General features: G+C 40.4%; 1 protein-coding gene and 1 long non-coding RNA gene across 4 annotated transcripts; both read left to right on the top strand.

Moving 5' to 3' along the window:
* The first annotated feature begins 28,501 nt into the window (after nucleotides 1-28,501).
* Nucleotides 28,502-67,745, top strand: RAB11FIP2 (RAB11 family interacting protein 2). Of its 3 annotated transcripts, XR_015241876.1 has the most exons (6): nucleotides 28,502-28,926; nucleotides 34,662-35,104; nucleotides 35,833-36,301; nucleotides 39,769-39,954; nucleotides 61,134-61,179; nucleotides 66,996-67,011. XR_015241876.1 is itself a non-coding variant. In XM_025918254.2 (5 exons), the coding sequence occupies exons 1-5, from the start codon at nucleotides 28,577-28,579 to the stop codon at nucleotides 67,221-67,223; spliced, it is 1,536 nt and encodes a 511-aa protein (XP_025774039.1). In that variant the 5' UTR covers nucleotides 28,502-28,576; the 3' UTR covers nucleotides 67,224-67,745. The 3 variants fall into 3 exon arrangements, 2 of the variants coding, with proteins under 2 accessions (XP_025774039.1, XP_086537103.1); XM_025918254.2 differs by lacking the exon at nucleotides 39,769-39,954 and having other exon boundaries at nucleotides 66,996-67,745; XM_086680977.1 differs by lacking the exons at nucleotides 39,769-39,954; nucleotides 61,134-61,179; nucleotides 66,996-67,011 and adding an exon at nucleotides 37,000-37,601.
* On the top strand, nucleotides 46,123-57,084 carry LOC147576189 (uncharacterized). The gene is made up of 2 exons (XR_015241877.1): nucleotides 46,123-46,429; nucleotides 46,664-57,084. It is a non-coding gene; the product is annotated as an uncharacterized LOC147576189 (long non-coding RNA).
* Nucleotides 67,746-72,089: the final 4,344 nt, after the last annotated feature.

Here is a 72,089-nt window from a genome sequence, read left to right as displayed (position 1 = left end):
CAGTGAGAAGAGACCGGAAAGATCTCACCAGAAGCCAACCGTACCAACACTTTATCTTCAATTTCCAGCCCCAGGACCAAGAGAAAATACATTTTTGTTGTTTAAGACACCCAGTCTGTGCTGTTCTGTGATGGCAGTCCAAGCAGAATGATACAACACAAATTTTTAAAAATTATTCTGATGCTTGTGGCATCTGGGTGGCTCAGTCGGTTGAGCGTCTGACTTTGGCTCAGGTCATGATCTTGCGGGTCACAAGTTTGAGCCCTGTGTCGGGCTCTGTGCCATCAGCACAGAGCGTGGAGTCTGCTTTGGATTCTGTGTCTCCCTCTCTCTCTGCCTCTCCTGTGCTCATGCTCTGTCTCTCTCAAAAATGAATAGCCACTAAAAAGAAAAAAAAAAAAAAACTATTCTGATACCTGATTCTATTTTGAGAAATCTTTTAGCCCTTTTTAGGATTATTTCACCGTTTTCCCAAGTCACGTGGCAACTTCAATGTGCTGTTTTTATCTAGTGGAAGCCAAAATTTAATAGGCAATGGGGTGGCCCCCTGTACCTTCGTAATTATTGTTATATTTGTTTTTCTTTTTCTTTTCCCATCTTTTAGCATTCTTTAAGGACTGGCTACCACTTTACTCTTTCTTGGATAGTTCTTTATTTATGGCTAATGTAGTTCAAATTCGTAGTTTGAATTTCTACTAGCACATAGGAATTCCTTCTTGGCATATCTTTACTTCTGCACATGGATGTGCTGTCCAAAGAACACAGCAAGATTTCAGCAAATCATGTAACAAAATGACGAAGAGTTTATCCAAGTTTTGGATTTAGTTTGGTTTTAGTTTTGCCGTATTCCTTGTGCCCCAGGCATTTACAGTGGACTTGTCAGTGTGGTTCAGTTAAATGTCAAGTTCATTGAGCACCTGAGACATTGAGCTCTTCTCAGAAGCTTAAATAAAACACACGGAAATGGTTGTATTGTATTGGTCTGATTAACTAAACAATGAATTAAGGAAAGTACAGAAAGCTGGATTGTGGGGCGCCTGGGTGGTGCAGTCGGTTAAGCGTCCGACTTCAGCCAGGTCGCGATCTCACGATCCGTGAGTTCGAGCCCCGCGTCGGGCTCTGGGCTGATGGCTCGGAGCCTGGAGCCTGTTTCCGATTCTGTGTCTCCCTCTCTCTCTGCTCCTCCCCCGTTCATGCTCTGTCTCTCTCTGTCCCAAAAATAAATAAAACGTTGAAAAAAAAATTTAAAAAAAAGAAAAGAAAATACATCAATAGCAAAACCTATCCCATTGCTTGTAAATCGTGACAGGCCACGCACCTACATTTGTAATTTGAAATATACAAGGATATTTTTCTTTTCTAAAGTATGGCCTATGATATTCTGGTTTGGTTAACCACTGTAGCTGCAGAAAAACGAAAACCAAATGAAAGCTTTGAAAGAAAAAAGAAATCCCTGGGAGATCGGCAGCCGTCTCGTGCATCAGGGTTACTGATAGTACGAGACAAAATTCATGGAAACTATTTGAATTTCAGCAAATTGCTCATTCGACAAATTGGTTTTCCAGCAAGCTGATTTTTCCCCTCTCCTTCTTTCTGAATGTGTATGCTACCAATCTGCGTCCATACAGAAGTTTAAGCTGTAAGGTAAACTCGTTCAGTAAACTGTGAGTCTTTATTGTGTATCATCTTCCTGGTTGAAACAGAAGCAAACAACATGTCTCTGTCAAAGAACATGATACATTTGCCATCTGAGGAGAACTTCACCGTCAGAAACGTTTTTAAGCTTAACTGAGGTTACTAGTGACAAATTTAATCTCAATGGAAACATTTTTTTGTGTGTTCTATACTAACTAGAAAGATAGCTTTATTCAGCTGGACATTTTAAAGCACTTAGTAAAACAGCTATTTGACAGGTAACATTTTTCCCTCTTGAAAACAAATTTATCTTTGTAAGGGTTTGAAGTGATGAATACACTGAACGTAAGTGAATACTTCGCCGTGGCTTCACATGGTTATCCGCCGTGCGCCGTTAATGCGTAATAAATAGATGTTTTAAATATTTGCCCCTCAAGGTCTCTTCTTGAACTTACACAATAAGTTAACCAAACAGTTGAAAAAAGATTTATAGTTATGAAGAGGCCTATATGTCAAGGGAAGTTTTATGATATGTTCCATAATAAATTAGCAATAAATGGATACAGGTGACTGCGGAATTTATGACCTCTAATGCTTTAATACTGCACGAAAGAAAAACTAATTATGAAGGTCTTAAAGGGTAATATAAGAATACCATCTACAAATTGTCAAATTAAGCCGTTAGTGCTAGGTTTTTGAGGTGGGTGCTTTTTAGGTGAGTGGACTGGGGGCGGATGCATATATACACAAGAAAACTCAAGGCCATCAAGGAGTAGAAAAGCAAGGCTTTCCTGCAGAAATGAGAGAATTATTTCCTCTTCTGTTTAAGAAGAGTCATTCTTTCAGCATTTAGTGGCATGCAAAAAAAAAAAAAAAAAATTGCCTAAATTGTTAGCTTCTCCCCTGGCATTTGCTGCACATTTCCCCCCAAGTCCCATGAAGATGTTTGCATACAAGAGGTTCCAGAAAAAGTTATCGGACTGAAAAATCAAATTGAAGCTACTTGCAGGTTTTAGAGCTCTCCCTTCCATAAGGGACTTCAATCAAAGCAGTCGTGGTGGGGAGGCATCTGTCCTTTCATCTTTAGTTTTTCATAAGAAAAAAGAACTCACCCTTTTATTCCTAATTTGAACCTCACCAGGAGGTAGATGAGTTTATTTCCTAGAGGGAAGAGGCTATTGTAAAAGTCGGCCTCCAAAGTGATCTTTCAGTTTCCAATCTCTCACCCTTTTAATCCATTCTCCACACTAACACCAGAATGGTCTTTATTTTTAGGGGAAAAAAATGCGATTATAGCACATCTCTACTTAAAATCCTTTGACGGGCTCCAACTGTGTAGCCCAACTCCGAAGCAAGGCGGATGGCCTTTGTGACCCAGTCCTATCCATCCCTCCAGGCTTGCTCCCTCCTGGGCCCTCCGCTCCCGTGTGTTGGGCCACTGGCCATGCCCGTGTGGCTTGCTCAACCCCCTTTCTCCTAATTCTTCCTCTTCTCTCAAGGACCAACTCAAAGGGCACTTCATGTGTCCCATCATGAACACAACCATCGTCCTGTCAGACTCCATTGCTTTCTCCTCACTTCCATGGGATCGCATCCCTTTCCTTGGATTGTGGTTAATCGTGTGGGCATCTACCGTGCTACTAAGTTGAAAATTGTGGAAGGCAGGGCCCTCTAGCAGCTATTCATCCTATGCATCTCAGTGTGGAGGGATAGAATAGTGCTCAGGAAGGGTTTCTTGAATGAAAGAGCTGGGGACAGTGAATTGAAGGGAGAGGCCAGGGTAGATGGGTTATGAGTCTGAGACATGGGTCAGCAGGCCTTTCTTTCTTGTGGGTAGAGTCAGGGGAGATTTCGGGGACAAATCAAAGTGGACTTTTCGTGTTTCATTGTTTGCTGCAGAGGTACCTAGATAAAAACATAGAAAAGAATGCACGTTATCTGAGTTTGAAAGATATTTATGCATGGGGAAAATGAAGAAAAAAATTGTAACTATAATAATAAGGAAAATAAGGTGAGGCTATTATCTTTAATTTTCTAAAAAGGCACAATGTATTGGAAATTTTTTTAATGTTTATTTATTTTTGAGAGAGAGAGAGAGAGGGAATGCGAGTGGGAGAGGGGCAGAAAGAGAGACACACACAGAATCCGAAGCAGGCCCCAGGCTCTGAGCTGTCAGCACAGAGCCTGACGTGGGGCTTGAACTCATGAACCATGAGATTGCGACCTGAGCCAAAGTCAGACACTTAACTGACTGAGCCACCCCGTTGCCCCAAGAATTTTTAGTTTAAGACTAATCCAGGGGCAGGTTTGCTATGAATTAATGAAACTTAATGTTTGGGGGTCCTTCATTTGCCGGATCTCTCTTCTAAATAAATGTTTACTCAAAGCACTCATGTCTTAGGCCTCCCAAAACTTGCAACAACCCCTAAACAGGTCGAATCTGAAAGTTTCCAGCACAGTTCTCCCCTGCTTATAACTTGGCCTCTGGGATTGGCTCACTTTCTTCCCAACTACTCATGTTCTTTGACTCATTGTACACGTCTTGGGTAAACATAAGGGTAGGCAGGGCAGTAAAGGTTATTACCAGCAACTCCAAATATCATACCAGCTCTTTGTGGTTCAAGGTGTACCCTTCAACTTCCATTCTCAGAAAACTTCATCCTTCTCCTCTGAGTTTAAAGGAATATGTTTATGATCACTCTGCTTATAAAATAAATGATTAAAAACGTACGACGTGAAGGGGTAGCCATGGGTGTTTCTTTGTGGTGATGGAACAGTTCTGTTTTGGATGGGGATGGTAGTTACATGAATCTATCCAAATGATAAATTTCATAATAGCATGCATTTTGAAAGAGTGCAGGTAAAAACTGATAGTCTGAAAAGGGCTTGCAGTTTACTTAATTGCATTGTATCAATGTCAGTTTCATAAGGTACGATGGGTCATTGGGGAGCTTTGTCATTGGGGAAAGCTAGTGAAGGGTATATGGGAAATTTCTGGGTACGATGGGTCATTGGGGAGCTTTGTCATTGGGGAAAGCTAGTGAAGGGTATATGGGAAATTTCTATGCTATTTCTACAACTTTTTGTGGTTCGTCACTTATTGCAAAATATAAAGTTGAAAATACATAATGGATTACTTCTACACTTATTTGAAAAATTTTCAAGTTTGGGGCTTGGCTGGTAATACAGGTCGAAAACCGTCTCTAAGACACTGCCTCAGTCCACCAACTCTGTTACCCTCCTCCCCAAAATGGAAGAACAAAACAACAAAGAATGTAGAAAAGTCTCAGTTTTCAATAGCATCTTGTTTTAATATATATTCCAGGGCAGAATAAAAAGTCCCGCTTTCTTCTGCCTTTCTCCGAGTGCCGGAAAGGTGAGCGGTAGATTTGGGGGCACGCCTGCTGTGATCCTCTTTCCCATCTATCACTCATCACAAACAAGAGGTGGGAGGCTATGTGACGGCTGGATGTGCAACACGCAGATCTTCAAAGTGGTTTAAAGAGGAAGTTTTACTCGGGTGGAAGGTTAGACTAGGTTGGTGGTTTCTAAAGTGTAAGGACTATGCTAGTACAATATGAAGATTTGCTGCTACGTGAGAAAAGTAAGGAGAAGAAAATAAACAAGCAGTTTTATATCTGATGGACCTATTTGGGGTAAGGATCAATTTTGTTTTTAATCCCAACATAATGTCCTTTGAATTTTGTTTGTGCATGTTGCACTTTATTTTTAAACCCTATTTTGCTTCTATGCTGTGTTTTATGAAATAATGATGATAGATAATTGTGTATTTAAAGCTCTTGGCAAAATAAAAAACTGGTGGTTCTAAGTCACCATCCCCATGTTTTTCCTTCTTATTTCACCAAATCTGTGAAATCCAACTGGATTAAATGCCTTTAAAGTATTTTCAAATTCTGATCATTGTTCATTCACGTAGCGGTTTATTCATGTCCTCGTCTTTGCAAAGCACAGTCTTCGTCATTATGGGGTTCTGCTCTCCAAAAACTAAAGACAAGACAGGTGCAGAAATAATAATAATGTGAGGTAGAAAGTGAAAAATGCTGTGCAAAGTTTGGAAAATGAGCTGGGAATTTATTCTGACACCTATAAACCCAGGCAAAGCTGGAAAAGGTGGGAACTGAGATGTCAAGTGGCATGAACTGCATTGGCTCGACCTTTCGATAGACAGGGAGCCTCTCATACCAAGACTGACAAGGATGAAGCTGGAGAATGGCAAAGCCTGTCAAGCTCGAAATAAACATGCACTGAACTTGAGTAAGTTTAGAGGGGCTCAGACATGAACCAGAATATACATCTCGGGTGGGGGGGGGGGGAAGGTCCTCACAGCACAAAGGGAATGAAATCATTTATCTCTGTACCCTTAAGCAGGTTACAATGACACTTCTTTACAAGCTAATCCTGAAAAAAAAAATATTGGCTCTAACCTTAGAATTGTTTGGTAGTAGATTTTTTTTAAGCTGAATCCTTAAAGCCAGTAAATTTTTTAAAAATCAGTATCTCAATACCTGGATTTCTATAAATGATGAGCAAAAGAAAAAAGCAAAGCAACAAAGGGAAAGAGGACGCGAAAAGAAAGACAAATTGTAGAAGTTACCACTGCAAAAACTGGGGGGCAGGGGGAAGGGAGAGAAAGGTTGGTGAAGGAAGAAGCCAGAAATTCTTCCATTGAACAGAAGGCTTCATTTTTTCACTTCTTATTGTCACTTACAACTTTGTTCACAAAACACACAAGTAAGTATGAGTTTGAAAGGTCCAGGGTGGTGGCTGTATTTGTTTCAGTGTCTACACAGGTGAAATTCCAATCATCATACTCATCATTAATTATGCTGACATTTTACCCCACTACTACAAGCAGGACAGTTTATAACACTACATGTTTATTATTCTTAAAGTTTCTGTGGTTCAGGAGTCTGGGCATAACTTGCCTGGGTCCACTTCCAAAAGACTACTGGGCCACAATTATAGTATTGGCGGGCCTCAGTCTCATCTGAAGACTCAACCGAGGAAGAATCTACTTCCGTACTTAGAATGTGGGAGTATTCGTTTCCTGGCTCTGTATGCCAGAGGCCCTCAGTTCTTAGAGGCTGCCCCAAGTTCCCCAAAGCATGGGCTTCTCCACAGGCAGATTCATAGCACAGCAGCTATTCCTTCCAGAGGGGCATGCTAGAGACGGTATTCTTAGGGTCTGTCCACCACGGCTGCTAAAATAAACTTTTTAGGGGCGCCTGGGTGGCGCAGTCGGTTAAGCGTCCGACTTCAGCCAGGTCACGATCTCGCGCTCCGTGAGTTCGAGCCCCGCGTCGGGCTCTGGGCTGATGGCTCAGAGCCTGGAGCCTGTTTCCGATTCTGTGTCTCCCTCTCTCTCTCTGCCCCTCCCCCGTTCATGCTCTGTCTCTCTCTGTCCCAAAAATAAATAAACGTTGAAAAAAAAATTTAAAAAAAAAAAAAAAAATAAATAAATAAATAAATAAATAAAATAAACTTTTTATATTTCTTTTTTTTTTTATTTAAATTTTTTTTTCAACGTTTATTTATTTTTGGGACAGAGAGAGACAGAGCATGAACGGGGGAGGGGCAGAGAGAGGGAGACACAGAATCGGAAACAGGCTCCAGGCTCTGAGCCATCAGCCCAGAGCCCGACGCGGGGCTCGAACTCACAGACCGCGAGATCGTGACCTGGCTGAAGTCGGACGCTTAACCGACTGCGCCACCCAGGCGCCCCAAACTTTTCATATTTCAAGTATCTTCTATACGTCAAAAATAGACAGAACTTAGAAGGTAAAAGTGATAATGGGGCACAGTGCTTTTTAATAGAGGGTGAAATGGTTAAAGAGAAAAACACTCTTAAATTTTTTTTTTAATGTTTATTTTTGAGACCAAGACAGAGCATGAGTGGGGGAGGGGCAGAGAGAGAGGGAGACACAGAATCCAAAGCAGGCTCCAGGCTCTGAGCTGTCAGCACAGGACCCAATGCGGGCTCAAACCCACAAACTGTGAGATCATGACCTGAGCTGAAGTCGGATGCTTAACCGACTGAGCCACCAGGTGCCCTGAAAAAAACTTTTTTTAAAAAAATGTATTTTAATGTTTATTTTTGAGAGAGAGAGAAAGACAGAGACAGAGACGGAGCCCGAGCGGGGGAGGGACAGAGAGCGAGGGAGACACAGAATCTGCAGCAGGCTCCAGGCTCTGAGCTGTCAGCGCAGAGCCCAATGTGTGGGGCTCAGATTCACAAACCGTGAGATCATGACCTGAGCCGAAGTTGGCCAGTTAACTAACTGAGCCACCCAGATGCACCTGAAAAAAACTTTTTAAAGGTACTTTTAGTAAACTCAGAATAAGATTTTAGGAAATAAAATCCAAGTTTGCATTTTAAAAATTAATTACATGATAATTAAATGGAACTGAATAAATATGGTAGCTGATTTCTTGAAATGTTGACATGTTAGCAATATTTTTACATGTTCGAACAAGATACAGAAATCTAAAAAGAAAAAAAAAAAGCAATGAACCAAGAGAAAATCTTTGCAACATATTTATTAGAGAATTAATATCCAAAGTACATGAAAAACTTCAACAACCCACTAAAGTAAAAGCAAACAACCCAAAAGAAAAATAGACGAATATGAATAGGCAACTCTCAAAGAATGTATATGGTAAATAAAGACATACATGCTCAATCGTTCTTATAATTAAGTAAATAAATGATCAAAATAATAAAATATAAATGTTCATGCATACAATTGGAAAGATAAAAAAAAAAAAGAAGATTTGTAATCCCAAGGGCTTCCCAGGATATGAGAAAATGAGTACTCATATATTTAGTGAAAAGATAAGCTTTTTGGAAGGCAATTTACCAAAACCTATAAAATTTTTTAAAAACCTTACTATTTGACCCAGCAATTTCATTTCTGGGAAACTATCCTAAAGAAACACTCCCACTTTTCAAGAAAGTAATACACAAGGATATTCATTGTTGAGTTTTATGACACTAAAATACCAGAAGTAACTTAAATGTACTATAATAAGGAGCTGAATGTGATAGATTCATGTTATGGAATTCTAGGTAGCCAATAAAAAGAAAGACTTTGATTTGTGGGTACTTCCCTTGAAAGAAAGTTCTATGACATATGGAGCGAAAAAACCTAAAGGACAACATATAAATCATGATCTTATGTATATAAATAAGATATGGATAGATATGTGCATATATGTGTGAAGCACATAAAAAGGGAACTGAAAGCATGTACGTTCAGCTCTCAACCACCCATACTTGTGAGTGAGATGTAGCAGTGGGGAGGGTGGCCAGACAGATTCTCATGCTTTGTTTGTGAACTTGATTTGGTTGCCTCATGTGCATTGAGAACAGAAATGAATGAAGTGGGACTACCTTTTTCTTTGCCATTCTAAGTGGAAAAACACCCCACTTGAATAGTTAAAAAATAATCAATATTTTTAAAAAACAACCACACCTAAATTCATTTCCATCCTTCCTTGCAAACTTCTGGCTGAGTCCGCTAATTTTCTGGCTTCTGATAAATAGAAGGAAGAAATGTACAATATAAGGGAAACTTCTAATATCCACCTACTGATTGACCTACCTGCCTACCTATCTAACAATGTCCCAATTCCGCTATGTATATCCTCTGCCTTTCCCAAATAGCTTGTACTGCCCTGTTGCCGGTCCTAAAATGTGTATCATCTTCCCCTCATGAGTTTTATTTTTCAAAATCCATGAAATAACTACGGTAGAACGGAAGAATGACAAGACTACAATAACAAAAGCGACAAAATTAATAGAAGAACTGTATCAAAATACAGCTTGAGAATCGTGGCATCATCTGAAAAACCTTCCCTGCCTGTGCTCAATTGCCACGTAGGAAAGATTCAGTAGCTCTGTTTTCTCAGCAAAATGATAACAAGCTGCAAGAGGTTTGCCATATAATTCTGATTTATTTGGTCACAGAGAGGAATTTTTTTAACATGGCCTCGTGTCACTTTCTGCCGATATGAGTGTTTATTGTCATAGTTGGTGCATTTTATTATGATACAAGCAACATTCTTCAAAAAGCTAACCCATCTTCTTTTCCATCAAAAAGAGCAACTAAAGAGCTTAAAAATTAAACCAAAAATGAGAAACATATGGTTTTGGGTCTTTGGATTTGATTGGGTAAATATGTATATAAATTCTACTTAGACTTGAACGCACCCTTTGCCTATTTTTACTTTATGATTACCTTAAGTCAGTGTAGTGCCTTGTAAAAATGTACCTATGCTGCAGCCATTCCATAAAATCTATGAAATAAAACACATCTCTCTGGCTCGGCGAAGTTCAGAAAATCTGGGTCTTTGCTCCTATAAATGTATCATGTTGCATTTACTGCCTAATAAAGTCTCAAAGAACAAGACTGCCCTTCTTTTCACAACTTGATCCTTTACAAATTTACAAATGTAATGCTTTAACCTATTTGAACTCGACTCTGGCTCCCTGAGGGAAGATGCTTAACCAAGTAAAAGTGTCTGTTCTCGGTTAGTTGGGCCTTGGCTAGCAGCAGCGGGTATCAGGAGGGCAGCCCCCATGCCGGAGGGGTACAGCTGGCCTCCCGGCCTCTGCTAGAGGTCTGTGGCAATGAGGTCAAAAGAAGAAGACGAAAGGGGTGGGCCCTGAGAAGGCAAAAACAAGGCCCTGGTACCAGAAGGTTAGGTCACAAGGGAGGGCAAGAAGTGTTATCAAGCTGGAGGCCAACTCCCTGAAAACCAAACAGAGATAAAACCAAATAGGTGACATTCTTCAGAATTGAGGCATTCATTCCTTCCGAGCCACCAAATGCTTAGAGAAAATGTTCTCCACAGAGCTTCTGTGTCTAGACGACCTCAGCCTGAAAAGCAGTTGGGACATTCAGGTGGCGTGGTGGAGGGGCCTGCAATAAGAAGCCCGGACCCGAAGCCCACCCCCAACAAGTCATTTCAGTGTCTTTTTTGCGAAAAGGTTATAGTTTCAAAAGCGAAGCTCCAGGGGAGGTAAATATGTAAGGAGGGAACTATAATAACCCCGTAGGCAGTGACTTGAATGTGACCTCGTATGAAAATGGAAATTTCTTTATCAAACACTGAAATGTTTTGTCTACACAACTCAAAGCATTCTGAACGTGGAGTAGTAAACCAGTGAGTTTGTATAGGAAGCAGAGGCAGGTGGAGAAAGTAAAGGCCAAGGAAGAGAGAAGACATAAGGGGTAGGCGGACCACAGTTGAAAACATTCCCTCTCAGGAGCAGGGGAACACTTCCCCCGTCACGTAAAAAGAGCCAGGCTCTGCTAGAACCTCAAAAGTCTGAAAATTATCCTCATGTAAGGCTGGATATTTTCGGAACTCCCTGGATATTTGACATCAAGACCGTTCGCCTAGTGAAATGGGCGACTCAAGCTGTTTCCTAAATAATTCAAAGAATTGCTTCAACCACACCCCCCAGATGCAACACATACATCATCTAGATACTTTCAAATCAAAGCAATTGTATCTAAAATGATTATCTAGCTTTCCATTCTGACCTGTTCGTTGAGGAACACTAGAAAAAGTCCAAATGATTTTTTCGAGGGCGAAATGCACAGAGCCCATGTGTATGGAAGTTTTTAACTGGGCAGAGGCACCCTTCCCTGGTGGTTAAGAGCCCCCTCTAACTACCTTGTTACCTCCTCAAAGAAAAAGCCGTCCATGATCACCACCAAAATGCTGACAATAGAATCTGTCTGTTTCACTAAGCTTCAAAACCAACCACGGAAAGCACTCAATGACCACTGGCCACCTCGTGCATGTTTCCTCCATCTTTTAACAATTCAGAATCTTATGGAAAGCAAGTAATTTTCATCAAAATGGTTGTAGTTCTGGCTGTCTCTGGATGAATATGGGGCCCTCAGGAAATAACTTTTCATAAGGTCTCCAATTACTAACATTTTAATCCAGGTGAAAAATCAAGTTACATGAGTCTTTGTGGCAACCCTAAAGAATGAAAGGAGATCAACCTGAAGGTGGAGGTGAGGAGGGGCAGGTAAGGAAATACTGAAAGGCCATATTTTCCGAAGAATGTTCTCAGGGAAACGAACACCCCCTCCCCTCCCTTTTCTGTTTCCACTCCATTTCCTATGATGTAAGAGATGGGTTTCTTTTCTTTCTTCTTTTTCATTTTTTTTTTTAAGCCTCTATGGGGAGCCACCTCCATCATCCCATGAGCTGCTGTCTTAGTCCCACAAGGCAGGGGGCTGAAACAACTATCTTTGATTAACATAAGGAGAACAAAATCCACCCTAGGTCCAGCCGAAATACCAGCTGATCTTTGTTTTACCAACGTTTCTGTAGTTCTATCTTTATTTTGGATGCACTTGAGACAACATGTTCGTGTGTGTGAGTGGGAGTGGGAGTGTGTTTGTGTGTGTGTGTGTGTGTGTGTGCGTTTGTTTAACATTTTGAACATAAGAGAAAAGCTTTCCAGCGAAAAAATCTGTTTACAATGGTAACGTGCAAAATAACATGTCTGTTTGATCCAGAAAGCAGTTGTTCTAGAAGATAAGACAGTAGACCCATTCTGGAAGATAAGCCTGTATAACTGTCAATAGCTTACTGATTAAGCCTAGCAACTTGCTCAACAAGATTCTCTTCAAAACCCTAGCCTTGCTTTGCCCTTACCTGGAGCCATTATGGCACAAACTGCCCCATCTCCCCCAGTGAGCTCCTACCTTACAACACTCCCTTCAAAGCACCAGCTCAGACTCTCATCCCTTTCCCAATTTCTCCACTTTGAGGCATCACTGAGACTGTCCAAGTGGTATTCATTCTCACTGCAATGGATCTGATATGCTTCTCTTGGCTTGACCAGTTGCGTTTTCTGGTCGTTTTTGAAGATGTCAGTGGTTGACACATTCCTTAATAATATCTCCAGCAGGTTTCATATAGGCCATTCTGGAACTAAAACACATACCTACCTGGTCTGGCTTACAAACTTCAACTTATATCCTCTTCAAAGCACCTAGCAAGCCTTACCTCACCCCAGATGGATGGCTCAGGGTACTTGAGCTGGGGAGGCAACTTGGCTTTCTCTTTAAATCAGGGTGGGACAAGAGGGGAGGGACATGTGGTTTGAGATGACCTTACCCTGTTTGAAGATGTAACACCTCTGGGAAAAGGAAGGATCTTCGTGGGTAACTGGTCACCAGTCAGTGGTGTGGAGAGCTGCTCTGGTAGGTTCCATATGTTTCCATGTCCACCAATATGGCGGGCCCTGTGTACATAGCGTGCATGGCTTTCTCTGAGCAGAGTCCACACCACACTGGCCCCTCTCTCACTGGTGTCCCATCCGAAGAGGATCGTCCCCTCCATCAGTTTCCTGGTTCCATAACCTTTCATGCATTTTTGCCCTGTTCTTCCCCCTCTTATAAACATTGTGTCCCTTTGTAAGGAGACACAGGAGCCAATGAGAAAATGAGAATAAAATAGAATATTGTTCTGAGAATTAGACACACTTTTCAAATATGTGCCCCATAGGCAGCGACTAGTAATCTTTCTTTCCTATTATACACAATACACTATGTTGGCAATATTACTTTTGTAATTAAGAATGAAATGTGAGAATATTGTATTAATTTAATAATTTTAAGAATATAAAGAAAGGCTCATAAACATTTGTACCGCAAGAACTAAATGACTTTGGTTTCGTCAAAATAGAAACCAATGCAAATTTGCCAACAAGTATTTTAAAATTCTAGTTCAGATCAAGAAGGAAGAAAACTTTGATGCTGGAGTGACACTCTGTTTTGGCTTCTTTGTTGTTGCCCCTTAATAAATGCTCTTCAATTTTCTTTAAAAATATGGATATTTCATTGTTGCTGTGGTTAGACGCGATTCAAGGTGTGAAATTAGTATGTGGCAACATGAAAGGGGGTTAGTTCTCTGCCTAACATCGTCCATGACATGTCTTAAACACTGCGGCCATTCGGGGGACACCCAGAAGAGCAGAGTGAGAAATACTTCTAGCATATGAGTGTAATAAAAAATGTAATCATGAACAAACAATACATTAAATTGGTAGGACACAGTTTAGATTAGATCACAGGAATGGATATCAAAAATACAGTCAATATTTTTGAAAAAACAACCAGCAGTGAAAAATTTATTTATAATACAAACCAGACACTCCAAAATAATTTGTGGTTTATTTAATTCTTACCGTTCATCCTATATTCTTTTGAATAAGCTGAAGTAAGGCACCCGAGTAACTACCTCAGCTGTTTTTAATTTTGATATTGAATTTTCAGTGAGATGAAAACTCTGGTCTATGTAACAAACAGAGATGGCATTTTTAGAAATTTGGATTTTTCCCTCTCAGTGTAGATTCCTATTAAAAAGAAATGTATTACGATAAATTACTATATTTCCAAATTGTCTCATTATTGCTGGGCAAACAATAATTGCATATAAATTCTGAATAAAGAAATATCACATTGCATTTTATGTGTTCTGCAATATGCACTCATAGAAAATCATTACAGTAACAGAACCAGCTGCATGTAATAGAAAGCAAATGATTTACAATGTTACTATGAGAAACTACTTTATTTCATATTATCATAAAAAGAGCAGAACTGAATATTTGCATGACAAACAGAAGAATCCAGGAAATTCCAAAAGCAACTCGGTTTTTTTTTTTAATAGGTATTAATGCTGGAAGGTGATTTGAAAGCCTTCTACTCTAGAGAATATTAGCAATTATAATTTGCAGTCATTATTAGGCCAACAATTGAGAAAGAAAAAAATCTACAAACATTAATAGGATATAGAAAGAAATACTTGAAGTAATATGTTGTGTTTCTATCATACGACATCTATGTTACAAGAGCTTACATTTAGTGATGTTGAACACTTCATTTCATTTAGGCTGAGAAGTAGAGTGTGTTTTTGTTCCTAAATGAAGCTCATTCCTGAAATTTGAGCCACACCAAAAATCTTCAATGTCTGTATTTTAATGTGTTTTGCATGCCCATCAACGTATCTGCCTATCAACAGCTCAGTCCAAGTGAATTGGCCCCGCCCACGTCCCTAATACAAGGGGGAAATCATCTGCAGACCTCAGGGCCCTGCGCCCTCTCCTCCCACCCACCGTGTGCACAGGTGCAGGTGGCATAGGCAGAGCTATGATATGGCTTGCAGAAGAAAAGTCGGGCTGGGTTGATGAGACTCCCTCTCAGCCATGAACTTAAGCCCTGGCAAAGGGGAAGGAGCATTCAGATGAGGAAGAGGTGGCAGCATGAGGCAGAGATCATCTACACAGTCCAAGGTGGGAGTGGGTAGTAGGCTACACAGCGGGAAGCCAAAAGCAGCCTGAGCCCGGAGGAGACACACATCGGTGGTGGATCACTGGTGCAATACATAAACCCCTGCCACCAAGAATGCCAACCGTCTCCAACTCCAGCTCTGATCTCCTGGACACCAAGCCCAGAACGGACTCCTAGGCTTAAGTACCCATATCTCTAGTACCTCTCTCTAATTTTACTGCATATATTATCAGTGTAGTAAACAAATTAACTGGTAGGAGTCTCAGCTTGTGCAACCCCCAAAACCTATAAATTATATATATATATATATATATATGCACATATACATATTAATTATATACCTTATACACAGTTCATAAATAATAAAATAATTGGCATATAATATGACATAATTGTATATTTTATATTTATAATATGGTATAGTATAATATATATAATAGTATATATATAGTATAGTATATAGTATACTATATATATAATATAGTATAATATATATAGCATACTATATATAATAGTATAATATATATTATATAATATATATAGTATATATAGTATACTATATACTATACTATATGTATATACTATATGTATATACTATATGTATATATGTGTATATATGTATATGTATATATATATGTATATATACTACATGTGTATATACTATATGTATATATAGTATACTATATAGTATACTATATATACTATATATTATATATAGTATATATAGTATATATATAATAATATATATAGCATACTATATATACTATATAATATATATATAATATTTATATATTTTTAATATTTTATATAATGCTAAATATATGGTAGCCACATATATGCTATATGCTATATTTACATGTATAACATTGTATGTTCTTATATAAAATACATATTTATGTATAAGTATATATAAAATCAGAGAGAATATATATTCCCTATATAACACTGTATGTTCCAATTAGCGATCGCACTCTTCAAAGAATCAACTGGTTTCAGTTACTTAGTAAACTTTATGGTAGGAGCAGAGTATAAAACATATTTTAAACATAATTTTACAAAGGCACTAAATGAGTACAATAAACTGATTCATGTTTTCATTGCTTACCGTTGTATATCACAGTGACCTTACACAGTCACACACCAAATGCTACAAGAGTAGGTCATCCCTCTGAACCTTGGTGTTCTTGTAGGATGTCTTTGCTTTATAAATGTGAACATTAATGGTCCCTAAAGGATGATAGATGTAAGTGGTTAGCTATGTCAAGTGTTGTTAGTCGGCCAAGGAAGATGCCTGAAGATTGACTCAGGCAATATGTAGGTGTAGAGTGGCCAAAGACAAAAATCTGATTGGAGCTTGTTCAAGAGAAAATGGGAGAAAGAGAGAGCAAGTATGGACGAGTCTTTCAGGAAATGTTTGAAAACAGAGAAGCGGTGTGGTAGCTGGAGGGGATATAGGGTCAAATGAGTTGTTGTTTTAATATGAGAAGTATTAGAGAATATGTCTGTGGATGAGATTTGAGCCAGCAGAGAAGAAAACAATTGAGGATGCAAGAGGGAGAAGGGATACGGCAGATGCAATATTGATGCGTTCATGACAACATATGAGGAGATGAGGCCCATTACCTGTGCTGAGGAACTGTCTTCAGATGAAAACACAGATAGGCAATCACTGTAACAGGGGAGGAGAAGGAAGGATAGTATTGGGGCACCTTCGCGGGCTGTATTTCCGTTAATGCACCCAAAATTTGCATTAGCTTTTCCAGAAGCTACACCACAATATCAATTTCAGTGGCAGTTGGGTTCAACCGTGGCCCTACATCTTTTCCCTGTATGCTGTTGTGAGGTTGTCCAGTTCACTTGCAGGTGATTTGTAAGACCACGTTCATTAGAGACTTCACTTCAGGTTAATACACTTGTATATGTTTTACATATGTTAATACATTTTAACAGGCCGCCCTAATGTACAACCAGAAGCTGATAGAAAAGGAGATCCGACGCTATCTTATAACCTCATGGAGGGGCCTCTCAAATCCATGGGTTCTGGCAGTTCCCCCACTTTTCTTGCAATGTATTATCCCTTCTAGCGAATGTAGCATTTCAGGCCACGTACTCAGGTGATATGTAAGATGTGTAACTCCATTTCCCTGTCCTTCAACTTCATCTCTATTTGGGTTCTCCCATTTCCGCTCCTGTCAAAATTCATCCAGAAAACATCCTAACTGGATATATTCAGTCATTTCAGGTTTTACACTCAGTAAGATGAGAATTTCTGTCTCTCTATCCTTCTCCCCGGGACAGATCTGAAATTCTAAGGGCTAAACTGAAGTGGAGGCCCCAGGGGAGAAGCCAGGATGAGCCCATGGCTGTCGTGTCTATTCCCACTGGCCTGTCATGTGTCCCCCATCATGGTGGGGCCCTTGTCCTTGATCCCTGTACTCCATATCTTCCAGATCTCTTGAGTTGGGCAATCATTTAGGTCTACCGGTGTTTTCTTAGTCATTTTCACACCTTTGTCGAGAAGATAAAACTCTCAGAGTTTATCTGGTGCTTCTGATGACAGGGAGCTCATGGAAAGCTTTCCTCCAAGCTTCTCTGTCCAGGGCGTCTCTGCCCTGCTAATCTGCTGCCACTGATGTTCCTTCAAGTCAGCATGGTGCAAGGCACTGGGGCTGGCGGGGGGGGGGGTGGCTCTCGGACCTTCCTCACTTTCAAGGACCCTCCTAGGAACCAAGATTCAACTGATGACTGCCTTTGGTGCTCAAATTGGGCTGGAGGCTCCATCAACAATTTGCCCAGTCCCCATTACCAACAAGGGGGAAAGGAAAAGGTCTTGGAGACATTTAAAAATGTGCAGCAAACTTGATCTTCTCCCCCAGTCTTTTTTGCCTCGCCCCTGACCAGTGACATCTTTGTCAGTTCAGGCTCTTTCTTCAACTGGATTCCTCCAAAATTCTTCATTTACTGCGTAAGCTTTGCTTTTTATACCTCTTCCTCTACTGGCTACTATGAAATGGGAAAAGTGAAAATGGTCGCTGGAGCAATAGTAAAGTCTGGTTCTGCCTAATGCTGCCTGAAACTGGGAGAAAGGTCGCAAGGGGGACTGGGTACTATTGGGAATGAAAAACACACCAGTTATTATCAACATATTATCAACCTTACAGCCACATGAGCTTGTGAGAGTGTGTTTTTCCGAGAAGGCACTGGGCTTTTCATTCCACAGTAAAGTTCAAATTCAATCTGTCAATACAACGTAATCTATCTGTCCCACAATGGTCAACCAGGTTTGGTCCATCGCATATATTTATCCACTTAGCTATCAAGTTCTTTATCCGTTGCCCTTACAAAGTTGATTGTATTCAACACAGAATTCTCTTGCTTTTAAATCTGTTCAACTCTCAATCATTTTAAGCAACTGTGGATGCCAGAAGATTGTGGGGATGCTACGAGGTGTATGTTTAATAGATACGTGCCTAAAAATTATGATAAAATCTTACATTTGTAAAATTTTTCACAGTTCAACAAACTGCTTTTCCATACATTGTTGTGTTTTGTTCTCCAGCAAATGTCCAATAAAACATAATGGGTAGGTTGAGATGGTGTGTGAGTTTTGTTCTCCTGAATGAATGAAAATCCAGTGTTTTTCTTTTCTTTTCTTTTCTTTTCTTTTCTTTTCTTTTCTTTTCTTTTCTTTTCTTATCTTCTCTTTTCTTTTCTATTCCTTTCTTTTCTTTTCCTTTTTTTTTTTTTGATGTTTATTTTTAGAGAGAGAGAGAGAGCGAAGCAGAGAGAGCGAATCCCAAGCAGGCTCCGTGCTCCCATGGGCCTCAATCCCACAAACCGTGAGATCATGACCTGAGCCAAAATCAAGAGTCAGACGCTTAACCGACTGAGCCAGCCAGGCGCCCTACGTACCCAGGATTTTTCCACAAGAGACTACGTATTGGCATTTTGTCTTCTGATTACGAAAGTGGAAGAATGGGGTGATGTAAAAAGTGATTTTTTTTCTCAATGTGTTCAGTAATACATTTCAATCCCTCTGCAGTTTATGGATGCTGAACACCACAGCCCAGGCCTGCTGCTTCACAGAAGATGCTATGAGTTGCAAAATCGATCAATTGCCTTGTGCTTTTCACTAAAGCAGCGCCAGGCTCTGGGATCTGTCAAGGATATTTTGATAATGCTTAAAGCCAACTGAAGAACAAGCATTGGCCAAAGGGTATGAAGGATCTGGTTTCCAAGTTTCCTGCCTCATCCCCCTGTGAGCAATGCCTGAAGACGAGAAACCACCACACCGACGCCCTTCATTCTTTACGATGGGATAGGAAACAACAATCGTTGTATTTGCGTTGACTATAGTGCTACCTCTTTGAAATCGAATGAGATTGTGATGTTAGCAGCTTTGGCATAAGGTTAGCAGTCAGCATATGTTAGCCATTGTTTTTATCAAAAGAGATAACATGCTTAAAATTAGAGCAGTCCATGGGAGTCAGAAAACACCGATTAGTCGTGCAATGTTTGTAGCTAGGTGTACCAAAGGATGTCACACTGGTGTTTGTAAATTCGTAACATTTCGATGTGAAAATCTAGTGTATTAAAATATTATCTGGTATCTGATCTGTCACTCAAGTTTCTAATTCATCCACTTATAGCGATGGAAGCTTATATTATTCAGCAAGTCCCTATTTTTCTGCGACTCAGAAATCAGATTCTTAGGAAGATGTTAAAATGATTGTTTAAAACGTCATCCTTAAATTCCAAATGAAGGTTTGAAACATTACTGGGAGAATAGAAACTTTCATTTCTATTTTTGTTTGGGAACAGTGTCTGATAATGTTGGGTTTGGCTTAAGACAAGAGTAACTCAGGGTCTCCATTCACTGGCTCCTGCCTGCTGGGCTAGAAGGGCACGTGCCACAGCCCCATATCCTTAGTTACTTGGTGAAGAGCAGCCCAGGACACGTGTGCCATCCAGTCTTACCTTCAGAATGAGGAAAGCAGTTGCAAAGAGAAGTGGGGTTGATCACCAACCTCCCAGCAGCAAACATCTTGTGAGTACTTCCTACGCACCAGGCCCTCCCCGAGCTGTGTCCAACCCTTCATTTAACCCTCCCAACAGCCAATTTAGGGTTGCAGACAAGGAAACCTAAATTTAGAGAGTTTACACGATTTGCCCAAAGTCACACTGGTCGTGAGTAGTCAAGGGACAAAACCTATCCCGGGACAGCCACTCAAGGGAAGCTGAGGGAGTGTCTGTATCCTGGGAACTTTGGAGAAAATCTTGTCTTTGAAAACATTGCCGGCCCTTGACTCCTGATGTGTCTAATGCACCAGACTTCACTTGTATAAAGCCAGTTTGCACCTTCATATGATGCACTTCATACTTGGATGGGAGTAATTTTTTTTTTAAACGTCATCATTTTTTTTAAGACCTCGGTTTACAAGAGCACGGTTATAGATACAGATTACACAGTGTAAACACCTTATCCTCCTGCGCAAGCCTGATAAACAACTACAGTAAAACAAAATGGCTCATTGGGGTGAGTCTACTGGGAAGACATTCTAGCTAATCTGAGATCCAAGTTTGGAGGTAGAAGAAATTTACAAGTTGCTATTTTACTGAGGAAGAATTTAAGTTGCTCAAGGTCGTACAAGCCATTAGTGGTTTGAACGAGATGACTTCTTCAGTTCGATGTTCCTTTCGTTATAACACTTAACTTCCTGGAAGCAGGTATTTCTTCTCGGTCTACATTTCAAGCTAAGTCCTACGCTTAATTCTGCATCATCAGTGATGATTCCAATAGCTACAAAATGATTATGATACAGTCTCAGTAACAGTCCTGCTCTATGTTATAACCTATAAATGTTCTGAAGGTGACCTAATCCAGACTGGATAAAAGATAAGCACCCAGTTCCAAGTCAAACCTATGAGATATTCAGATGGACTAAAACATTGTTCTGGATGGTGGAAAACTGCTTAGCAGAAACGGTATAAAATCTGACCCTGGAACAAGAGAGTTGGATTCATCCCTCAAATTGTTCCACCTAGTCAGCCTTTCTGTTACACACACACACACACACACACACACACACGCACACGCACATGCACACGCACACGCACATCAAATACTTTTAAAGCCCTTTGCTTTGGTTAGCATACATTAAATATGTATACAGGGAGAGACTACTAGATCTTTCGTATGGGAAAAAAACACAACCACTAAATGTTTTTGCCAGCTGCCCACCAGTTTAATGTCCTCCAAATGAACATATGTATCAGTTCCAGAAATATTATAATTCTAATTCCTTATTATTTGTTAAGAAATTCTCCATCTTGGATTTTAACTGAACATGAAAAAATGTTAACATGTTGACAAAGTACAAAGATACTAAGTTTACGCAACTATGATAAATCTTACTTCCAATAATATTCAGAATCATCCAGTGTGTGTTAACATCTACATAAATCCATATAAGTTGCAATGTTCTAGGAGATTTCAGAAAGGCTCATGATGACACAATTGAAACTTGAAGATAAATATCTAAGTTTCACAAAACTTCTTCCCAGAACCGTAATCTTTGCTCTTCAGTAATTTTATATATATGTAAATTTATTTTATTTTGTATGTAAATATATACAGAGAAATAAATCATATACAAATTAGTATGCTATATATATATATGCTACATGATATAACTTAAAAGAATATGTTATAAATTGCACATAGTATGTATTATATATATATTAATAGTATATATAGTATAATGAGAAAGTAAATAGTATATATAAATTAATGAGTTAATAGATATTATATAGCATAGCACACATGATATATATGTATCATTCATAATATATATTATATGTTAAATTTATTATGTAATATATAATATGTAATACATAATATTATATATAGTATATATTTATATATACAATAATATACATTATATAATATAAATGTATATAACAGTTATAATACATAACATATAATATAAATATATATAACATATATTATACATAATATAAAATATATATAACATATGTGTTTTTTATATATATATATATAGTAATATACTTATAAAGGGCTTTGAGAACTCTGAAGATGGAAAGAAACTCAGTGGCACAGAAAGATTATGACTTGTCAGGATTACAACTCCTTAGTTGTAGATCCAGGATTAGAACACAGATCTGATGCTCAGACCCCTAGATTTTCCACACTACTATTCACAAACTCGTAATAATTTCAATGTCAGCTGTCAGAAAGAGGCACAATTATGAAAAAAAGTTCCCTGCACATGTATACAGGAGACCTACACGGATATCTCTGCAGCATTGTTTATGATAGTAAAAAATTGGAAACAATTGAAACATTGTTCAGAAAGAAAAGAGCAAATGAGACTTATTCATCTTGCTCAACACCATATAACAGTTAAAGTACATGAATTCACATTCTGTGCATTAACATGGGTAAATTTTTAAAAAATTTTTTAATGTTTATTTATTTTTGAGACAGAGAGAGAGCATGAGCAGAGGAAGAGAGAGTGAGAGAGGGAGACACAGAATCCAAAGCAGGCTCCAGGCTCTGAGCTGTCAGCACAGAGCCCGAAGCGGGGCTCGAACTCACGGAGTGTGAGAGCATGACCTGAGCTGAAGTCGGACGCCCAACTGACTGAGCCACCCAGGTGCCCCAACATGGGTAAATTTTGTTGAGGGAACAAAAATCACACATTAATAGTATGATAGCATGAGGAGGAAATTAAAAGACATCCACACAAAACTTTCTGGTGTGTAAATATCTATTCTGGTCCATAAATTCTTGTCCTCCTCAGTCTGCATGTCTTTGTAGCTTGAAAAAGTTGCAAAGAATATCGATAGAACTTATGTTTATTACTACAAGTGAAAAGTTTAAGTCTTTCCAAAACCACTTATATGTAATTTCTTCCAAATCCTGGGCTGTTAGTGTCAATTTCCTCATGTAGAGTCTGTTAATAAAAGTTGTATTTACTTCCTTTCTGTGATGATCATTTTCATTTGGGAGAGAGACTCTCCAGACATTTTGAAGATTTTTTTTTTCTCTTGAATTAGAGGATCCTTTATGAATAAGTTACATAGAAAGGGAATCTGCTTTAGTGTGTTGACTGAATTCAATTAGAAAATTAAAATGCAATTTGCTTCTTTGTGTTGTGGATGTACTACTTAGAATTATTAAATATTATAGAATGCTTTAGTGATTCCTATTATAGACTCTTATTTTACAGATGAAGAAACAGAGGTCCAAGGAAGGAAAATTACTTCCCTAAAGATATGTAGCTAGCAATAGGCAGACTGGGGATTAAGACCCAAGTTCCTGACTAGAGCTCTTTATGTTATACACCCCACTGCTTCTCATACACTATATGCTGAATCCATATACTGCCCAATCCCAGAAGACAAATCCACCAATCCAGCGATGAAAACAATCATCAACACCTCCCAATAATAGTTTATTGTGATTATAATTGTAAATCAACTTGCCAAATACTCTTTTATTTTTTCACTGATTATGTGAAAATTAATCTATGCATATATCTTCAACGTGATTCTGGAATTTTGCCATATGTATATATGTACAAGTTATCTATATATTTGAAGTGTGCGTGTGTGTGTGTGTGTGTGTGTGTGTGTGTGTGTGTGCATCCGAAGTCTGAAGATTGTAATGATACTTTGGAAAAGCTTCTTGCTGCCCTTATGTCTCTGAACCTCCAACTGAAAAATAATTAACATCTGTTACATTATGTATATGGGAATGACCTAGTGGGTTATTTAAACACTAAGAGCATTGTAATTGTCCTACAATAGATTTGCAAGTTGCAAGTTTAGAGATGCTGCTGCCCAAAGGGAAGAGTCTTTCACAGTGCTTGGAATAAGTCTCCCTATGGGGCGTTACTTAAAGGTGCAGCACTTAGTAAATATTTTAAACTGGAATCTTCCACTATTGGAGAATAAATATTGACTTTATTTTCTGGTCAAATTTTTCCTAATCATTGCAACTGGCTTTGTAACAGTTTCAGATGAGAAATTTCAGCATTTTACTCCTTTAAGCTGTGTTATTTTCCCAAGCCCTGGTGTTTGGTTTCCCAATACTAAATATTTCTGCGCATATCATTAGTCATAGGATAATAAAAACAAGTGACTCTGTTCAACTCTGGTATGTTGTCTTTATGTATGTAATCCTTCTTCCTTTTTTAAAAAAAAATTAATATTTTTATTTATTTTTGAGAGAGAGCGAGAGAGAGCGAGAGAGCGAGCACAAGTGGGGGAGGGGCAGAGAGAGAGGGGGAGACACAGAATCTGAAGCAGGCTCCAGGCTCTGAGCTGTCAGCACAGAGCCTGATGCAGGGCTCTAACCCATGAACCATGCGATCCTGACCTGAGCAAAAGTCCGATGCTCAACGACTGAGCCACCTAGGCACCGCTCCTTCTTCCCTTCTTAAATTACCTTGCATGTATATCTTAAAATTAGTAAGAGATTTTTAAAACTGTAAGACAATAAACGTTTTGCAGAACCACTTTGATCCCGGATCTTATATAATTGCCGTTATTTTTCACTGTGAGCCAACCACATATTCGATCCGACGGACAAGTTTTTACTCTCTTAGTAAACAATTGAGAAATTTCTTACAGGCAATCACTTCACTTTTACAATGTAATTCTGGCTTCTTTTTAGCTCATTTTTGTTGCTGTTGTTTATTTGCTTCCCTGGGGCAAAAATATGCTATTTTCTTATTCTGGCTTACGATCATTAGGTCGTAACTTCTGATCTTGCCAGATAGTAAATCTAAACAATTTTGGCCCTAGCTAGGTTTGGGGAAAACTCAAAAGAAATTTCGGTGCCACAGGAAGAGATGTTGGTAATTCCAGTTGTTTCGCTCTTGCCTTTAGAGTATTCCTTGAATTGTGTTGGAGTGTGTGGTTGTGTTGTGAACTATTGCTGCTAACTCCTACCCTGGAGATGGCTGTATTTCAGAGATGAGTGAATTGATACTTGTAAACAAGTTGATAATCGTTAATAAAGCTTACCAAACAATTTAAGCTCTTTAGAAACACACATCCACTATTATAATTAATTGCCTATTGTTTATTTAATTACAACCTTTAATAGAGGCATGAAGGCTTCTAAAAATGCAACTTATACAAAATCTGAACTTACATTTGTTTTCACGATGTTTATTTTGTTTCCATGAGTTTCAGGTGTCAAATGATTTCTCCCTGGAGATCCTGGTTGAAATTCCACCATTGACTATTCAGTGCCCTCTTTAAAAATCATTAAGAATATTTTTCTTTAACGTTGACAATGGCCCACTCTGGGATCCAGCTGCTATATTCACAGTACGATGGTGATTTTGTTTTATTTTCCACACATGGCCTTTTCATACACTGTGTCTCAGAGATGGAAAATTCTCTTTAAAAAAAAGAAAAGAAAAAGAAACCCCACTTTTATAGCATGCTTTCTTTAGAATGACCTAAAACCAGGTCTTTCTTTCTAGACAGTGTCTAGCTCAGGATTATTCAAGATTCATCTATAGTTTATTCCCCTGAAGATTTTGGTGGCAAATCCATCCAGTGTCTCTTTTTGGAGTGCCTACTTCATGCAGAACTCACACCAGTCACTGTGTGTAAGCAGAACTAAAAAACGGGGAGTTTCTAATAGATGAGAGGAAATCTATAGACACTAGCAAGTGCCAGTGGGTCCCTGAAAGAATGTGCTAGAACCTGGGTAGTCTCTGAGGTTTGTGGTGTCGTCCTTTAGAATTAGGACAAAATCTTCTTTCTTCAAGATTAAGATAATGTATAAGGTCATCCCCTCCCTAACTAAAGTTTTTCATTGGCTGCTCTGGTGATGCAAATATATTAGGCCTTCACACGCCTCCATTCAAAAAACGTTTAATGAAAAGACCTTGTTTGTTAGTTTTAAGTGCTGCAGCTAGTATCCCGTAAATATGGGGCACTGAGGAATATGGACAACATAATGTCCTCAAATGGAAAAGTTGTAAACCTTGCCTAAAAATAATAAACACAATACCTTACTTTTACAGCCATTTTATTTTATTTTTATGTGTATTCACTTTGAGAGAGAGAGCCAGCATGTGTGAGTGAGCAGGGGAGGGGCAGAGAGAGGGGGAGAGAGAATCACACGCAGCCTCCTTACTGTCAGTGCCGGGGGCTTGATCTCACAAACCACGAGATCATGACCTGAGCCAAAATCAAGAGTCAGAAGCTAACCGACTGAGCCAACCAGGCGCCCCGTTTTACAGCCATTTTAAGTCGGAAAAGTATATGCACGTCTATCATATTGTTTGGGTCTCACAATTAGTCCTATAAAGGGAGAAAAGGCAGTAAGTCATTCAACAGGTCAAGTACATACTGAATGTCAGCCACTGTGGAGGGATGATCCATGATACACAGGCAGTTCAAAGAATTTAGAATTTCCTTGGGAAGGGAAAACATGAACAGAAAGAAATACAATAAAGGTAGTATATGCAGGTCTCTTGTCGTTGAGAAATAGAGGGGCAAAGGAGACTCGGTGCCACACTATGCTAGGAAACGTACATTATCTCAGAATACTCCTCCACACTATTTTATTCACAATCAAATCAAATCAAAACCTATCTACAATCCAACAGCCACTTTATCTACAAGTTACGGACGAGTCGGAGGCTCCCAGAATCTCAGTTCCTTGCCTCAGGAGGCTAAGTGCCTCACAAGCACTATACTGAATTTCTGGCAGAGGTAGAGCGTCAAGGAAGGCTCCCGGCTCGTCAGCCATTATCCATACTTTCCCCACCAGATCAGGCTAGTCCAGAAAAAGCTCAGCATGAACAGATCCCCATTTTCTTCTCTTAAAAAAAAAAACCCCTTCCATTCCAGCAGCACTGGTGTCCATTCGGTTTTGCCCTAAGGCGCAGGTAAGGCCATAGTCTGTAGCCCATGGTGAAGGAGAATCCTCTCTGGGTTTGGCTTCCAAAGTAGGATAGTCTACCAGACTGTGCCCACGAGGTGTCCTTTTGACGTTGAACCCATACAGTGGCCAGCGGTCTTAGACACGGTCTTCTCACCCTTGAAGAAACTGGGGCTCAGGGCGGGGAAATGACTTGTCCAAGGTCACACAGGCTGATAATAGCAGACATGGGTGTAAAACCAGGCCTTTTGACTGCAGCCCAGTGTCTCTCGCGATCTTTATTAAATTCCTGTGCCGGTTTTGGAAACTTTTATCCGCTGCCCTCTCTTCTTCCACTGAGGTGGAGGGTGGGGGATGTGTTTCCAGTGAATTTGAGAAGAGTGGATAAGCGATTGGGGAAAAGTGTGTTTTCGGTCAAGGAAGAGGGCCCATGCATCCCACCACCATTTATCTAAGGTCCGCTCGGTGCCGAGCGCCAGGCATCAGGGTACCCCCAAGATGGTTCCCAAAGATTAAAACTGGGTCTCTTCCTAGATCGGGCTTGCCCGGGCCTTGGTTGCCACCTTTCAGGAACGTTCCCTGGCTTCCCCAGCCGCCCCGTGCAGGTGCCCGCGTCCCCAGAGCCCAGCGCCGTGCCAGGCCGCAGCAGCCAGAGCGAAACCCAGGAGGAGCACTCAGCACTGGGAGAGGAGCTCGCGCCGCGCGCCCCCGGTCGCCACGGCAACCAGGGAGGCGCTGACCCTTGACCCCACGGCCCCGCCCGGCCCCGCCCCGTCGCGTTCCCGAGATCAACATGGAGAAGGCCAACCCGGAAGTGCCGCCGCCGCCGCCGCCGCCCGCCGGGTGTTAGCAGCAGCCGGCCCGGCGAGGCCGAGCCCCGTGCCCGCCGCCCTGCAGCCCTCGGCCCGCCGGCGCCGGGGCGGCCGCGTGCCCCGTCCCCCGTCCCGCTCCACAGCCAGGCGACCCGCCCCCGCCCCCGCCCTAGAGGAGGAGCCGAGGCGAGGGGGAGGAGGAGGGAGGAGGAGGAGGAGGAGGGAGAGGGAGAGGGAGAGGTTTGCGAGAGGGAGCCAGGCCGCGCGAGCCGCCGGCGGTTCGTATTACCGGGGTCGGAAGGAGGAGCCGGGCCGGGCCCGCCGGCCTGCGCGGGCGGGCGGGAGGTGCGGAGGAGGCGGGGGCGGCCCGGCCGCGAGGAGGCAGGCGGGGGGGGGGGGCCGGGGGCTGCGAGTTGGGGGGGGGGGCGAGCCCTAGTCGGCCGGGCCGGGGGCGCCCTCCCACCCCCGCAGCCCTCCGCGGGGCCCCGGCGGCCAGGCCTCACCTGCCCGCAGGCCCGGGAGCCGCCCGCCCCCGCCGCCGCCGCCGCCCAGGGCCCGTCCCCGCGGCCGGCGGCGCGTGAAGGTGCGGGGTCCTCGCGGAGGCCTGGGCGGCGCGGCCTGGGGATGGTGGGCCCCTGCGCTTCTGCCGCGGCGAGGGCACCCCCAGAGCAGCCGTGCCCCGGGGCTGCCCCAGCAGGGCGCTTGACAGTGAGCCCTGGCGAAGTTGGGCAGCTGTGAGTCTGCCCGTCGCCGTCAAGTGCCCTTAGGATGCAGCGATTAAGGAATTAGGCTCTCCCTCCGGGAGGGGCACTGCCTGCGCTTGAGAACCCGGTGCAGAGAAAAAGGACAGAACGATGCTGTCCGAGCAAGCCCAAAAGTGGTTTCCTACCCACGTGCAGGTCACAGTGCTCCAAGCCAAAGATCTGAAGCCCAAAGGCAAAAGTGGCACCAATGACACATACACTATAATTCAGCTGGGCAGGGAAAAGTACTCCACCTCTGTAGCCGAGAAAACCCTTGAGCCAGTCTGGAAGGAAGAGGCCTCTTTTGAGCTACCTGGGTTGCTAATGCAGGGGAATCCGGAGAAATACATTCTTTTCCTCATAGTTATGCACAGGTCCCTGGTGGGTCTGGATAAATTTTTAGGGCAGGTGGCAATCAATCTCAATGACATCTTTGAGGACAAACAAAGAAGGAAAACAGAGTAAGTTATATAATTTATTTTGAATTTGGGGGGAGATGGTATCTTATTTATGGATTTTCTGTTCTTGGAAATTATTTGTGTAACTGGGGCGTTGGTGTTCGGACTGAAACATGACCTAGTTTTGGGCACCACATTTGCACACATCTGAAGTCGAAGTAGCCCTTGTGAAGAAATATTTTTTAAATGGAGTCGTTAAGGATCCGTTACTCTCATTTTGCGTTTAAGGGAAACATCTTAAATAATTGAATATTTTGCATTGAATTGTAAGTAAATTGACATTGTTTCACTACTCCTCGGAGGACTGGATCCCAGTGTTGACCAACTAAAACTTCATGTATGTGTAAATTGTTCTAATCATTAAACATTACAATTTTCCAGGAATTGGAACATCAGAAAATTAAGTCTTCAATATCAGGTCACATATTGAACTCTGTCAGAAGATAAATGACCACATTTAGAGCTCAGTATTTCATTGCAGCTTTATAAACTTGGCCTTTATTTTAGCTCAACCATCTTTCAGGGTCAGGACAGCTTGATGGAGTCTAAAGCCGTTACAAGAAAAAAAAAATGAAAACTATGTACAAATATTCTCAACCTTCAATAGACACTAACATTTTTCTTTGAATTTACAACGTATTGGAGGGAGTGTATTACTTCAGAATTAGTTCTGTAAAGTCGGCATGTTTAGACTATGTGGAATGTTCTCAGATTGGAGACAAGGGTTCAGTTCTGATGAAGTGATTTGATGACCTTTTCAATACAAACATGACCTCTTACCTGTGACTTTCAAGCTTAGAGTAGATATGTTCTCATTTAAAAAAAAGGATAATATAATTTAACATTGGATGTTATGTCTCAAGTCGAAAAATAGTAAATTTCCAGAGATAGGTGTACTCACCCTTTCTTAAGCCTATAATTAATTATTCTGGTCTGAGAGACCCTTAAGATTAATGGAATTAATGAGAGAAAAATACAGGTTGAATTTATAACAGGACTTCAAGTTTCCGAAGCAGCTTTGGTGTTTCTTTCAGTCATAACTGTAATTTATTTGCCCTTTTAAAAACTTTTTATAAGTGTAACTTTCTTGAGGTTCGTGTTAATTTCTTACATTTTTAGAACAACCGTGTCTTATTATTTTCTGTACATATCTTCCTGCAGCCTTCTCCTGGTTGCAGTTTTTATTTTTATTAAAAAACGTCTTTTAAATCGGAACTGTATGTAAGATTTAATATACGCAGGGTAAAAGGGTAGAGGGATAAGTACTGGGAATGCATGAGGGAAAATGGTAAACGTTTAAGCTCACCAAGAGATAACAGTATTTTAAGAAAAAGAAAGGGCTTAAAAAATGTAAAGTTGAATATATATCAGTGATGTTGGTCACTGTTTCATTCCTACAAAGTGGTATTCAGTTTCCCCTGAGGAGTTCTTCATCAAATTTAAACTGGAAAAAAAAAGTGGATAATTAGCAAATAATTTGTTTCAAATCACCAACTTTGGATGACACTCACTCTATAATATTTAAAGTGCTTTGAATGTAAACTTTTAAGCATATTATAACTTGAAATATTATGCTGCACTTTGGGCACTTTTTAGGTTATCGAATGATGTATTTCAGGCCTTCTCTCCAATAGAAGTTTTCTGAGTGAAAGTAGGCCCAGCTGTGAATTCGGAAACTCAGAGGATGAACTAAGCTTTTAAAGTTCCTTCTTGTTGGACTCTTTATCTTTGTCAGCATCCGAATGACAATAAATTTGGTCATAAGCAACACTCTCTTATCGTAGTCTCCCTACGGGAATTCTCTATTGGCCACTACATAAAACTGATAAGAACTTTTAGGGGGAAAACGCTTTTAAATGTTATCAACAGGGCTTGTGATGTTTATTGCATGTGAAGCGATTTTCATATGTTATTAAATCCCATTTTCTTTGTGGATAAATGAGGACCACATATTTGATGAGATATCTTTATTGGTAATATTTCTGGGTTTTTAATATATTTAATAGCTTCCTTTTGCAGCACAGCTGTGCACGTGGCACAGTGAGCAATGAACTTGAGCCACCGGTGTATTGCAAGAAAGATATTTAATATTCTGCACAGTGCTGAGCCTTGTCGGCCTATCCCCAAGTGCTTTTTAGAAAACCGGTATGAGTGATGAAGGCCACCAGCTGATTTAGAAGTCCCACGAAGCTGCTGGGTGTGACACTTTTTACTCTCGACGCTGAAGACAAGTATTTACAGCTTGTCTTCCAATTGTGTCATGATAGGGAGAGAAGCATGAAGGCTAAAACTCTTATTTTGCTTATTTTTATGATTTGAAATTAAATGCCCCCCCCCCTTTTTTTTTTTTTTTCTTTTTTCTTTTCTTCTCTTCTCTTCTCCTGTCCGGAGAGGGAAAGGGCCTGAGCCAGAACACTTTGAGTGGGGCACGGAAAGAGAACTTCTGTATCTCCCACTTTTATGAGTGTCTGGGTTGGTTCTGGCACAAGATTTAAGGAAATAATACAATGTTTAATAATAGAATGGTAAAATCGTTCATGCTGTTATGTAATATCTATTGATTTTTTTTTTTTTTTTTTACAGCAGAACTGGGTGATGTTGATTTTTTTTTTTTTTTTTTTTTTTAATGCTCATGAAAAGTAATAACAATCAGAGTCCCTCGAGTTAGGTATGACTCAAACACATGCAGATTTTAGGACTTTTGTGTGAGTCTGCAGTGCACCTGTGTCCTGGCCTCTGGCACCCTTCCTGCCAATCTTGTCCCGTTTCTGACCACACAGCACCGATTGCTTGGGAATAGTTCCCACATGTGTGGTGGCTTTTGAACATGGGCCTGTGCCCGCTAAAAATTGAACAGAGGCCAGACGCAGTTGAAACCCGGTACTCCAGAGGTGAAAAAAATCAGCATTAATCCACTAAGCCCCAAATGATGTGTCTTCATTTTATCTTTCTGAAGCCTGGGAAAATAAGTACTATCTCTGGAATGATTCTTGAAGGTCTCATTAAGACTTCTTCCCCATTATATCACTTTCAAAACAAAGCAGCTGAAGTTATTTGTCATGCCTAAATTTTAAGTTTACGTATTCGTTGAAAGTGCTTTGCAGTTTTCTCCTTGGGGTGGGGTGGGGGGAGGATGGAAAATATACTGTATTTACAGTTTGTATTCAAATACCGACTTGCTTGATCCTTCAAAGCTTACCTAAGTCTTTAGTGTTCCCTACCATAAAATAAAACAATGCAACACACGCACGGAATTATAGCTCGGTTGTGTTAAAAATAGAGTTTTAGAAAAAGTATTCAGTAAACATTTATTGAGTGCAAGGCAGACTCTTCAAGTAGCTTACCCTTTAGCAGTAGAAAACCTGTGCTGCCTTCCTCTTTGGCTGTCACTGTCTCTTGATTAAATAGAGTGTTCTATAACATGTGACCAGCCCTGCCTTTAATGTTACTAACATATGTGGTTCATCACATAGGAAAGAGCAACTGTTTTCATGCACATGTTGTTCATCCACTTGGATATTTTCCTTATTGAACTTTAATCTGACATTGGGAAGTTACTTACCGTTTGTGCCTCAATTTCCTCATCTGTGAAAAGCAGATGTTAAATTAGATGATTGGTTTGGCCTTATCTCTGAAATTCAGTGAGTTTCGATTACTTCTACCCTCTTCCATTTATTGGGTTATTGGTTTATTGGTTTTTTGTTTTTTTTTTTTCCCAGATTTGCTTTGATTTGTTATATACATGAAAGTCCTACATGCGTAGGTTTTTTGTTTTGTTTTTGGTATGTTTCTTGCAAAGTGTATTTCACTTATTTTGTGTAAAGCCTAAAATGGTACAGAATATTTCCCATGTACCCTCCGTCAGAAGCATTTCTCCCCTATTTAAAATGGCTTTATGATCCCAAACTGGGAATTAATAACTGGGTATATAACCTTGTTTTATTACCAAGCTTTTCAAGTGCTAAGTTCTGTATTGTTCAAGGTTTTCTATTCCACAGAGTTTATTGCTGTCATTTCTTATTTCTAGTCCCTGTGTCTTCAGATTTCACCATTGGCCTCAAGGGCTTTTCTCAGTTTAGGGTCTCTGATTAAGGCTTTCTGTTATAAAATATTTTATTTTAATAAATTGCTTGCTTTGATGCAACTAAATCTTAATTGATTGAAATGCCTCAAATTAACGAAGAAAATATTTCTCTTGTGCGCTGCTTGCTAAGATGTGGCTGGTATATACGCTATGTGCTAATTTCCTCTCCTGCCTGGAAAGACCCGTGAACCAGTCTTCACTTGGTGTATGGTAAACATAAGCTTCTTCTTGGGTATCTTCTTAGTAACAAGGAGAGAAAGTACTAATGTAAACTTAGATCAGAGTTCCTTTGTAGCTAAGAAAATGTGTTACACTTTATTAGAGCTGTATTTAAGTACTAACCTGTGTGCAGTTTATGCTTCATTGTTAAGTAATGGGAAAACACTGTAGAAACTTTCTTCTAGGCTCGATTTTGCAAATTTTTTTCTTTTTCTTTTTCTTTTGGCTGTTTTCCCTATAGAATGACCACTTGTAACACTGACAACTGAAGACTTTCTCATGGATAAAAGTACTGTGAACAAAACCAAAATAAACTTTGCCTCTTATCCAGTAGCCCCTCTTATCCACGAGGCATCCGTTCCAAGACCCCAGTGGTTGCCTAAAAGTGTGGCTGGTACCCCACCCTAGATACACTATGTTTTTCCCTATATATGTGTGCCTGTCATAAAGTTTAACTTATAAATTAGGCACAGTAAGAAATTCATAATACAACAGAACAGTTGTAACATATGCTATAATAAGAGTAACGCGAATGGGGTCTCTCTCTTCACATCTCTTACTGTCCTGTAATCATCCTTCTTGTGATCATGTGAGATGATAAAATGCCTCCGGATTGAGACGAAGTGGGGTGAGTGATGTAGGCTTTGTGACCTAGCATGAGGCTACCGCCGACCTTCTGAGGAAGTACCAGAAGGATCATCTTCTTCCAGAAGCCGGTTGACCACTGGTAACAAGCCGTGGAAAGTGAAACCGCGGATAAGGGCGACTCCTGTAACGTCATTTGAGAACAGGCAGTGCAATTCGGCGAACTGACTAAAAGCAGAAGATTTGGCCCCAATTAAGGGAATTTTTATTTGGTATTGTTACAGTGGCAATAGCAAATGAAGCAAGTCCATTCTAACAGGAAGCATTTAGGCTTTCTCTTTTCTTCAAAACCCTTACAAGAGTTATTACTAATTGTCGCTTCCTACGTTTTGCACATTTTTCAGATTTTATTCAGGAGAAGGCTTTGACCCACTTCACATGGATCTAAATTCACATCACATGTAATTTTCATGATTAGCAAACTCCAGTGCAGTGGTCTCCAATATCAACAACATTCTTTTAGTAGTTTTTAGAGAAGAAATATTTGGGGGTTGGGGCTAAATATGTATTTGTTAAAAAAATGTGATCCTTTATCATTTTATAGTGCTCAAAAGTAGTTTGTATTGATGAATTCTTTCAGTAGTCTTTACCTCAGTGTCTTTTAACCTTCAACAGTGTTCTTGGGCCACTAGCAACATTTACTTCAGATGGACACATAATCACTGTCATGCTTAGAGTGCCTTGATTTGTAATAATAGCTTAGCCTGAAAAGCTATTTGTACATAACAAGCACATATCCTCTCTTTGTTACATGTTACAACCCAGTTTTTTTTTTTTCCTTCTCTTTAAGGTGGTTTAGATTAGAATCCAAACAAGGAAAAAGAGCCAAAAACAGGGGTGAGATAAAGGTCAATATTCAATTCATGAGGAACAATATGACAGCAAGTATGTTTGACTTATCAATGAAGGACAAAACAAGGTCTCCTTTTGCAAAATTAAAAGATAAGATGAAAGGTAGAAAAAACGATGGGACATTTTCTGATACGTCTTCTGCCATCATTCCAAGTTCTCACATGCCCGATGCCAGTACTGAATTTTCAAGTGGTGAAATGCAGATGAAATCCAAACCAAAAAAGCCTTTCCTTTTGGGTCCTCAGCGACTCTCTTCGGCACATTCGATGTCTGATCTGACTGGGACCCACATATCTTCTGAGAAGCTGAAGTCTGGCACCGCTGGTCAGACACATCTTCTTGGACGCCAGATAGATTCCTTCGGAGCGGTTCCGGAAAGTGGTAAGTGACACTTTCTAATCGTAGCCTCAGTGATCTGAACTACCCTTTTAATTTTCAGAGTTTCACTTAGAAAATTAGAAAATTAAAAATTGAAACTTCTTGATAGTTTTCAAGTTTAGTTATCAAATCTTTGTTGAGTGCTGACTATCCTCAAAATTGATGTTTATTAAAGGCAGAACTTGTCTGCATTCAGCATTGTGGTTATATTAAGTGATAACAAAAATAAGTCCCAGTTGCTTTTCAAAGCCTGGATTCTCTTTCTCTCTCTCTTTTTTTTTTTCTTAATTGCTGTTTCTTCAGTCTCGGAAGCCTGAGACATAAATGGATATTCCATTTAATCAGAAAGTTCCTAGAAGAAAAACCTTGCGTGTGCAGGAGTAGGAAAGTATATTTAATACTAATGATGAAAAACGTCTTTGAGAATTTATAGCACCATCATGCCCACCAGAACCTCTGGTTTTGACATTCTAGTGTGTTTATATGATTGTTTCTTTCTGAGCTGAGTAAATTACTGATTGTCTAGCAATATGCTAATTATTAATAGCCTGCCTACTTCAGACCGCTATACTTTAGCATTTTAAGATTGTTTTCCTTGATTATTTTAAAGGTTAATATCTTTAAATAGCTAATTGCTCTCATTCTAAAAGCAGCAGTGTGCACACAGAATCTGTCAAGTAGCATGATGCAATGTGTCACTGATTATGTACTAACTACAAAATTGTTTGCAGGAAGTCTCAAATCTCCACACAGAAGAACATTAAGCTTTGATACTTCTAAAATGAACCAACCTGACAGCAGTGTGGATGAAGGTGACTCGTCTTTCGGAAGACAAAATGACCCATTTACAAATGTGACTGCTTCATTACCCCAAAAATTTGCAACACTGCCAAGGAAGAAAAATCCATTTGAAGAAAGCAGTGAATCCTGGGACAGCAGCATGAATTTATTTTCAAAACCAGTTGAAGTAAGGAAAGAAAATAAAAGGGAGAAAAGGGAGAAAGTTAGCCTGTTTGAAAGAGTGACTGGAAAAAAAGATAGCAGAAGATCTGATAAACTTAACAATGGGGGATCTGATAGCCCTTGTGACTTGAAATCACCCAATGCATTTAGTGAAAATCGTCAGGACTATTTCGATTATGAGTCAACTAATCCGTTTACAGCAAAATTCAGGGCTTCAAATATAATGCCATCTTCAAGGTAAGCCTAACATGGGGGAAGTTGGGCTATTTTGAAAAATAGCGTCCTTAAAGTATCAACTATCCCTTTAAAAATACTTGAATGTTTTATTTGACTTGAACAAAATTCTTATCTTATTTTTATAATTAATTATGGAGCCAGGAATCATTGCATACATCTTTGGAATTGAACTTTTTATCTTAGAAGGATAAAAGATTCTTAATCCCTACCCTAGTCTATTTTCTACTTATGTGAGCCAGAAACTCAACTGAAACTTGTGAAGAGAGCAGCATAGCTTTTGATGAGACATGGTGAGAGTGAATCACCAGTGGGTGTTCATTTAAGCCAGAAATTTAGGTGATATGTTGTGTTTCTAGATATTATTTTCCAGGGATTAGTTCCTGGGCTCTCTGGAGAGGATTAGTGGACCATAGCAACCCGTGGGCTATTCTCTAAGAGTAGCTGGCTCATGTTAGGTCTTACTGGTTTTCATAGTAGGTGTCACCTGCCTTTAACAAGTGGCTCTTTAGAAGTAGCTTTGCTTTGTGACTGTTTACTGGAATTTTGTGACCCTTGTGGGTACTGTAAATATATCAAAGTGCATCTATATGATGATTTGTAGGCATGGGAATGCTCACTCTCATGGTAATGATAAAGATTAGGTTTTCAAAATCTGAGTTCTCAGTTATGCATATAACGGTACTTTTCTTATTCCTTAGTACAAGTTGGAACTGCGAATATACCTTTAAATGAGATTATGGATTTTGCAGAAGTACACCGTGGAACAGCTGATTAAAGAAACCTTAAGCAAAGACTAAGATGAATGTATTGGAATCCTAAGCAATTATAGAATAGTATCGTAGAGTGTCTGCCATGGGAAATAGAAGTTTTTCCTCAAGGCAGTAATGTCTAGAATGCAGACCGGAGCGGGAACCCTGGCTCGCTACCTCTGTGACCTCTATAAACCTCATCATCTCCATCTTTGAAACAAGGAAAAGAATACCTACCTGGTAGGACTGGGTGATGATAAGTTACAAATCAAGTACATGGTATAAAGCCAGGGCCCAGATAGGGAACCCGTGAACGGTAGCTGTTATTACGTTTTATATACTGTCATATCATACTTTATTCAAAAGCAGTGCTTTGTTTTGTCCCACTAGAAGCGAAAAATACAGTGCTAACAAGCACCCGTTTAGACCATGCTCTCCCACCTGTCTTCCGATCTCCTAATGACACGTTAAAGCAGGCATTTAACATTTTCACGGGAAACGTGTTTCTTTCGTTTTCTTTTAGCAATAAATATTTGCCATGGATTTAAAAAGTATTGTTCGGTTTTCTTTATAAACTACACTCCAAAGAAATACATTTTTATCATGTGGTATTAATGTTTTATTGAGTCCGTAGTTTTGTTATGCCGCTCTCAAATATTTCATTTTGGGATTTTACATAGTATATTACATATATTAAGTCCTAAATTACAGGGGTAAATAGGAATATATTTGCTTCTCCCCACTTTCACTGAACTTCTTTTTATGAAGAAGATAATTAAAAACAACTGTCTGAGATAACTTAGAGATTGGATAATTTATATAATTTTAGAGTCAAAAAAAGCAAGAAAAATGGGAAATGATAGGAAAATAAGGTTTTTAAATTATGGCAGCGTATGGAAAAATAAGTGTCCTCAGCTCTTTAATTGCCCTTTACTTGGGCTGTTCACATGGACTGCCACAGATTTGAAAAGTGAGTGTGGCATTTTGCCCGATTCAGGCTTTGTTTGGGCGATTTCAGTACGAGTGCTATTTCTATCAGAATTAGAGTTGTTTCTTGATATATGCATAAAACGCTCGCAAGCATTTAAAAAAAAAACAAAAAAACAAGATTTAAAAATTTTATTTCTCTTCTCCCTATTCTTTGGGATGTCAGGTATGAGGATAACAACCATCCAGGTTCCTGGGAAGTTAACCTTTCATCTGTGTACAAACCATGTTTGTGGTAAATGTAACACATTTGGAATAAAAGGGTTGCGGGTTGCTCTAATTTATAGTGTAAAGAAGGAGGATCGACTATAAATAGATCTTGGAAAAGAAAGCAGTTCAAACTTCCAGAAAGCAGCTTTATCTTGAGTGGAATTTGGAGAATACGGTCAAGGTAGTTATGTCGTTACGTAACAGTATGTTCCTGTTTCTCGTCCCGACATCAGCCGTCAGTGATAGGAGACATTTTAGATTGTTCACATTAATATCTCCACCGAAGGCCCTTTTGAAGCTATGGACTCCTATCACTAGGACGTGTGCTGCAGGTTATTTTTTTCCAGTTGTGCTAAATCGATGTGTGTAGAGTCTCCTGGACTCTTGGGACTAGTGTCTGCGAGAATGCTGAGCAAAGTTGAGGGTAAACTGGGTAGCTGTGGAACTGGATCGTGTTCTTTGTGGTGTCTCTGGCTCACCTGTGATGGCAGGTGCAGGGAGGCCGTGGTATTGCCCTGCGTGTGCATAGCGTAGATTAAAACTGGAAAGGACCAAGGAACACTTTCTTAGACATCAGTTTTTCTTAGTAAAAAGTGAAATCCACCTGAAGAAAGCACCTTGTAAACCACAAATATGGTATTTTGCTTCTGTTCTTGGAATAGGTCCTACAGTCTTGCATCAAACTGATAGGAGAAATGAATCAGGCTTTTTGTGGGATTACTCCAACAGAGAACGGGGGTTCTACGCTTGTCCTCGCAGTCACTAACTTGCAGTCTCTTTCATCTCCCTGCCCCTCTTCTCGGAAGCCCGGCCTGCTCTTTCTAGGGAGGTGGAGAGGGTAATTGATCCGTGTGCTGCAGCGTTTTCTTACGTAAGTCTTCCTTTCTACGGGCCTCCCATCGTTCACTGATACAGGCTGCTCACTGTTTTCCCTCCCGCCGCCGTGGACAACTTGAGGGCAGTGCCCACATGGCATTCGTGTTTCTGCCCCGAGTCTCCAGCCTGATGCTTGGCAGGTAGCAGGTGTTAGAAAAAAACATTTTTGAATGAATGAATACAAAGCTTGGCAGACCAGTTTCCTAAAATGTGCTTTTATTCCTTCAGTCTCCTCTTCCAGCCCAGGGTGGGCTGCAGAGATCGAGATCTTCTGGGACGTGGAAGACAGAGCCACAAAGGCAGATACGTGCATTTTTTGTGTACAACTAAGCATTATTCAGAATCTGAGTGTGTTTAAAGGACTCCTGAAATGTAATATTCATACCCTGAATAGCACATTTTCTGGAGTTTCTTAAGAAACCAGTGTTAGGCAAGTTACCAGCTGTAATGTAATAACCCCAGATTTCAGTGGCTTATCACCTATCACGGTACAAGCATACAGCTCCGTGTCGTTGCCTCCTGACTCACGATGCCAGGGACGAGGGAAGCCAGTGTTTTGCTCCCTGCAGCCATTCAGCGCCATCCTAGTATTCTGGAACCAGGCTCCTCCTTTCTTGTGCCACCATTTACCACCTTGTCTCCAAGGTCAGGCGGCAGGCAAAGCGAGCGGAGGCCCCCACGCAGCACGCTTTCATGTGCCGGGCCTGGCCGTGCTGTACGTCACTTCTGCAGATGTCCCCTTGGCCAGAGCGCAGTCACGTCCCAGCCTCAGTGCAGCCAGTGAAGAAATCGGGCTCAGCGATGGACCCGGAAGAAGCTGAATGGGGTGCGGTGAGTACACCGCATTGACTTTGTGGTCTGTGCCACTTCTGAAAAGTCTGGATGCCGTTGAACGCTTGGCATGCTGCAAAGCGCCTACTGCACGTGGACTGGAAGGTGTAGTTGGAATTCTTGTCATTTTCAGGAAGATGTTTCATCCCTTTATGATGGGTATCGAGTTATCTGTGATTTAAAACTGCTACGCTTGCTTTTTTTAATTATAAATCACAGGTGCTTTGGCATCATCAGCATCAACTAATGTGTTGTGTGGTTAACTCCACAATTCGTAAAGTCGTGCCTGTTTGCATCAGCAGTATATAATTTTCCGAAAACAAAAAACCCCTGCGTGTTCGTTGCACCATTTTTAAATAATCTGTTCACAGCCATTTCTTCTATAACGCTGGGCCGGTCTTCCAGTGGAACGTGGAAGCGGTGGGTGTGTTCAGCACACATGATGCCCTTTCTTTTCAGACGGACACAGACCCTTAGTTAGGTGGGGACATGTGACGAAGTTCTGGCTTAATGAAGAGTTAGCCGAAGAGATGTCGACCATCTTCAGGTCTGTTCGTGAAAACGTACTGGATGGTCATCACTGTTGCCTCTCTTCCTCACTACCTTAGACCTGGGCGTTGGCAAACAAGGCTCGGGGGCCAAGTCTGGCTCGCTGCCTATTTTTGTAAGGAATGTTTCAGTGGAGCACAGCCTACCCGTTGGTTTATGGGTACTTTTGTGCTACAGTGGTAGAGTCAAGTAGTTGTAACAGAGGCTGTATGGCCAGGAAGGCCAAAGCCGAAGGTATTTATTATTTGGCAGTTTACTGAACTAGTTGGCGGAGCCCCAGGCTAACTGAGTGGAGATCTTTGAGAAGGGCAGAGCCATAAGAGAGGGGCAGCCTGTGTCCCTGAACGCGTGTGGAAGGCCACCTAACGAAGCATAGCTAGTTAAACCTTGTCTGAATGATACATCCTCAGAATATTAAGTGAACTGCAGTTTTTGCATTTACTTCTCACAACCCTTAGCACTATTATTAATCGTTAGGGCACAGGGGCCATGGTAACTTAGGTGTGCTCAAAAAGCCTAGTTGAAAAAAGTTGTAAGAACCACTGATTTGTAACACCAGACGCAGACTTCCTAAGCTACCTAAGCTTCGTAACAGCTATGCTGAATTCTTCTTTTGTGGGTGCCCCATAGCACCTACATCGGTGCACATCCTTAGTGCTGATCATCAGGGGCTCCTAGGGACTTCTTTTCAACTTACAGTTTGTTGGGTCCTATCTCAAACTGAGTTAGAATCTTTAGTGGAATGGGCCCTGAAATAAAAATCAACATTTTTGAGACTTAACCACTGATTCTCAGTCAGGTTTAACAATCACTAGTCTAAATTATATCATGTATTTCCTAAGAGCTCAGTAAGTACTCATTGATGAATAGGAATTAGGAGTCCTGTTGGTGAACTCATAGTTGAATAGGTGACATCGTCATGTTAGTTTTGCTGACAGGGCCTTCGCTGATGCGGAGGCCAAAGTAAGGAGATCAGCTTGACTGTAACAGGGATGTGGAGAGGACTGTGAGATTTGGCCGAATAGCTAAGACACATCTAAATCATGGTAGGCATTGAAATGTCTGACGGCTTAATATTTATGGCCTCTGTGCATGATTTGTTTCTCAGGGTTCAGGTAAAACCTAGGCATCAGTAGTGATGAGCAACACTTACAAAACATGCGTGTGTTTATATGCTATCTATAATAACTTGAAGAGAAACTCTGAGATGGGTGTTCTTCTGAGCCTCCGTGAAAAAGTGTAGGATTGAAGAACTCTACCCAGTCAAGGGAATTCGTTAAGGAGAAAGTTCGTTGGGTATGTCTTATTCTGAAATTAAAAAAAAAAAATACACAGTCGATAATATAAGCGTACCCTGTATGGAGAGCTGATGTTTGATGTTAAGAGAGGAAGCTCGTCGGAGAGCAAGAACTTACGGGAGGTATTTTTACTGGAGAATTTCGTTTTGGGAATATCCTTCCGTTTGTGACTCACACAAAGAACACGCTTTCCCTTCATTATTTTTCCGCCTTACTGTAGTTGTGAATACCATGTGGCAAAAAGTCTCAGTTGCTCTATGTTCACTTAATGGTATGTTTTATAATATCATTCCGGGTGTTACTGATTTTATTGGAGCATATATGCATGGATTTCCATTGACAGTATTTGCTGTGGAAAACCCTGTGTGCCCCTTAGCTGTTTTTTAGGACAGTGCAGACATAGTGTCTGAGATCAAGAACTCCTATCTATCACTAGTATTTTATAATTTTGCATGACAGAATGCCTTTTACTTTTGGGATCACATTGACCTACTTCCCTTTCTCCCTTCTTTCTTTCCTTAACTAGTCAATTCCTGTGTATGGTTGTATCATACCTTTCTTAGAAGGTATAAAAAATTGTTACCTAGAATGTATATTTAAATGTGTTTCTTATTTTCACAAATCACCAATCACCATAGGCTTATAAGCGTGTAATCATTATTATGGAGTTGCAGAACATGTTCATGAAAAAAAGACTGTTTACTATAGGCCTACATTTTGATTTTATTTATTTATTTATTTTTTTATTTTTTAAAAAAATTTTTTTTTTTCAACGTTTATTTATTTTTGGGACAGAGAGAGACAGAGCATGAACGGGGGAGGGGCAGAGAGAGAGGGAGACACAGAATCTGAAACAGGCTCCAGGCTCTGAGCCATCAGCCCAGAGCCCGACGCGGGGCTCGAACTCACGGACCGCGAGATCGTGACCTGGCTGAAGTCGGAGGCTTAACCGACTGCGCCACCCAGGCGCCCCTACATTTTGATTTTAAAAAGTTATAGCGAACAAATGCTCCTAAAGAAATAATCCCATTCATGGTTTTAAAATCTTCATTTTTATAACACTCCTTATGGACCTTTTGTCCCCCTCCCGTGTGAATTTACAACCTAGTCTTTGGCGTGGTAAACCTTAAAGTGCATGAGGTTTATTTTAATAGCAGTATTTACTTTTTGTTTGTCTAATATTAAAGATAATTTTGCCTATTATTCATGACAGGCTATACACCTTTTACATAGCTGAAAACTTGTAGCCTCATTTATGAGACAGAAAACAAAAACTTTTGAGGTGATTTTTAGAGCCATTAATCCATTAGTGTCCCGGGATTTGCAGAATGTATCCAATGAAACAGTGACTGGGAACACAGAATATGCAATATGATGAGTTCCCTTAACACTAACTAGAACTTTCCTGCCGAACTCCCCAGATGCCACTTGAAACTTTTTTACCCTTTGTCATCCTAATACTCATTATAATAGCTCTCATTAATTGGTACATTTCCCGATGGGTTAATTTGCAGATACCGACCATGCCATCCTCTTGCTAACTCACTAATGCAAATTGATATTTATAGACTTCAAAATTGAAAACAAAAAAAGCTCCATAACAAAAAAAGACGAAACTTTGTTAAGTTGTTGTTGTTGTTGTTGTTATTTTGAGCTGAGAGATTAAGATACAGAGAGATTTTGTGAGAGAAGCAAACCAGCCAAAAAAATCCACAAAAACTACTGTAGGCTAATAAACTGATGTGAAAATTTCTCAATTTACAGCACTTGACAGGTGCTAAAAGAAAAGCATCTTTAATTTTAATGTGTTGTTAGGACCTCTTTAGAGAGACTGTACAAGTTATTAACAAGGTCCTCTGAGACAGGAGACGGGTAATTAACAAGACCTATGGAGATATAGTTTAGGTAATTAACGAGCTCTTAGGCACTGGACACAGGATAACACAGCGAGTCCAATAGTTAAAGAGAACAAGTTGTTATGATATGATCAAATACAAGATATAGTATATAAGTCCCCTTGAGATTTCTGATAGGAAAGTATTAAGATTATATTCTAGTGACCCCAGTGCACCAAATTTTGTAAATCAATATGTAGATTTTAATTTTTAAGATAGAATTTGAGAGGATTATTTCTTTGTAAGACCAACAAGCAGGGGAGCTTGCTACATATAGATTAATAATCTTTGTTAATCGCCATTAATGAACCTGTGCATTATGACAACAATACATTGGAAAGACACAAATGATATGATTCTAATTGTTTTAGACATTTGCTGTTCTGTTTAGTCTTTACCTGTGTCCTGTCAGCTAAAATTGTCTATTCCAAATTGACCTTGCTTTCCTCATTCCCTTTAAAGCTCTCAGGATCAAGGCCAGAAAGGCAACTGGTTTTCACCAGTGTAGCTTTTATATAATATGCACAGGTCCCTCCAGTCATGCTCTTATGGTACTTTCTAGAGATTCCCAGTTTCAGACATTTGGTGCGGTTTTTTTCCTGCATAAATTTGAAATCGTTGGGATATGAATCGATTTTTGGTTCAGAAGACTCCCGCAATCAGTAGACCTTTATTATAAACATGTTATACTCTGAAGATTAAGAATAAAAAGAAAGCCCTTGCAGGTCTCCTGATTCATTCCATTGCCTCCTCAGGGTGACTAATCCAGGCCTTCCAGATGATTTACTCTAAATTTCAGATCTGAGAATCAAATGGTATTTTCATTTGCATTACTTCTGGATACTTACTATATACAAGAAACTCAGGTTATCAAGGTATAAATCCTGCTCTTAGAGTTCATAGAAGCAGGCATGTACGTATTAGGTCTCAATTCCATGCTAAGGACTGGACATTGTATAGGCACTGGGGAACCGTGAAAGATATTTAACTTAGGTCGTGATAGGATCAGAGTAATTATCTTAGCTAGCCCTGGAGCTTGGGGGACTCTGGTGGGGACATGAATGGGAAGGGGGAGAAAAGCTAGTTAGAAAGTTAGAACGATTGTGGGGGCGAGAGTTGGTGGAGATTACTTGGCAGTGAGGTTGGAAAAGAAAGGAACGTCTTGGAGATGTTACTTTTGTACGCAGAGGTCTGGATGGTGGGGGGTTGGTAAAGCAGAAGAAACAAGGATCATTCCAATGGTATGTCTTTCATCAGTGTCTTAAATTTGATGAAACACAAGTTACAATGGCTCACCTTACGAATTTTCAAGTTTGTGATGGTGGTAAAGTGATAACACATTCAGTAGAAACCATACTTCGGAATTTTGAGATTTGCTCTTTTCCTGGGCCTATGAAATGCTGTAGGATCCTCCCTCATGAGGCTGGACAGCGGCAGCCACCACAGCTTGTGGTCAGCCACTCGATTATGAGGTCAGACAACTTAACAACCACTCTGTACCCTACAGCCATCCTGGTTTTCATTCTCAGTATAGTAGTCAATAAGTTACATGAGATATTCACCACTTTATGATAAAATAGGCTTCATGTTAGATGATTCTGCCCAACTGTAGGCTCATGTAAGTGTTCTGAGCCCATTTAAGATAGGCTAGGCTAAGCAATGATGTTTGGTAGGTTTGGATTATTAAACGCGTTTTCAACTTATGGTATTTTCAATTTATGATGAGTTTATTGGGCCATGACACCATTGTAAGTCAAGGAAGATCTATATTACAACAATGTCAGACCTATTTTTGAATCAAAGTTGGCATTTTAGTCTTAATGGAGAGGTTCAAGTTTTGGGTTTTTTTTTTAATGAGTTGCTATTTTGTTTATTTTACTTTTTTTTTTTTTTTCAACGTTTATTTATTTATTTTTGGGACAGAGAGAGACAGAGCATGAACGGGGGAGGGGCAGAGAGAGAGGGAGACACAGAATCGGAAACAGGCTCCAGGCTCTGAGCCATCGGCCCAGAGCCTGACGCGGGGCTCGAACTCACGGACCGCGAGATCGTGACCTGGCTGAAGTCGGCCGCTTAACCGACTGCGCCACCCAGGCGCCCCTTTATTTTGTTTATTTTAGAACTTTATTTTAGAAATTGAAATCACGTGTTCTGAGTTATTGAAGACAAGGAAATTAGTATCAACACAGTAATAATAGTTCTTGAGATTTTGTGAATACTGAAACACACTTGGCTTCTTTGAACACAACAATGCAGATTTCTGTAATTGCTTATGGATTTAATGCATTTAAAGCGTGTTCACCTTAGCATTGTAATGACTACATGTACTTCTCTCCAGCGGTTTTGAGTTTACCAAATCGTGTCCTTGTTGGAACCCTTTTGTTTGTTTCTTTCAAGAGAATAACTTCTGTTTCTTTCATACTTAGCCCTTACTTCTGCATACACTACTTGTCCAGGCCCCTGCTTCTATGTTTAGAACATTTTCTTTTGCACCACTATGACTAATGACCTCACCTGTGGCTACTACTTGCCATAACAGTAAAGCTTTGACTTTTGAAATACAGGTACTGTTTTTATATTTTAATATATGGTAGGAGTGTTAACCTGTGGCCAGGTTGTTTTAAATAGCTGCCGATGATAGAAAATAAAGCAACTAATCTGATTATGAAACAATTTCCTTTTTATACGTTTAACTAGTTTCTAAGAATATTAGGATCCAGATATTTGACATTTGTCTCCTTGAACTTATATATTTTTTTTTTTAATTTTTTAATGTTTATTTATTTTTGAGACAGAGAGAGACAGAGCATGAACGGGGGAGGGGCAGAGAGAGAGGGAGACACAGAATTGGAAGCAGGCTCCAGGCTCTGAGCCATCAGCCCAGAGTCCCACGCGGGGCTCGAACTCATGGACCGTGAGGTCGTGACCTGAGCTGAAGTCGGACGCTTAACCGACTGAGCCACCCAGGTGCCCCTGAACTTATATTTTAAGAACAAATTATTGTTCTTTGATTTGATGTGTTAAATACAATACAATACTACTATATAGCATAATACAAACATTAACAAGTGATATATAAATGTTGCATGTTAAATATAATATGTCATACATCAGATAAAAATGTGTGTATTTTATGTATTTATTTTAATCTTAGAAACCTTTCTGACAAAAGTGCTAATACCACTTAAATAGCAATTACATGAGTCAACTTGGCCTGGAGTAAAACGTAATTCACCAGTTTTTAAAAATTGTTGTAACAGACATGCATATGTAGCTCTACTAGGGCTAAGGGTGGGTGGCTTGAAGATAGAATTCATAGTGGACTAAAGTCCTAGTAGCCACGCAAACTAGGGAGAGGGATATGTAAGCAGTGACCCATAATCCAGGCAGAATGAACTGTGTGTTGTTGCACACGGAGTTCACTATAGACAAAAGGTAGACGAACACTTGGCTAGAAATTGGGAAATGCTTCCTCAAGGAAGAGGCCTTTGAGCTTAACCTCGGCCATCAAAGATGATTTTGTAAGTTGGGGAATGAGTGGAGAGACAGTTATTTTAGTAGCTAGCAAGAAAACTCATTGAAAAAAAAATGCGAGACGCATTTTGAAAGGATATTTGATAAATAGTGACTGTACACTGTTAACTTCATTAGCTCTTTACTAACTACTTGGTAATTCTGCCATTTCTTTTTTTAGTTGGAGTCTTGGAGCTATACTCTATGTCTGTCATTCCCTGCCCGGTAGGTTCCTGAGGAAGTACGTTTGCTACTTCAGGGGACCAAGGAGCCAATTAGCCAGGGCCCTGCAGCAGCCCTGCGTTAAATATAAGGACCTCTTTGTTGTGGATCCTGGAGGGGGAAAGGGGGGGTGGGGTTCAGGTTCATCACGTGTTTGATGCCTAGAGGTAAACAGTATATTTGTTTCATATAGATTTTTTTTCCATTTTCAAAGAAATTAAGTGCCTCGCATTAATGAAAAATGGAAATCATACTGCACATAATTTAATATTTGTTTCAGAACGTATTATGTGATTACCTTCTTCCACTCAAAGATTTTGCCGGGTAACATGAAAATATAAATGCGGTAATAGTAGAATATTCTGAAGAGAATTTAGGAGAGGTACTAAGAGTTCAAATTTAGGCCTCAGGTCTGGATTGAGACCTGTATGGTCTTATTTAAAGCCTTTCTAAGCCTCATGTTTTTCAGCTGTAAAATGGAATAACCGGCTTGGTAACCTTGGAGTCGTAAAAGAGATTGAATAATGTAGGTGCACATGAAGTGCTTAGGGTTGTTTGCCACAGGGTGACCCGGAAAGTGGGGGCATCTTCCACGGCATCTACAGAATATGTAATAATCGCTTTAAATAAGTTACATTATTTCCAAGTAATAATGTATTCTCAACTTAAATCTTAAAGTCGAATTTAGGGGCTCATGTTTCTCATTGATGGAGGATATACTTTTGGCAGAAAACAATAAACTTGATAGTTTTTCTAGTTTCTTTCAAGATGTATGTTCCATAATAATCTTTGATAAACTAAATCACATTAAGTAAAATATTCTCCGTATTGAGTAGAAAATGTATTACTTTGCAAGGCAAAAGTATTATAATCAATATTGCTATGAAACCTTGCGTTCAGAAATTCTTGCATAGCTCTAATAAGGATAGGGTAAATGTCTAAGCTTTGGCTTTACCTTAAATCATGGTGAATATTTTCTAAACTCATGTGGCTGAGCTTAGATTCAACTGTTAAAGAAGGCAGTTCAGACTATCAAAATAAGAAGGATAAATGCTGGGGCGCCTAGGTGGCTCAGACGGTTGGGCGTCCGACTTCTTGGGCTCAGGTCATGATCTCGCGGTTTGTGAGTTCGAGCCTCGTGTCAGGCTCAGTGCTGACAGCTTGGAGCCTGGAGCCTGCTTCGAATTCTGTGTCTCCCTCTTTGCCCCTCCCCCACTCACACTCCGTCTCTCTCTCTCTCTCTCTCTCTCCTTCAAAAATAAATAAACATTAAAAAAAATTTTTTTTAAAAAGAAAGATAAATGCTGCCTACAGAAAACTCCTCAGAACATTCCAGAGTGCCCTTTGGGAAAAGGGTCGCTGCCTTAGGAAATTCACACAGGCACTAGTGTATCCCTTCTAACCAGGTTTGGAGGTGGGCTCTTTCATTCTTTGTTGGGGAAAGCGTCCTGTATTCTATTTTTCACCAAGAAGATAAGATTGTGCTTGAGTGGTTTCGCCACTCAAGGTTCTTTAATATGCCTGAAGTAATATTAGTTGATGTTTTTAATGTTCTATCATTCTGGGTTTAAAAAATATTCCTCACATAAGAGAAGAAATACATATAACCAAAATTTAAGGTATTTTTCTATTGTCATCAGTTTATTTTATGCAATAATAGGGATGGGTAGGGTCTTATAATGCCATCTTTTTGTGCCTTTTATCTTTAGACTACAAGACAGTATGTATTAGGGTGATATCCTAAAAAAAGATGTTAGTTTTAGAACTAACCGGACGCTTCACCTACTGAGCCACCCAGGCGCCCCTATGACAATTCTATCAATACTGTGAAACAAGGATGCATAAGGCAGTGTCTCTGTCTTTAGGATCATTGGCAGGTAGATACAAGATACGCAATTAATTGTGCTAATTGGTGGTACAGTTAGTAAATGCTCAGAGAGCTAAAAATGACAGGAGATTAAATGGGTGAGCTCAGGCAGTCTAGGCAGCATGGAAAAGGTAGAATTGTCAGAGCCTCAAAGGATGGATCTCTGAAGAGAGAGGAAAGTGCTGTTTTGAATGGAGATTAGAATGAGACCAGTAAATGAGTTAAAAGTTAGTGTTTTAAGTGGCTATCAGGGACCTAGCCTACCTGAAACTATTAAGGTTGGAGGTAGCCGTGGAGATGGGACCTTGTTAATGGGAATGTAGAATATCAGAATGAAGAATTTGCACCTAATGCTATAATAAGTGTAAAGATTTTTTTGGCATATGAGCGATGTGAAAGGAAAACAATTGTGGGGACGACCAGAGAACAGCGACATGGCTACTGCATGTATGATATGGGCCGGAACAGGAAGAGACACTCATGAAATCAGAGAATGATGCCAGTGAAACCACATTTCTAAGTTCAATTTTTAAATTCGAATAGAAACCGTTGGCAGTGAAAAGTAATTTTATTTATATCGCTTGTAGGAGCAAGAATATGAGGAAGTTACTGTGGCATCAGAAACTTGCAAATGGGACAAGGTACACTCTTTAAATCAGTGGATTCCTGTGTTTAAAATGTTCTTAGTGGGGTGCTGAGGTGGCTCAGTTGGTTTAGTGTCCTACTCTTAATTTCGGCTCAGGTCATGATCCCAGTCGTGAGACCCAGCCCGCTTTGGGCTCCTCAGTGAGCACGGAGACTGCTTGGGATTCTCTCCCTCTCCTCTCTCTCTCTCTCTCTCTCAGTCTCTCACCCCCTCCCCTCTTTCCCTTTCCCTCTCCCCCTCTCTGCCCCTCTCCCCCGATTATGTGCCCACATTCTCTCTCTCTCAAAAAAAATAATAAAATGTTCTCAGTTTTTTTTACTATTAATAATAAAGAACCATTTTAATAATGAAGAACCATTCAGAAAAAGCTGGCTGAGGGATACAGTATAATGTATAATTTCCAATAAAAATAATTATATTTACCGACTTTTGGAGTGTCTAGGGAGTATATTTTTACACAAGACAATATATTTTCCAGCAAAATTTTATAATTTTGTAGCCCTGTGAAATCAGTTCTTGATCACCCGGAAAGTTTCAGGGCTGGCCTTCTCAGCTGAGGGTGTAGAGTGGCCAGAAATCTCCCAGTTGCCCCAGCAGCTCTGCTTCCAGGGAGTATGCACAGGAGTCTGGGGTGCAGATCACCTAATGGAAGGGCCCTGGTAAGTCTGGCTACCTTGGGCGTCCCTCCTTGAAGGCTCAGCAAAGATGACTGGGGTTGGGGAAGCTGCTGCTTTCTGGCCAGGGGCCTAATTGCAGGGTGTTGTTGAACCTCTGAGGCCTCCCTGGTGACCAGAGGGCTCCATTGACTTCCTCTCCACAACTTGACTTTGTCCCAGGTACAGAGCCAGCTTGGTACTCTTGGCCCAGAGTATTGTGTGCTCTCTGGCCTTCTTTGCCTAGGCCAAAGGGACCCAGGGCCAACTTGTCACCCCTTCCCCTCCCTCCAGGGAGGAGTTTCCTTTCCCCAGGTCCTCAGCCTCTCACAAGAAAAGGCTGATCAAGGGTGTTGGGTTGGCCTTGATCATACAAGCCATAGGGCTTAGGTTTGGAAATTTGTGAATGGTTTGACCTACTGTATTTAAAATAATTATTTCATTTCTTCATCAGGAGAAAATGGCAAGTTAAATTGGATTGAATATGATATTCTTGATGAAATGTACCTTAATTTCATAGATCTCTTTAAGTCCTCAAATTTTAGGACATCTTCAACAATATATTCATTACTATTCATGATCGAGAAGCAGCTTGCTCTGAATTTGCTGTCCATGATCTCTGGTGTCATTGACCACAGGTTTTAATTGTCTTGCCTGTGAGATCTCATGAAAGACATCCTGTGAGAATATTAATAAGTAAATTACAGTTAATCCCCATAGACATTTATGTATTAGGTTTTGTTTTGCCATTCAGGTATTCAGTGTGTGTGCCCAGTCCCAGGAGAGATAATGTAGTATTTTAATCTAAAATGTCATTAATTTGATTTGGAGCTAACTTTTTCTTTTCCTAAAAAGATGGAAAAAAAAATATTGTGTTCCACCTTGCCTCTGAAGCCCTCTTGAAATATGCTAAAGGTTGTGTTTACTAGTGAAATCTCTCTTTGGATACTTTATTTTTTAGGACTTTTATAAAGAGGATCATTAACATTTCTTTACACTCCTTTAACATTGAACCTCTACGGAATCAGTGTTTTCAGGATTTGCCAGAAAAATCTCAAATTAATCTGTATTGTGGTCAAATACTCAAACTGGTAGACCTGATTGGTAAACTGGATAGATTCGCTAGTTGAACTGATTTTATTATAGGTCACCAATTTGAAACTTAGGTCAATTCATATTAGCAGTTTATAAGCCTCAGAATAATTCTTCCTATCTTAAAAAGAACTGAAAGACATTCCATTAATATGCTGTCAGGTCTAGGTATAATTAATTAATCTTTGTTACTCAGACAAATGATTTCCTCTGCTCTTTGGGGACTTGAAATCTTGTTGTTAAAATTTGTATTGGCCTACCATTGATTTCCTTGGTCAAGTATTAGCCCAGTTCTTAGACATTGTTATTAAGCACTGCTGTTGTCAACATCTATTTGTTAAGCATCTGCCATGCTCTAGGCACTGGGTCAGATGCCAGGACTGAAAAGATTAACGAAGTATCATTTCTTTCTTCAAGTAAGTTATAGCAGAAGGGGCGGGGAATCCAGGAATTAAGATAGATTCCCAAAAGGCAAACTTAAAAAACAAATTGTTTATTTTTTTAGAGCAGTTTTAGGTCACAGCAAAATGGAGCAGAAGGTACAGAGATTTCCCATATGTGTCCTACCCCCACACATGTGTAGCCTCTGCCATTATCAACATCACCCACTGAGGTGGTACATTTGTTAAAATTGATGGGCTTACAATGACACATCGTAACTCTACAAAGTCCATAGTTTAGGGTTCACTTGTGGTGGTGTACATTCTGTGGGTTTGGGCAAATATATGATGACACGTGTCCACCTTTATAGTATGATACAGAGTGTTTTCACAGCTCTGAAAGTCCTTGGGCTCTGCCTGTTGATCACTTCCTCCCCCCAGACCCTGAAAACCACTGATCTTTTTACCGCCTCTAGTTTTTCACCTTTTCCAGAATGTCTTATAGTTTAGCCTTTTCAGATTGGCTTCTTTCACTTAGTAATATGCACATCATGTCTTTTTTTCATGGCTTGATAGGGCATTTCTTTTTTGGCACTGGATAGTATTCCACTGTCTGTGGTACCCCAGTTTATCCATTCACCTACCGAAGAACGTTTTGCTTCCAAGCTTTGGCAGTTATGAATCAAGCTTCTGTGTGCAGGCTTTTGTGTGGACATAATTTTTGACACCTTTGGGTAAATGCCATGGAGTGCTCTTGCTGGGTCGTATTGTAAGAGTATGTTTAGTGTTGTAAGAAACCACAAACTATCTTCCAAAGCGGCTGTACCATTTGGCATTCCCGCCAGCAATAAACGAGAGTTCCTGGTGCTCCCCATCTTCGTGGGCCTTTGGTGTTGTCAGTATTCTAGACTTTGGCCGTTCTTACAGGTGTGGGATGGTGTCTCATTGTTCTAATTTGCATTTCCCTGATGACACAGGATGTAGAGCATCGTTTCATATGTTAATGTCCTCTGCATCCCTTCTTTGGTGAAGTTGTCTGTTGAGATGTGGGGCCCATTTTCCGATGGGTTTGTTTGTTATTGTTGAGTTTGAAGAGTCCTTTGCATATTTTGGATAACAGTCCTTTATCAGATGTCTTTTGCCAACATTGTCTCCCAGCCTGTGGCTTGGCTTGTCATCCTCTTTAATGCCTTTCATGGAGCAGAAATTTTTAATGAAGTTCAGCTTATCTGTTCTTTCTTTCAGGGATCATGCCTTCGGTGTTGTATCTGAAAAGTTATTACCATACCCAAGGTCATCTAGATTTCCTCCTGCGTTATCTTCTAGGAGTTTTATAGCTTTGTGTTTTACATTTAGGCCTGTGATCAATGTTGAGTTAATTTTTATGAAAGTTGTAAGATCCGTGTCTAGGTTGACATACCTTATATTTGAATAGCACTTTGTCATAAAAAACATTTCATGTTCACTTCTTTTAACTTTCTTTTAATCCTGATATTTTGAAATAGGCGGTGGCATTTCTTCGTTAAAAATCTGAAATTTAGAGCAAATAGGTTGAACTAGGGGATGGGCAATAAGTTTGGAAAGATAAATTGAGCCAAATCCAATAGGCTTTGCAAACCAGGCTATAAGAAATTTGTTTTTTTGTGAGGAAGTTGGAGGCCGGAAGTTTTTTGACAGATGACTGACAAGGTTAGACTTGAGCTTTAGGGCGTCCTACCCAGCCGTGTTGCCTAGGCTGAATTGGACAAAGAAGATTGTGAAGATTGTGAAGGCAGAGATTGTGAAGAGGCTGTTGGATTAGTCTGGACTGGGGGTGATGTGGTCTTAGGATCAGAAAGGTAGCAGTGACCACGAGTAGGAAGGAAACCTCGAGAGACCCATGTCCAGAATCTGGCAGCTTACTGATGAGGCATACAAGCTGAAGGCTGGAGTCAGGGGTATCTCTGAAGCTTCACCTTGGGGCACCAGGAGACTTGGTTGTACCAGAAGTTGGAAAATCAGACAGAACTGATAAGAAGTCAAGATGATGATTGGTTTGGGACATGTTAATTTTGAGGTACAGGTAGGATATCCAATCCTAGATGTTAAAGAGACACTTGTAAAGGTGGTATTACAGAGGGTGATGCAGTTGTAGTTGAGGAGAAAAGATTTAGCAGTCACCAGGCATTATCGTGGTGGTAGGTGGAGTGGTGGGAGAATATGAAAGCACCAAGGTACGGTAGAAAGAGGTCTGAAAACAGAACCTTAAGAAATACCCAGCGTGAAAAGACAAAGATGACAGGGAAAAGGAGTCATTGGTAACGTAGGAGAAAATCTCGGCTGCCAGATATCACAGAAGCGAGTCCCAAAAAGAGAGACCGGTCTTTTGGTGTCAGATGGTGCTGAGAGGCCAAAGCGAATGAGGCTGTTGGTTGCCTTTGATAAAAATAATTTGTTGGTGATGATTATAAAAGCAGCAGCAGCGAGTGTTGGTGGTGGGGGATAGGTTCAGATGGTAGGAGGTGAGTAGCAAAGTCAGCGGGGGTTACTTGGGAGGGATTAGAACTTGGCAAAATAAAAACGGGGCAGTGTCAGAGGGCTGTGTGCAAGCTCTGGTGGGAGAGGTGAGGAACCGCAAAGGATTAGGGAAGGACTGGGGTGGTGGTGAGTGCGCAGAGCAGGTCCGGCAGACGGAGCGAGTAGGGGAAGCACAAGGTGAAACTGATCAGCCGGGATTTTGATTGAGTGGATCTGGCCGTGAGTAGCCGTATCTCACCTTGAGGACTCTTCCTCTGGAAGCTCATTTCAAGAAATTCGGTTTGTGACAATGTGTTATAAATTGTAAGGCAGTATATAAACAGGAGGCGGGATTATTCAAATTTCCAGTCACTTTGAGCAGTGACACCATTTCAGAGCTTGCAAGTGCAATCGGTCTTTAAGAATGTAATTCTAAGTTGAAAATAATTTTGAATGTACTCTAGCTCCATGAGTGTGAAAAGTGTTGTTAAATGAAGGCCCGGAACTTTTCTGAGGCCGGCATGTAAATGTGAATTATCATTTACAAAGTGGGAGACTGTGTATATTCTGGGAAGAAAGAAAAGAGTGTTAAAATAAGTAGTTACAGAGCAAAAGCCAGAAATCACAGGGAAAGGGGAAGTGGAGATCATTCATATGAATAATTGTGGTAGATCGTTTTTCTTTGGTTCTCTCTTTTTTCTTTCTTCCTGGTAGATTAAGAGGACAAGCCTTTGTCTTTAACCACTTTCAGTTACGAAGTTAAGAGTTTATGGCATTTATTGTATGTTCTTGTGTCCGCTATAGAGCCCCAGCAGGAAACAGATGACACAGTCAGAACAGATCATTGAAGAACGTTTAGTGAGAGACCAGGTACCGGGGGGTGCCTGGGGTTAAGGACACCGAGGAGGGAGGGGATAGCACCAGGAACCAGCAGTGTCTTGAAGGGACTGCCGTGCTCAGGTGTGAAGGGACAGCTGTGGCTGCATCTGTGGTTGTTGATAGAGAACCTACTGCTTCAACCTGGAGCACAGCAGGGACGGCTTGAGGCGGCGGCGGGGCGGGGAGTGAAAACCCTGCCTCCCCTTCTTTCTGTCCCCCGTCTCTTGCAGGTGCCTCCCAGGACCAGAGAGGAACAGGAAGCCGCTGGGCAGGGCGGCCCAGATGATGCACTGTGCAGAGGTCGGCCTGCTGGGGTGTAGGGAGGGGCAGCCTGGAGCAGGAGGGGGACGCTGAAAACGGTGGGCACAGTTATTCCAAAACCTATTGCTTTTCAGCCTGTTGTCCGGCTCTTGAAGACGATCTGAGTCTTGGGCTTTTCGTAGTCATCTCTGACTGGGAGAAACCTCGGGAAGTGGCCCTGGACTCCCCGAAACCAGCCCTCTGTGAGCTCACAGTTCAGGACACCTGTGCGGGAGAAGCGGGGTTCATGGCCCCAGAGGTCGGGCGGCGGAGCTTGGCTGCTTTTCTTTGAATCCTGACTCTTCGACTTAGTAACTCTGTTCCCTTGAGTCAACTTCTTAGCTTCTCTGTGCCGCTTTCCTCTTCTGTAAATGGAAACAACACAGCACATCACAAGGATTAAGTGAGTCAACATGTCAAGGGCTCTGAAAGTTGCCCGGTACCACAGTTAAGGTCGATAAAATACCAGTTGTTGGGGCGCCTGGGGGGCTCAGTCAGTTAAGCGTCCGACTCTTGATTTCGGCTCAGGTCACGATCTCACAGGTTGTGAGTCAGACTTGGTGCTGACAGCGTGGAGCCTGCTTGGGATTCTCTCTTCTCTCCCTCTCTCTCTGCCCCTACCCCACGCGTGCTTGCTCTCTCTCTCAAAACAAATAAACGTTAAAAAAAAAATTTTTTTTAAGTATCCGTTGTCGTAAGGCTCACCTTATCCTTTGCCCTTGCTTCACTGTAAATGGGGCATTTTTTTCTTTTCCTCTTTTCAAATTCATTAAAAGTGTTACACGTCACGTGTAGTTCTTAGGATATACTCCTCTCCCAACTACATTTGCCACCAAGGAGGAGCCCTGGGGGTCTAGTCCCTACTCTTACAGTTAATCAAGAAGATCGGCAGGATAGTGTCCTTTGGAAATGCTGTCAGAAGTTCTTCTGTGATGGTTTAAAGTTCTTCTTCTTTCCCATCCTCAGTAAGGAATTGAATGGTGTTTGAGAAAAGTGACTCCATTATTACCCCCCTCCTTTCCTTCTTTGACACCCCCCCCCCCCCCCAGCCAGGTGGGTCACCTACCTCCTGGATTTTGCAGGTGACTTGAATTCACTTACTAAATACACAGTGAGTCAGGTGGTAGGCCAAAATGGATTTAGCTTTATAATTTCAGCAGTAATGGGGGTTGGAAAGCGATATTATGGAAGACGTAATAATACCTGTTTTTAAATGCCTTCAAAAGCGCTTCAAGCATTGTTACGTGACTTTTCACTGAAAGATTTAAAATCCTAGAACCAGGAACTTACACAGTTTGCATTGTCTTATGCTAACAAGACAGTTAATCAGTTTTCATAGATCTTTGCTCTTCTCTGGGTTTTTGTTGTTGTTGTCGTTCCTTTTTCTTGACAAGCCCTGTATACATTTTTGCTCTTGATGGTGTCTGCCCTTTCATAGATACTCCTGCTCCCAAGGTTGGTATTTGGTAGAGAAAATGAAGGACAGAGAAGAAAATGATCACTGCCAGATGCTTAGTGATTTGTGTGGTGATCGTTTTGATCACTTTGTAAAGATTGGTAGACTTCTCTGGCCTGTCTATGGCAGGCTAGTCTCTAGTAGACATTTTAGGACAGTTTCAAGTTCTCACCAATTTACTTATTTCCTTACTCAGTATTTATTTTACCTTCAAAATAAATTAGTAAGTGATGTTATGAAAGAGATACTAATGGCTCCTTGAAATCTGTTCGAGCACTACTAATTTCAAAATTGTCAGAGTTTGCCAATTCTTTAAAATGGGGGAAATATCACGAGGTGAAAAATAAGCTTTTACGTAAGAACGCTAGAATGTTAAGGTAAAATACTTCCTTGGCTTAAAATCTTTTTGAAAACGGGAATTCAAAATGTTTTCATCAGCTTAAAATTTGCTTTAAAGTTTTTTATTTATCACCCCCAAATTCCTTCCGTTTTGATTTCTAACATTAAGTTTGTTTTAATCGTAAGTTGAAATTCGTATAGACTTTGTCAGTAGGAGCATGTCTAAGTATATCCTATACCTGGTTAAAAACACCATTTTCCCTAACCTGTCAACAGCTTAGTTGAGCAGTCAGACTGTATTATTCGGTATCTTGTCTGACAGGAGGACAGCAGTCCAAAGAGAAAGATAACACAAATTGGTGCCACACTTTGATAAATAGAGACATTTTATTTTTCACCAAGCTGATTCAATCCAGTTCAGTTAACTCTTTTTCCCCCTGAAGGACAGATCAAAAAAAGGCAGCCGTGAATGACTGAGTTTGTCATGTGTTTGACACGTCAGTGTGTGAAAATAAAGCCGGCCACAGGGGAGGGGCTGTGCCTTTGGATTTCAGACAATGCCCCGTGCAATAGCCCTGTCCCTCCGCTCTGTTCTGTGGGCCGCTGGACAGTCCCAGCCCTCGGCCAGAGTGGGGAACCTGGGGACGGCCGGCATTGTTGCGCACGACCCCCTTTTCCCTTCCAGCCTGCGACCGTTGTGATGTAATCATCCCTAAGAACTCTCGGGCATTTTTCAGACTGCCACGGTTTCACTTTAGTTCCATAGGCTAAAGCTATTGGTTATTACGTGGTGGTGGTGTCGTGATTTGGGTAACACGTGTGTCCTAAATGTCTCCTTTCAAAAAATCTGTGTTACAATAATTACACCACCAGTATTTCTCAGTTCAGTAATTTCTTCTTGAGATGCAGAATGAAATGTCTATCAGCATAATAATGTTTATGATACTTGTACGGTCATAATTATTTCTTGTAATGCTGTCATTATACCACGGGACATGAATTGCCTAAGTGGCATTTATGAAGGAAGATTTAAATTGTCAAAACCCTGCCTGTTGCTCCACGGATCAGGTCTAGGAGCCCCATCTTCTGCACCCAAAGCCTTCAGGGACTGCTTCCCCTCCCCCCCTTCCCCCCTCCCCCCCCACTACGGCCCTGCGTTCCGTGTCCTGCCAAGGCACCGCTGTCGCCCAGCCCCAGGCCCCACGGTGTCTGTCTTCGGAGCCCTCTCTCTCTCTGCCAAACCCATCCTTCACTTGATCTGGAATCCTGCTTTTCCCTTGACTTTGGCCTTGCTCAGCTAATTGCTGTGGTGGGACATCTTCCTCCACGTGTTCGAAACCTTGGACTCTCAAGGGCGTGCTCCCCACCTCCCCAGCCACAGCTCTGCCGTGTGCTCACTCAAAGGAGGTGGTGTTTCTTTTCTGGGTAATCCACGCGTCCTGCCTGTTCCGGGCCTCAGCCGTGCCGCCGGTGCCCAGTGAGCAGAGAGCTTGGGCTCTGTGTCACAGTGAAGAGGACAGATTCGAAGGCCAGATACCCCACCCCGCCCTGCCTCTCTTACCAGCCGTGGGACCACACTCAAGTTACCTAACCTGTCTGCGACTCGTTTCCTTGTTCTGAAAATGAAAGTCATACCCACCTTGAGGGTTGTAAAGATTAAATGGGTTAACTTTGGTCAGGTGCTTAGAATCGTATCTGGCACAGTCCAAGTGCTGGGTAGATGTTTACTCAGTAATTTGCTGAACACGTCCTGTGGGTCACTCTGCTGGGTGTTGTCCATGTTGCTAACTCTTCGTCTTTCCGGGAGTCTCTGTGCAGGTGCGTCCGCAGCCCCATTTTACAGACAACGCACCGTTAAGTGACTTGCTCAGGGTCACACGGCAAGATTAGGGCAGAATCAGGATTTGCGTTGATGCCACTTGGCTCCGGGGCCCTCGGTCACTCCTCTCCTTTAACCACTGAGGCGTGCTGCAACCCCGACTGTAAATCGCGTTGTCCTTGAGACTCAGTGGGACGGAGGGAAACGCAGCTGGATGTGTCTCTTGTCCTCTTCGGGACAGCGGTGTGCTGTGAGGCGACGGCCGGGAGGGAGTCGTCCCACTGGTCTGCCGTGGGCCGCCTTGGACTGAAAATGGGCAGGACGGGAACCGCATGTGTTAGCTGCTCCCACGGCACCCCCGGCCTAGCTGTGCCGTACGATAACGGATTTTATTTTTGGTATTTTCTCTTAAGCCACTCTTTTGTCAGGCTCTTGCGGCTTTGCTGGCACCACTGACTCTAGTCTGGAACCATACAGACACCACAAAGACAGGGAAGGAGAGAGTGGCTCAGCCGCGTCAGCCTGCTGACGGCGTGTTCGTTTGTAGGTATTTAAAACGTGTGTTAATATGCTCTGCCATGGCACCCGGCTCTACTGAAATACCAAATTTATCCACAGGGATTCTAGCTAGAGAAGGTCAGCAATCAGTTCTGGAAGCTTGTACTCCAGATCTTAGTCCTAGCCGATGAAGCGTCGGGTTTGTGAGTTATTCTCCCGTGCAGGTACGGGCACAGAGGCCCTGCAGATTGACCGCTTGGGCCGTGCACCTGCAGCGATAGGGATTTTCCAGACGTCGCATCCAGCTGAGACTTTTCTTGCACACCGCCAAAAGTTTTAAAAGTGAATTTCTTCAAAGGATTCCAATTATTTGGCTGATAAAGCACAGATAATGAAAAAAAAAAAATGTATACTTTACAGTTAAGTCTTTTTGTTTGGGGGAAGGGGGGTAAAAAGGTTCCGAGGACAGTAATGCTTTGTCGAGGCTCTAATGTCCAATACTCTTAAGTGCCGGGTCAGAGTTAAACTTGAATGGCAATGATGAAATATTTACTCATCAGATGGCTTTGAAGTTCAGCCTCTTTTTGGTCACAGCCCCTTCCTAATGGACATGTTTCAAAGAAGAAAATGATTATAGCATTCAGCTGTGACGTTCTGTTACTCTCTGCATGGAAGACACATTTTGTTTGGGTCCATTGGGGTATTTAAATTTTGAAGGCCAGTTGCTTGGAAATCACGTTAATGACGGAAATGGTTCATACAACTCTGACTCCGTTCTCATTGAGAGGATAGTGTATAAAAGTTAATTTTTCTAATACCTGTATAATGTTTTTAAAAGATTGCTTTAACTCATGTATTCTCCAGTCTTTCCAACCTACATTTATTGAATTCTCCATAGTTTATAGTACAAGGCTTGAGGTGAGTGCATGTATGTAAAATAAGTAAGTTATAAAATTCAGTTTTATAAACTCTCCTGCTGGGTAAAATCGCTTATGTTTATAAAGATGTTTAGAAACTGTATCTATTTATATATAGTTCTTCAGTTCTGATAATAACTGGAGGGTTTTCCTTTAAAGTTTAAAATTATAGATACTTTAGGATGTTGAGTAAATACTGTTTTTCTTCTACATCCTGGATTAGGTTTCATTCGTCCAAGTAAATTAGGACTTTAGAAATTGTTCGTGCAGTGTGGGTTAAAAACGTATGTTTTTGTTTCCTCAACCACTGTGGACTGTGTGATATGCTTTTAACATGGATGTTTGTCTTTTGTTACTTAGTTTTCATATGAATCCAACAAGCAATGAGGACCTCAGGAAAATCCCGGTAAGTTGCCGAGGGGGGGGTTAGTGCATCATCAGAAAAGAAACCACAAACCGACCTTCTGCCTGGCATACATTTTTGAAAAAACCTTCATCCTGAACCCCTCAGTTACCTTTGGATGATAGCTTAATGTGGTCATCTGGGGAGAAAGAAGAAAAGCAAAATTCAAACTCAGTCTTTAACGTACGATAGGGCGTGACTTTATGATGTGTAGAGATTCAAGCAGTATTAGAGTTATAACTGAAGCCAACTTAGAATCTACACATTTTGTTTACAGACTGTTAAAATTAATGTGAAAGCTGTAGGTCAAGGTCAACATCACGGTTATGAAATGAGAGCGTGGGGAGAAAATGGACGTTTTTTGTTGTTGTGACAAAGATCGAAGAAAGAATAAAACTGCCTGTTAACTTTCAAGAATAGGAAAAGCATCTTGGCAAGAGATCGAGGTAGCCGGGAGAGCCTTTGAAAGAACCTTTAGGACACTTACCTTCTTAGAACAAAACCAAATATATTAACAGGCTTGGAAGCGACCATCTAAATGTAACTCACATTTTGCAAGGATCATTCAGATATCTTAACTTCATTTTACTGTGTTTGAAGTCCAGGTTTGGATCTCTGTTCAGAGTTCACTGCATCTTCAGTCGATTCTAAAAGCATTAAAATCTAGAGAGTAAGTTACTGTACAAAAATATGGGCACATGTTCTCGGTAGAAAACTGGATTCCCACTGAATAACAGAAATAGAGCCTTTATTCCAAGAGGCTGGTGGTTGCTGTTTGAACCATCTGTCCTTAATGTGTGTGATCCAGATGTATAATAAGAATTTTTTAAAGCAATAACATATCGCAATTTTCTATGATGTGATATGCCTAGAAGAAACTGGTGTGGTGTATAAACCGTTCTAAATGTAGTTATTTGTATTTAAAATTATAGAAAGCATTATAGAAGCAAAGGACTTTGTACTGCATTTTTGCTGTTTTATGTAAATGATTTATAAGTTTTGATGTTTCATAAATACTCGAGTCTTTATAATATGGCAGTCTGGCGAGAAAATGTCAGAATATATGAAGTCAGCCTTTGATCAGATAGTAAAATGAATTCTATCAGGCGGTTACTTAATCTCAAACAAAATGCAACATCAAAAAATCGATTTAATGTGCAGCTATTGTTTATTAAGTAACCTTAATTACAATTTCTGTGTGCTTGTAAATGTACTTTTCCCAATCTTGTGATTTATTGCCGTAAAAGCATCCTTAGAATTCTTTAAAGAAATATAAATGTGAAAATTGTTTTAGTTAAAGGATTTAAAGGTGATAAAAGAATCCTTGATGTGCGATTCTTTTTCTCTGGAATACTAACTCTTCTAAATGACAGTTGAAGGATTACTAGGTGTTGTTAATTTACCGCAGGATGCAATTAAGAGGAGAAAGCTCATCCTTCTCCGGATCGTTATTGAGGGAAAGCATTTGAACAATTCTTCTGTTGAAGATTATAAGATGTTTGAAGTAATTTACATTAAGTTCTCCAATAAGAGCCATCCCCCAAGTTATTTTTTCCCCTTCTGGGCCTAGTATTTTGTAATTAAGTTTGTATGTCTTCCATGCTGGTGCCAACACCTGTCTGTGAAAGCGCAGTGTTTAAACAGGAGCAGTAGCCAGTTGAAAGGGCAGCGCGAGCTCTTTAAGGCCTAATTAAGAACTGAAAGGGAGGTGAAGGCAGTCGGACAAAAGATGTGAAAGTAGCTGAGATGATATTCCCAGAGCAAAGTTCCTCATTAGAACAATAATGAGAAGATCAGAGAATGCCAAGCCTTCATCTTTCTGTCTCTTTCCCCTGGCCGCCTTGGATGGCAGTTAGTGCCCCACCAATATTTGGTTGCCAGGACAACCTCTCTTGAAACCTCCAGTTATTTTGAGTCCTGATAATTTGCTTTTGTTTAAATTTCAATATTGCAAAAAATATAAATTTCCCGGTGTAAAAGGCTAGGCTACGTGTGAAGTAAAAATAGCTCCCTGGTAATTCTCAAAAGTCTTTCGTACAACTGTGTTACTTAAAATTCCGATTGGAAAACTTCACGTCACGATTCTGCTGTCCTCTCACCCCATCCCCACTGTCTGATATCTGCGTATGGAAATTTTGAACCGAAGTTCCGTGGGGATGACAAAGGATGGGTCGTGAGAGGGGAAGAGAGAAGACACATTTACGTTAAATCTCAATACAAGAAGACAGCTTAAAAACATACGTGCTGTCTGTACGGAGTGCTGGAGGAATAAATACTGAGTACCTAGGAGCCCTGCTGGGGTTATTTGAGTCTCCACCAGTTTGGAGGTTTCTCAGTTTTAGAAGTTCTTCTGAGAACAGTGTTAGAAATATCTTTTGGAAAAATAATTAATTTTTATATTTGCCTGAGAGTTTTCCTCTTCAAGCCAAAGGACTTTTGTAACCAGCAAATAACTCCATTCCCTATTGTATGTGTTAATATTAGTCTGTATTATTTTGTTGGGAATTGTATCAACGAACAGAAGGAGACATCTATATGTATTCACTGAATAGGTCAGTCAGTGCAAGCATCTGATGCCTAAAATTAGAAGGGTTAACTGGCTTTCAACTGTGGGATGAAACCTGGAACTAAGCACAAAACTGTTTTTAATTATTTTATATTCTTTTCCAGAATATAGTTTATAGTACATGTGTTTCTAAGATGTTTTCCTGTCTAGAAACTCAATGCAGAAATTTGGGGGGAAATTTTCACATAAAAGGACAAATGGAAAATTTATTGAGAAGGCCAGAAATGTATTTCCAGGAAATCTGTCTATATATAAGTATTAGATGGTCAGGAGGGGGGAAAAATAAGCCAAATAGTGGCTTTTCTACGCCAGATTATGGCTTTAAAGCGTTGAGCAGTATTTACGGTAATTGTTTTGAGAGATTAAATTGTTAGATCGATTCATATCATGGCTTTCATGTAAACTACACATGTCAAAATAAGGATTCTTTGACATGTTCTTCATCCTCATTGTCTTCACAGAAATGTTTAAAAACGATTTCCATTACATTATCTGATAGTCCTGGTGTGGTGGTAAATATAACCATCTGAATGATTTTCTAACTGTGTATCGTCACTTAATTAGTTTGGAGGAATCAGTTCATATATGTGTAATTTGATTAAGATTAGAGAGACTCAGGCTGACGCTCTTATTATGTTAAACTAAGAAAACACATAAAACAGTCAACTCGGCAGTAATGAACTCCATTTAGTGCAATTTCATTAACCCCTGCAGTTCGCACAAGAACTCTGTTTTTCGGTAAATGTTTTATTAGATAAATGAAGTCACATGAGTTGGATGTCGCTACTTTTTTAAAAATGGAGTTCAGAAAAAAATTGCTTTGTAGACCAGGAAATCTTAGAATTGAAAGGAACCGTGGAGAACATCTCATTTATCAGATAAGGGAAGTGAGGCCTAGGCCGGTATCTGTGTCAAATCTATGCAGAATTACTTAGGTTATAGTAAGAAAGTTTAGCTTATTTTTAAGACATTTTAAAAATATACTTACCTCAGTATTGAGTACTACTGTAGCTTATCTTTTCTTTAGAAATCTGCTTAATGTAATAAATGTTTAACAAGAATGTGGTTAGGAAATTATAAGTTTTATATCTCTAAACTGCTCATGACCAGTTATGTAAGTTAGTAAACATGTGAGTCTGTGTGTGTGTCTATGTGTGTGTGTGTATAGTCTTATTATTACAAAAGATTGAGAGAGAAGAAAATAAAAAGTAAACCAACACTTCTCTCCAGAGTTGTTGTGAAGTAATATTCTTAAATGTTTTTAGGGACAAAGGTAATATGACTCATAAAGTTGTATCTGCTCCCAGTTTCTAGTGCTAAAATAAGTTGTTTTAAATATAATCTTATGGAATGGAAGCTCACTTTTCCGTTAGCATCCGCTCTGTCCTTTCTGCTAATCTGTTGGAGGCTTTTATTACTTGCCTTTAATGTTTCATTCAGTAGCTTTACAACTAAGCTCCTCCAAATGATCCTACCCACTGCTCCCATTTTAATTTTCCTAGAACTTCGCTTTAATCATACTCTGCCTCTGTGTAGAAACCTTCCATGGCTTCCTCACCATTGCAGTAAGTCTCAAAAGTCCTTAATAATAGCATCCAGCATCCTTGACAGTCTGTCGGAACCTACCATTTCAGCCTCTTGGCACTCTGTCCTGAACCAAATTATTTTCCAGCTGTTCTCCACGGATTACCTACTGTTGACCCTTACGCCTTGAATCACGTTTCCTCCTTTAAACGAGCAGAGCGCACTGCTTCAGATGCCCATGGCGTTGGATCAGTTTTGGGTCCTGAATTTTTCCTTTATCCTTGAGAAGGGAGTGACTTTGATAACCTAAGCATCAAATGGGCATCTGTACTTCAGGTGTTTCTCTGGACAGCAAAGTCAAGGTGCCGGGGTGGGGAGGAGGGGATAAAAAGTTACACTTTGACTTTCCTCATGAGCACCAGACACATATCAAATTAAAGTAGATCCTGAAAAAGGACTAAAGACAAATTTAACCCAGTGAAGAGAAAAAAGAGTCAAAGGCCTTTCTGCATTTACCCAGCAGTCCCCGTTCTCTACCCTCCACTGGATAGATTAGATCAGTTAGTCCTTAAGAGCTAGACCCGTTTCCTCAGTATTACAGGGTTTTTTTTCCCTTAAAGCCAAATGGAAATGTTTTGAAAGAAAGTGATAAAAACCTTTTTTAAGTTGTTGATTAAGGACAGAACTGTGTAAAAAAGGCATAAAAGTTGTTACTTTATATTTGGACATATCTACATATTGCATATATACACATATAATGAAAAATCTAAATACTCCACACCATAGGTGACGTTCCAGTGCTGTTTCGATTAAATTTATGACAGATGTTTTTCTTTTAATATTAGAATGCTTTGTAATAAAGGTCGAATCCATGTCTTTCTCTGTTTTATTATTTTTGTGTAAAAAGGAACATTCGTCAATAGGATAAAGTTAGCAAAATAAGTAAATGAGTGAATGAGAGAACACAGATCCACTAATCCTAAGTGTTAGTTAGCATGAGTGTAGTTGAAGTCTGAGTTTCCTAATAACCAGGGCAAAAAGGGAAATGAGTTAATGTGGGTAGTAGTCCTAGGAGGAGGAAATAGACCAGTTACTGAGGGGAGAAAAAGCTTTGTTTGCCTCTAAACTAAAACGGAAATTACTCCCATGGGTAATTACTTCTTACAAGGCTGCTCATTGGTTTAATTCTGAACGACTTGAACATTTTACAGCAAATTGGAGACGCAGATTTGATACGGCTGCTTTTTGAAACCATCTTCAGCAAAAAGCCAAAGTCAGAGCATCAAACCACAGTTCAGTAGAAGCAGTCCATGAGGGCTAAGCTATTGTGCAAATGTATACTTTTCCATAGCTACTTCGAGTTTTTCCAAGTCAAATCTTAGAGATTTTTAGTCTTTGTCTATTTTAATTATGTTTGTTGTAGAGCATTTTATCTGTTAATCCTAAATTGGGTGTTCAATTTCGTCTATTAGGACACTGTCCACAACGTAAGGAACCGTTCTAGAAAGATTTAGAATTGCAATCGAGGCTTTGGTGTGTCCGCCCTAATTCTTGCCTCAGGACTGGCTGGCCACTCTGAACGTCACATTGGTTCTAGCCAAGGACACAGAAGAAACTTGATCGGGGTTTGAAAAACCAAAAGTTGAAGTTCCAGATAATTCTTACCTTGCCGTCCCCTCCCCCTGGCCATGTTCTGTCTACTGAAATGACCACCTTTCTCCTGTTCCAGGACAGCAACCCTTTTGATGCCACCGCAGGGTATCGTGGTCTGACCTACGAGGAGGTCCTACAGGAGCTGGTGAAGCACAAAGAGCTCCTCAGGAGGAAAGACACGCACATCCGGGAACTCGAGGACTACATCGACAACCTCCTCGTAAGGGTCATGGAGGAGACGCCCAGTATCCTCAGAGTGCCATACGAACCGTCCCGGAAAGCTGGCAAGTTCGCCAACAGTTAATAAGCCAGTCGTACTGTGCTTGCGTTAGGGGCAAGAAGAAAAGAGACAAAGGAAGAAGGAAATCTCGGTACTGCGAGAAACCACATGATCAGGCTTCGTTACATACTCGCCTTCCTTGCGAAAAACTACGTTCCGAGTAAATACTAGCAGGGACTCTCAAGAGTGACCTGTGAAGTGAGCTAAATTATTTACACTTTTAAAGTGAAAAGGGGCCAGATTCTCCATGAATAAGCAGTTCCTTCGGCTTCACTTAGGTGCTGGTGTCGCCCACGAACCTGCCATAGGCCTAGGGGCAGCTTCGGAAGTACACGACTCGTGATTCCTCAGGAATAGATTTCTCCTAAAGCAGAATCGACGCCGTGGCCGGTTTCTCAGAAGTCGGTTTGTAGACACATTTAGCTGCAGGAATACCGTTCATTGTAAACACTCAAAAAAAAAGTTCCTATTTTATATGCATCCGTATGTGTACGTGAATATATGTTCATGTATCTTTGTGTATAAAATACATGCATATACCTCATATATACATGTGTTTTTAAAACATTTAAGAACAACTGGTTGCCTCTAAAATTAAGATACCAATTTCTCAATGTGAAGATCTATGTGTGCTCTCTCGATGCAAAACAAAATCGTCATCGCTACCGTATCACGTACGGTTTGTTACCGGGAAGCTGCTTCAGATCGCTCTTGACTTTGTGAACCTTGGTTTCACAGAGCTGCTCCCCTGTGTTATTCCAGTATCAGATGTTGCTCTTTTTCTGAAAGGAATGATCCAAAGTTTTGTGAGTTTTGTTTTTGTTTTTGTTTTTGTAGTTTTTTGAAGCATGACCTATTTTAGGAAACTTGATTAGCTTCAGGAGAGTAACTTGTTGTCTTCACGTTTGAGTTTCGTTTAAGTCCAAGAGAAGCTAAGGTCGTCTGTTTTGTTGAGATTCTGAATGCCTTTAGATCACTAGCCCGAAAGATATTAGGAAGTTAGATCTGAAAATCATTCTGAGGGAAAAAAGGAGGTGATCATCTGATGCCTGATAACCCAAAGCAACGAGCAAATTTGAGGAATGAAGAATTAGGCTTAGTTTCAAGTTACGTAAATAATAGAACAGATGGTTGCATTTGGGTCTTGAACCAGAAGAAGAGTCACCGAAGGAAGAGGGAATTGTTGGAACAGACCTTCACTAGCGTGGCCCTGGACACAGTTCTACATCTGCCCTTAAGAATTGGTTTATCACAGAATTATATGTTGGCCCTTTTCTTAAGTCAGTTCCCCCCAAATGCCAATACTTCCAAAAATTATCTTGATATATCTGTACGAAATTAGCCTGAAATTTACAGTGGAAAACAGTGGTCTACAAATATCTCTAATCATCTGCTTATTTTTTCCCGTAAAAATCTAAAATAAATTATGAAACACTGAATCTGTGTCTCCAGTTTTCAAATGGGAAAATTTGCTTGTCTCTGGAGACATCTATTCTGCAGTCTTTTAATGAACCTCATTTTTGTCTAATATTTATCTCTATGAAGACTCCATTGAAAGTTCAATGCAAAGCAGAGAGAAGAGTTTGGCTCATTTTAATATTCTGAATCAGATAATACTTGGCCAAGTTTAGATTCATAAGCTAAAATTGCTTATTTGTGTTAGCTGACTCTTTAGTTTTCCTATGAGAGCATACATTTGGAAAATTCTGAGAACTTCTCCTACATACAAAAAATTAGGATTTTTTTTTCTTTCTTCAAAAATTAAATAACTTTTTAAATGAAGAAATGGAGAAGGAAAAATAACTTCCACCAACCTTTTTTTCCCCACTTATAAATTTCTGTAATGACCCTCAGAATTTGGTTTATTAGTATTTTATTTTCCCATTTGAGGTCTGAGTCATTTTTTTTAACACGGTGCCACTTTTAGTTAACATTAAATATTACAAAACTTCCAGCATTTTTTTTTCTGATGTTAGTACAACCGAAGCTCTTCTTATACTTTTTAAAATACTAAAGTCCATGTGTTTGCAGTATTGTGATAGATTATCTGCCGATATTTCAATATGCTTTGGCCAAAAGATGTCAGTTTCGTATTGGGGATATGTTTTATGTAAATCGAGTTCATTAAAAAGTATTACTCAAATACTGCTCTTTTTATGAGGAAATTTGCTTTTGAGGAGAGATTCTTTGCCAATATGAAACTGTTAAGGATTAGACCAATCAGATGTGAATGATTTGGTTATAACTGAATCGATACTTTTGTTTTTAAATCTAAGACAAGACTTGTATTGAAAACTGAATCAGCACTTGTCATGGCTGATTGTCGGCATTTGGGTCCAAGTGTCGTTCCAGTGTTTATGAACTTCCACTCGTGACCCAGAGTACAACTTCTTGTATGTTTTCGTAATTGGTCACTACAATATGCTAAAGTCAAAAAGTAAAAATGAGTTCCCAAGTAAACACATCAGTGTTTCCATGTTTGGACAGAAGTGCAAACAGAGTAGTTTTAGTTTCTAATGTTGTAGGAAAAAGGCCATCAAGATCACCTTTAGTTAATTTCTCCAAAATGTGACTTTTAAGCATTCCAGTGGTGTATTTTGTTAGTAGCGTAGAAATAGAAATAAACTACGTGTGCTCATTAAATGATGCACAGCACAATAGACTTTATAAACAGATTTAACTTTTGCTTTTATGCTGAAAACTGCATGCGGTAGGGCATTCCCACTGTGAGAGAATTTCCTGAAATCCCAGAATGGGTATCTATCCTAAACCTATCTTCGGCGAACGTACTTCTGTTACCGATAAAAGTATGTCTGCTATTATTTTCATAACAGTGTTTTACAGTCGGTTCCCTTCCAGTTCCAAAATTTGGCTTTGAAAGTTGAACACGCTGTCTGTCCTACCATCCCATGCGTCAGGTTTCGTTTTCTGAATACCAGGGTCAGACCTGGGAAATGTATATAAAGTGACACGTCACCCATTCACGAAAACGTTTAGGTATTTCTTTGTGCCGCTGTATTCTACATTGAGCCTAGTTTGCCGTCCTCCCGGGAACGTCATATTATCCGTAGATTATGCACAGCTACGTCTGTTGCTTTTGGCAGTAAATGAAGATTTACTTGTAATTTTCCAGCTGTGAAGATGTTGCCTCGTATTGGAAAGGATTTCATGAATGGACCCCTAAGTAAAACTCAGCGCATTAGTGACAGACTTGCTTTCCTCACATCCGTCCATCACCTTTCCCTCCAGCCTCGCCTCCCTCCTGCCTCCCACCCCCATCAGAGTGCTTATTGTTTAGCAAGGAGAATCTTAAAACAGAAACTAAAAAACTGCTGTCTTCAATGTATCTAGTCATTGTTACACTGGAGCTTGTTATTTTCCCTCTGTAGCCTTTTTAGGAGAAGCACCCTACCTTGGATTTGTAAATCCAGCCGAAACTTTTTGCTGTCCATGTGTTCACGTGTCTTCTAGATATGCTAGGTGTCGTGTGTGTGCGTGCGCATAAAGCATGCTCATTCACTTGACGTCTTTGAAGTAGGAGGTAAAGGACCACGGTGCCGCCGGTTTATGGAGATGTAGGGGTCTGTCAGCACACATCGCAGGCCCCCGTTTCCACAGCTTTATAACCTGAATAACCCAGATGCAATCATTGGAAGTATTTAATATGCAATAGGTAGCACCTTAACTAATTAATCTGCATATGAAGGGTTTTCTGATGTATTTAATAGGAAGTGTAGAAGCTTTCGAGCATTAAACTAGAGTTGACGTTTTATTTCATTTATTTCCTATGTCGGCATTGACATTTTCCACTCTTACGATGGAATGGAAGTCTGTAAAAAAACGATACATTGGACTCATTAATCCTTGAAGCTCCCAGGTGGTTCGTTTTTCGAGGTACAAAAAAAAAATGCTGCAGATCTGTAAGTGTATATATTTAGCAGGTATTTGAAAGATAAAAGCATTATTTATAACTGATGAGTATTACACTTAAGTAAAAAGCTCTGGAAACTTGTATACGTTTTTTTGCAGGTACAAACTCAAAAGTCTGTAAGCATTGCATACGTGACAGCTGTATAATTTATGTAATCTGATGCATGAATCAGAATTTTATATAATATATAAGTATTGATTTATTATAGTTGATTAAAGTGTCTAATCTTAATTCAGTTGTCATAATTTCCTTTATTTTTTTATTAAAAATTTTTTTTAATGTTTATTTTTGAGAGAGAGAGACACACACACACAGCGCAAGAGGGGGGAGGGGGCAGAGAGAGAGAGGGAGACACCGAATCCGAAGCAGGCTCCAGGCTCCGAGCTGTCAGCACAGAGCCTGACGCGGGGTTCGAACTCAAGAGCCATGAGATGGTGACCTGAGCCGAAGTCGGCCGCTCAAACGACTGAGCCCCCCGGGCACCACTGGTTGTCATAATTTCTTACTGCAGAGAAGACTGTAGGATGTACGCATTTGTACGTGAGTCCTTCTTGCCTTTGAAAAGTACTTAGGATGCCTCTTACTTGATGTATTACGATAGCAAGTGTATTTTAAGGCCTAAACTCACTTCACTGTGGAAGTTGTTTTGCAAAGTGACTCAGAGTGGTTTTCCAGCACCTTAGAGTGGACGTTCTTCAACAGATGTGTGAGTGCCCTCTGTGTGTGAGGCATCCCCTCACAAAATTGGAACTTACAGCTTGGTAGTGAATGACATTTTAGTATTTAGATGGAGGCTAAGGCCTCTCTTGAACGCTTCCTATTTCTGCATTTTTAAAAATGTTAATTTGGGAGGGAGAGAGGGAGAGTGCGCGTGGGGGAGAGGGGCAGAGGGAGAGACAAAGAGAATCCTAAGCAGGCTTCATGCTCAGCACAGAGCCTGACACAGGGCTCGATCCCAC

The sequence above is a fragment of the Puma concolor genome, chromosome D2 (genome assembly GCF_028749965.1).
Source record: "Puma concolor isolate L17-30 chromosome D2, mPumCon1.1.hap2, whole genome shotgun sequence".
Classification (NCBI taxonomy): Eukaryota; Metazoa; Chordata; class Mammalia; order Carnivora; family Felidae; genus Puma; species Puma concolor.
The sequence above is the reverse complement of the archived record's forward strand: the minus strand, read 5'-3'. Positions and strand labels throughout refer to the sequence as shown.

Coding starts and splice junctions, on each gene's coding strand:
- RAB11FIP2 (XM_025918254.2), top strand. CDS start 28,577: ATGCTGTCCGAGCAAGCCCAAAAGTGGTTTCCTACCCACGTGCAGGTC. Junction 36,302..61,133: donor AATATAATGCCATCTTCAAG/GTAAGCCTAACA, acceptor TTTGTTACTTAG/TTTTCATATGAATCCAACAA. Junction 61,180..66,995: donor AGGACCTCAGGAAAATCCCG/GTAAGTTGCCGA, acceptor CTCCTGTTCCAG/GACAGCAACCCTTTTGATGC.